Here is a 72,089-nt window from a genome sequence, read left to right as displayed (position 1 = left end):
AGGAAAATATAGAGTGGGAAATGCTAGAGATCTCTTCAAGAAAATTAGAGATAGCAAGGGAACATTTCATGCAAAGATGGGCACAATAAAGGACAGAAACTGTATGGACCTAACAGAAGCAGAAGACATTAAGAAAAGGTGGCAAGAATACACAGAACTCTACAAAAAAGATCTAATGACCCAGATAACACGATGGTGTAATCACTTACCTAGAGTCAGACATCCTGGAGTGCAAAGTTAAGTGGGCATTAGGAAGCATCACTACGAAAATAGCTAGTGGAGGTGATGGAATTCCAGCTGAGCTATTTCAAATCCTGAAAGATGATGCTGTAAAAGTGCTGCACTCAATATGCCAGCAAATTTGGAAAAGTCAGCAGTGGCCACAGGACTGGAAAAAGTAAGTTTTCATTCTAATCCCAAAGAAGGGCAATGCCAAAGAATGTTCAAACTACTGCACAAATGCACTCATTTCACACACTAGCAAAGTAATGCTCAAAATTCTCCAAGTGAGACTTCAACAGACGTGAACCGAGAACTTCCAGAAGTTCAAGCTGATTTAGAAAAAACAGAAGAATGAGAGATCAAATTGCCAGCATCTGTTGGATCATAGAAAAAGCGAGATAATTCCAGAAGAACATCTACTTCTTCATTGACTTCGCTAAAGCCTTTGACTATGTAGATAACAACAAACTGTGGAATATTCTTAATGAGATGGGAATAGCAGACTGATTGACCTGCCTCCTGAGAAATCTGTATGCAAGTCAGGAAGCAACAGTCAAAACTGGACATGGAACAACAGACTGGTTCCAAATAGCAAAAGGAGTACGTCAAGGCTGTATATTATCACCCTGTGCCGGGGTCCAGCCTCGGCAGGATCCAGGGGGTACCCTCAGGATGAATGGCGTCAGCGAGAGAGAGAGACGTGAGACTAGCCTTGATAGGGCCAAGTCTGCGAGGGAGAGAGAGAGAAAGAGAGAGAGAGAGAGAGAGAGAGAGAGTGACCAGACGGGGGTGCAGAGAGTCTGGAAGAGTCTGGCAATGCTTTATTTTTTACCGTAGCTTTTATACCCTAAGTTAGTACATTTCTAAGGGGAAGATAGTTTAACATTACGTCAGCTTGTCCTTCACGAAACCAGGGTGTTTTCTGCATACTTCTTTGTTTATGAGGGTCTTGTACATTATCTTTTGGCCTTGGGGCCTATCAACAGTTTTGCAGGTCAGGTGATTGTAAACCTATTTTCTGTTTCTATGGTGACCTTAACTGAAAGGTAGCAGTCTCATAGGGCAATAGTACAGAGTAGAAGCATATTCTTGTTAATACAAAAATTAATCCTTCTGAAAAAGTTGTCAGTTGCATTTATCTAAGAAGTTTACCCCATACTGACTCTGCGACTTTGGTGAGGCAGCTTCTGCCTAGCACTCCTGGCTGACAATTAACAACCATCTCATTGTTACCACACTAGGGCTAAGTTCTTATTTTTCTAGATCTTTAACTATATTAACAATGGTTTTTATAACACAACCTTAGCACATTAAAGGCAAAAATACAGCAAACAAAAACACAACAAGTAAATCACAACCCAATAACCACCTATAGAATAAATTTTCTTATGTTTTCTAATAAGACTCCTTTACCCCTTAAAAGGGCTCTATATCTATTAGGGCTTTTATATAATCAGGTTCTTTATGCTATTTTATGATTAGGATATTATAAGCAATCATGCATATTAGTACCAAGCGCATAAATGCATTTGGCTAACAAAACTACCAGCAAAGGAGTTTGAATTAAAACACTCCTTTCACCCTGAATAATCTCATAAAATACCACCACCTGGGAAACTTATTGATTAAAATTCTAAATTGATTCTTATTTGGGAAGAGATCCGGGAAGGCCTTCCTGCCTATGTCAGAGGAATTAGGGAGTAGTCCATTGAGGCAGGCATCAGAAAGACAGATATCATCTTTAAGGTGAGAGCTGGGGGCAGCTTTCTGAAATCCCTGAAAACCTGATCTGCCTTGCCTGTCAGGCTTTCTCCTCATGACCTTGTCCTGGGTGGGATCTCGTGAGCTGGCCTTTTCGAAAAACCCCTGATAACCTGATTCGCCTTGCCCGTCAGGTTTTTCTCCCCTATGGCCTTTCCAGGGGCAGGGTCTCGTGTGTTGGCTCCCGGCAACCCTGCTTATTTAACTTATGTGCAGAGTATGTCATGAGAAATGCTGGACCGGATGAAGCACAAGCTGGAATCAAAATTGCCAAGAGAAATATCAGTAACCTCAGATAATGCAGATGACACCACCCTATGGCAGAAAGTGAAGAGGAACTAAAAACCTCTTGATGAAAGTGAAAGAGGAGAGTGAAAAAGTTGGCTTAAAACTCAACATTCAAAAATGGCATCTGGTCCCATCACTTCATGGCAAATAGGTGGGGAAACAATGGAAGCAGTGACAGACTTTATTTTCTTGGGCTCCAAAATCACTGTAGATGGTAACTGCAGCCATAAAATTAAAAGACAGTTGCTTCTTGGAAGAAAAGTTATGACAAACCTAGAGAACAAATTAAAAAGCAGAGACATTACCGACAAAGGTCCATCAAGTCAAAACTACGGTTTTTCCCGTAGTCATGTATGGATGTGAGAGTCTGACCATAAAGAAAGTTGAGCACTGAAGAATTGATGCTTTTGAACTTCAGTGTTGGAGAAGACTCTTGAGAGTCCCTTGGTCAGCAAGCAGGTGCAACCAGTCAATCCTAAAGGAAATCAGTCCTAATATTCATTGGAAGGACTGATGCTGAAGCTGAAGCTCCAATATTTTTGCCACCTGATGCAAAGAACTGACTCACTTAAAAAATGAACCCTGATGCTGGGAAAGATTGAAGGTGGGAGGAGAAGGGGACAACAGAGATGAGATGATTGGATGGCATCACTGACTCAATGTTCATGAGTTTAAGCAAACTCCGGGAATTGGTGATGGACAGGGAAGCCTGGCATGCTACAGTCCATGGGGTCACAAAGAGTCAGACACAACTAAACGACTAACACACACACGTCACTATCAGGACAACAAAAAGTGGAAGAAGTGAAGGTCAAAGACTTTATTTCCTTTACATCCTCTGAAAGCCTTAACCTGTAACCATTGACTAACGTGAAGCAGTAAATATGTTTGGTCCCTTAGAGCACCTTGTGGAATCGTCCTTCGTGCACTACTGATCATCTAAGATAATGGGGGAATTAAAGACATTTGAGATAAACTCTTCCAGAGAAGAAAAGGAATGCAAACCAAATGGATGTGACAGTTCCATTTTTTACTCCCCTAAATGGTGTTACTAACTTTTTAGATACTTTTCTAAAGCCTTGTTAACCATAGTAGCTGATCATTAATGTGGGTTAGAATCAAGCATTCCATCACAGCATCAGTTTTCAGAGGATCCATTATAATGCCTAACCTAACCTCAGGCAAAGTGCTTGTACCTTTCTTTGGGGCTTGAACGATAGTCTGTAAGGGCCCCTCTGTAGCTAATACAAGCTGCTCTGGGGTGACCCAGAAGAAGGTACAAGCACTTTGCTTGAGGTCACACAGCTTAAAAGTATCAAGGCTTTTAATAAAACCTCTTTAAATTTTTATTTACCATCTTATTTTTTAGCTGTGCTGAGTTTTTGTTGCTGCAGGTGGGCTTGCAGTGAGTGTACTCCGCTTGCAGTAAGCAGGAGTTACTTTCTAGCTGTCCTTAATGAACTTCTTACTGCACTGTCTTCTCCTGTTGCAGAGCATAGGTTCTACAGCCTTCTGTAGTAGCGGCTCTTGGGCTCTGGAGGCCAGGCTTTATAGCTGTGGTGCACAGGCTTACTTGTACCCTGGCATGTGGAATCTTCCTGGACCAGGGATAGAAGTGGTGTTCCCTGCTTTGGCAGCCAGATTGTTAACCACTGGGACCACCAGGAAGTCCTTAATAGAACTTTTAATTATACCTTTATATGTATTCACACAAAGATCCTGCTTTCTTGCTGACAGCAAGCTTCTTTGACTTTTCTTAGAATGGATGGCAGAAGACCAAGGGAGAAGTCAATGGTAATTCTTCTTAGAAAAAATATTGTTGCATTAAAATAGAGATACCCTGGAAGGTGTATGTTACCAATCAGACTTCTGAAGGATAGCAATTGGGAAACTGTAGTTATAAGGAGGGGGAAACATTTTACCTGGGGGGTTCTTGGGAGAAATATGTGGATTGACCACATAAAAAGTAGTTAAGAATTCTCTGAGCAGCCCTGGAATTCCAAACATTCCCCCATCGATATCACCTACCTGAGGAGGAGTCCAAAATTCCAGGTAAGTGTGCAGTCTTCACTGCAGCAAGCAGAGGATTGGAGAGAACCTCAGAATGTCTGATTTAAGGGGCAACGATTTTAAATGACATTTAAAATTGGTTTCTAGTTTTAAAAAGTAGCACATATTCAGTAAATAAATGTTAGAAAATTTGGAAAAATTTGCCATCCTACATTGGTGCCATCTCTTGTTTAACCTTTGTCCTACTGCCGAGTATTTCAGTTACTTTCCATTTTCAGGACAGCAGCCTGAGAGCTGATAACTTTGAAATGTTGCCCTCAGTCGTGGTGAACTATCCTGATGAACCCTTTCAAGTGCACCTGATGAGAAGGGTAGGGACTTGTTGTCCTTAAAGTTCTTGGGTTTTGTTTTAGTTTAGAGCGTTAACTCTATAGCGCCACGGTGGTTCAGACCGTAAAGTGTTTGCCTGCAATGCGGGAGACCCGGGTTCAGTCCCTGGGTTGGAAAGATCCCCCGGAGAAGGAAATGGCAACCCACTCCAGTACTCTTGCCTGGAAAATCCCATGGATGGAGGAGCCTGGTAGGCTACAGTCCATGGGGTTGCAAAGAGTTGGGACACGACTAAGCGACTTCACTTACCTTAACTTTCCTTAACGTGTTAACACATCTCACTGCTGGTGAAACAAAATGCACAGTCTTCTAACCAAAGCCCCTTATTTACCAATCCATGGAGGGATATCTGGGCCAGCCTCAGCGACTGTTGGCATTTCACAGACAAAACCCTGAAACTGCAGACTTGACTTCACCTACTTTCTATTTCATTTTTCTAAAACTTTTCTCAAAGTGATCAAATTATGAAATGGATGACTGTTCCAGAATTTTCTATTATTTACTTATAAAAATGACTTTTATTTTTCACTTTCTGCCAGATTCCAGAGATGACAGCACAGTTTGACTCAGTGAGTGGTGTCCCCCAGTGTAGCATTATTGTTGCAGGGCAATCCCTCCCATCAGAGGGATCTTAGAAGAGTCAGAGAATATAGTCATTTCTGTCTTTATACAGATGCCCATCTTCACAGTTAACACCTCAATTTTAATTTAAGATTAATCTGCTTGAGTTACTCTGGAAGAGGTTAGCACTCCTTTATTTGTGAGGCAGCAATACTCTCTCCACAGAAGAGAACCTCTGGTTTTTGTTGCTATTGTTTTGGTCCCACCCTGTGGCCTCTTAGTTCCCCAACCAGGGAGGGAGCACTGCCCCCTGCAGTGGAAAAGTGGAACCTAAAGACGGAAGCTCACATGGTCCCCTGGCCCAGAACATGTGGGCAACCAGTAGCCAGAGATGGTGACTCTATAGAGTAGATGGAGCCAAACTCCAAGTGAGTGTTTGAACCTCCACTAAAATGCTCTCTTAGCTCTAGCTCAGGAGGATTAATGAGGAACTTCCAGTTTGGAAGCAAGAGTTAGACGAACTTAGGGAAAATTCTATCTAAAGAAAATAGATCTAGAAACAGTTCCGCTTTTTACCCCTCCTCCATCCTCACTGTAAGGAGTGAGATTCCCTACTACCACTGAATCAGCTGTCCGCCCCTCACACCACAGACTCCAAGCTTAAGCACTCACTTTACCTAAAACCACACAGTTGATTCCACTATTTATTTACACATGGTGACAGAACTGGTTAAACTGGTTGGCAGTAAGATCTCTCTCTAGCTTTATGACCTCGTCTAGAGCCAGATGCAAGTGTGCACAGAGGATCATATGAAATGATTACATGCTGCCAGAAGCCAAGTCTAGTCTTTTCAATGATGTAAGCAAGGGTTGTGGAGAACGGAGTAGCCTTGCAGACAGGAGCACTGGGAACCTGTGTGAGCTACCAACAACTCAGGCAGAGAAAGCAATGACTCCACAGCTCTCCATGAAGGAGGGAGACTGAGTGATTTCCCCCTTGTAGCAGACTCCAGTAGTGGAAGGAGCAACAATTGAGTGGCCAGGACACCCAGGGTCTGGTCTCAGTCAGACACTAACAGATGCCAGGAGCAGGTCACTTAACCTCTCTAAGACTCAGGGTGCCCTCCTGTAAAAGGCAGGGGTTTCATTAGGTCAGGGATGGCCAATGGATGACACATACACCCTCACATCACCTCCCTCAAGCCTTTGGTGGAGACCACTGCTCCACCACATCACTGTTTAGGCATTTTTCTACAGCATTCTAAGTAGGCATTTCCACTTAGAGTTGGTCCACAAGCTGAAATCTACTTATCAATCCCTCATCTGGTGATCTCTGAAGTCCTTTCTAGCCTCTGAAAAGAGAATTCCAAGTTTCCAAGTGAGAGAACCATCTTTCCGATTTGGCAATATCTCCTCAAAAAAAGGAAAATGGGGACCTCCCTAGTGGCACTGCCTGTCAATGCCGGAGATGTGAGTTCGATCACTGGGTCAGGAAGATTCCACATGCCCTGAAGCAGCTAAGCCTACGCACCACAACCACTGAAGCCCTCATGCATGGGGACAGCATCAGTAATTCAGGTGGTTGCAAGTGTGTTTTATTGAAAGTAACAGTGATTTGGTTAACATGGGTCCCATATTACAACCCACTCCTCACCCCTCAAACTACACAGGGGCAAGTCTCAGGCCAGGGGAGCATGTGTGTGTTGGATAAGAGCCCTAACTAGCTTGAGTTATTACCCTCATGCCAGGGAAACATGGTGTGTGTGTGTGGGGGGGGGGGGGTTGTGGTGGGAGTTGCAGGGATAAAAACCTTAACTAACTTGAGTTATTGCTCCCAGGGCAAGGAAACATGAGGGAGAGGCAGATGCCTTTGTAATGAAGTGGTGCATCTTGCTGCTCTGGCCTCAGGTGGAGACCTACACTGAAGCACCAAAGTGGACTGGCATGTACAGTTTTCCTTCACAAGCCACTATGATGCGTTTCTCCACCCGGGTAGTCTTGTAGGCACAGTTGGGGTACTTGGAGCTGCCAGTCTCTCGGCACTCTGTAATGTGCATGGCGGAGTTGCTCTGGTAGCAGTTGGACTGCCCATTCTTGCAGGTGACTTTCTTCTGGGAGCACATGGCCTTGACATTGGCCAGGGACTCGTGCACAAAAGTGTTCACTGGCCTGCATTTCCCCTGGGTCATCTTCCGGCAGAACATCATCAGGTTGCAGTAGTTGAAGCTGCTGCTGGGGGAGCTGCCAGAGTCCGTGTGCTGCCGCTCAAACTTGGTGGCTGCAGATTCCTTGCCCAGGGTAGGCTAGACCCACACCAGCAGCAGCACCAGGACCAGCAGTGGCAACATGACTAAGAGACTTCAGAGCCATGATGACCTGACTCCCCTGGAGGAACCAGAATGAGAAAAGGGGGAGAGGAAGGAAAGCATCGTCTTAGAAAGGGAACCCCAGCTCCCACCTGTAGCCTCCCTGGCTTACAGTCAACCACAAAGATGTCCCTGTTCCTAAGAGCTTTTCTAGGTAAGGAGACACTCACATATACTCTTCCCACAAACATTTGACTCCCACTTCCTACAGAGGGGTCATCCTCCTCTCTAGGTGGTGACCTCAGAAATGACCTAAAATCCTAGCAGTCCTGTCTTTGAATAGAAGGTCTTTTGATATGAAATATATTTGGAAGATAAAATACACTCATGCAGCTCTTTTAGTTCAGTTCAGTTCAGTTGCTCAGTCATGTCCGACTCTTTGTGACCCCATGAGTCACAGCACACCAGGCCTCCCTGTCCATCGCCATCTCTCGGAGTTTACTCAAACTCATGCCCATCGAGTCGGTGATGCCATCCAGCCATTTCATCCTCTGTCGGCCCCTTCTCCTCCTGCCCCCAATCCCTCCTAGCATCAGGGTCTTTTCCAATGAGTCAACTCTTCGCATCAGGTGGCCAAATTACTGGAGTTTCCGCTTCAGCGTCAGTCCTTCCAATGAACACCCAGGACTGATCTCCTTTAGGATGGACTGGTTGGATCTCCTTGCAGTCCAAGGGACTCTCAAGAGTCTTCTCTAACACCACAGTTCAAAAGCATCAATTCTTCTACGCTCAGTTTTCTATATAGTCCAACCCTCACATCCATACATGACCACTGGAAAAACCATACCCTTGACCAGATGGAACTTTGTTGGCAAAGTAATGTCTCTGCTTTGTAATATGCTATCTAGGTTGGTCATAACTTTCCTTACAAGGAGTAAGTGTCTTTTAATTTCATGGCTGCAGTCACCATCTGCAGTGATTTTGGATCCCAAAAAAAATAAAGTCTGACACTGTTTCCACTGTCTCCTCATCTATTTCCCATAAGGTGATGGGACCAAATGCCATGATCTTAGTTTCCTGAATGTTAAGCTTTAAGCCAACTTTTTCACTCTCCTCTTTCACTTTCATCAAGAGGCTTTTTAGTTTCTCTTCACTTTCTGCCATAAGGATGGTGTCATCTGCATATCTGAGGTTATTGAGATTTCTCTTGGCAATCTTGATTCCAGCTTGTGCTTCTTCCAGCCCAGCGCTTCTCATGATGTACTCTGCATAGAAGTTAAATAAGCAGGGTGACAATATACAGTGTTGATGTACTCCTTTTCCTATTTGGAACCAGTCCATTGTTACATGTCCAGTTCTAACTGTTTCTTCCTGACCTGCATACAGGTTTCTCAAGAGGCAGGTCAGGTGGTCTGGTATTCCCATCTCTTTCAGAATTTTCCACAGCTTGTCAAACGGCAGTTATACTTCTCCTTGCTGGGTGCCCTTAGGGCTCACCAGCTCACATTGAAGAGCTAAAAATCACTGGTGACTGTGACATCCATGTTTACTGAAATATTTCATTTCTCAATATATAAATAAATACACACACACACACACACACACACACACACACACACACACACACACACACACACACACACACACACATATATATTGCAGGGAGAAGTCAATTCCGACTCCATGTAGGAACTACTTCTTTGACTTGCTTTTGTTATTATGATCATATATAAAGGCCTGCCTCAGAGAATCCTGCCCCTCTGCCTGACTGTTAAAATAAAGTGCCTTGTTCTCATACACACCGAGGAAACCAGATCTGAAAGAGACATGTGCACCCCAATGTTCATCACAGCACTGTTTATAATAGCCAGGACATGGAAGCAACCTAGATGCCCATCAGCAGACGAATGGATAAGGAAGCTGTGGTACATATACACCATGGAATATTACTCAGCCATTAAAAAGAATTCATTTGAATCAGTTCTAATGAGATGGATGAAACTGGAGCCCATTATACAGAGTGAAGTAAGCCAGAAAGATAAAGACCATTACAGTATACTAACACATATATTTGGAATTTAGAAAGATGGTAATGATAACCCTATATGCAAAACAGTAAAAGAGACACAGATGTACAGAACAGACTTTTGGACTCTGTGGGAGAAGGCGAGGGTGGGATGTTTTGAGAGAACAGCATTGAACCTTGTATATTATCTAGGATGAAACAGATCACCAGCCCAGGTTGGATGCATGAGACAAGTGCTCAGGCCTGGTGCACTGGGAAGACCCAGAGGAGTCGGGTGGAGAGGGAGGTGGGAGGGGGGATCGGGATGGGGAATACATGTAACTCCATGGCTGATTCATGTCAGTGTATGACAAAAACCACTACAATATTGTAAAGTAATTAGCCTCCAACTAATAAAAATAAATGAAAAAATAAATAAATAAATAAAATGTTCCAGGTTAAAAAACAATCAAACAAAAAAATAAAGTGCCTTGTTCAGAGCCCTGTCTACCAATAGATGGCAGGAAGGAAGAAATTAACACAGCGCCCTACCTGAGACTTGCCAGTCTAGAAATATTTGCAAGATTAATGGCCTTTTTACCTTACTTATTCACCTTCCCCCATCTCTGATCCATAAAGAAACCTGATATCCTGATCAAAGGAAGAAAATTATTTTGAGACATTAGTCAGCCATCTTCTCAGTCAGCCAACTTTTCAAATAAAGTCATATTTTTTGACTCAATGCCTCATCTCTTGGATTCATTGGCCTGTCATGCAGTGAGATGGATGAAGCCCAAGCTGGAATCAAGATTGCCAGGAGAAATATCAATAACCTCAGATATGCAGATGACACCACCCTTATGGCAGAAAGTGAAGAAGAACTAAAGAGCCTCCTGATGAAAGCGAAAGAAGAGAGTGAAAATATTGGCTTAAAACTCAGCATTCAGAAAACTAAGAGGGTGGCATCCACTCCCATCACTTCGTGGCATCCACTCCCATCACTTCGTGGCAAATAGATGGGGAAACAATGGAAACGATGAGAGACTTTATTTCTTTGGGCTCCAAAATCACTGCACATGGTGACTGCAGCCATGAAATGAAAAGACAGTTGCTCCTTGGAAGAAAAGCTATGACCAACCTAGACAGCATATTAAAAAGCAAAAACATTACATTGCCAACAAAGGTCTGTCTAGTCAAGGCTAGGGTTTTTCCAGTAGTCATGTATGAATACGAGAGTTGGACTCTAAAGAAAGCTGAGCGCCAAAGAATTGATGCTTTTGAACTGTGGTGTTGGAGATTCTTGAGAGTCCCTTGGACTGCAAGGAGATCCAACCAGTCTATCCTAAAGGAAATCAGTCCTGAATATTCATTGGGAGGACTGATGCTGAAGCTGAAACTCCAATACTTTGGCCACCTGATACAAAGAACTGACTCACTAAAAAAGACCCTGATACTGGGAAAAATTGAAGGTGGGAGGAGAAGGAGACAGCAGAGGATGAGATGGTTGGGTGGCATCACTGACTCAATGGACATGAGTTTGAGTAAGCTCCAGGAGTTGGTGATGGACAGGGAAGCCTGGCGTGCTGCAGTCCATGGGGGTCACAAAGAGTTGGACACGACTGAGTGACTGAACTGAACTGAACTTAATATGTGTGGGGGGAGCAAATAGGGATTCTACAGGAAATAAATGAGATTTTTAAGGGAATAAACTGGATGAAAAATAATTTGTGATAATATCTGTCTATGCAAGTGTGAGTGGTCGATCTTTTCCCAGGCTGTAAAACTCTCATAAGTGGATTTATAGCAACTTTACTCTCAGAAGACTCTGCTTTTTCTTCAGATAAGAGATGCTCCAAAAAAGCTTCTTTCTGCATCTGCTGGGTCTCAAATATCTTGTTTAAAATAATCTTCAAAAAAAAAAAAACTTCTTATCAACTCTGCAGATCTGAGTGGGTACCCACACTAACCAGTTTAGAATTTGATCATTGATTCATTCATTCATTCAACAATGGGAGCACAGAAATAAGTTAGAGGGCCTGCCCTAAGAGGGCCTGCCCTAAAAGGGCCTCAAAGGATGCTTTGGATTTCTCAGGTGAGTCCCACCAACATGTTGGGCATGGCTGCATGAAAACAGTCATTCTTGGGGCACTTTTTCAGTGCCAGAGAATTTCAAGGAGTTGGTCCAACAAGAAGATATCAGGGTCACAGTTCAAATATGAACAAGCTTTCTAAAACCCGAAGAAGAGTCTTCAATAGCCTACCACGTAGGCATCCCTAAGTACTGTTACCAAAAAGCGGAGTTGGGCTACTCACCGCCCAAGAGGCATTAAAGAGGCCCAGGTTGGTGAAAGGAAAGTTTGTTCTGTTGCCAATGCTGGCAACTGGGGGTGGGGAGGGCAGATGTCTGTCTAAAGGCCGACTCCCCCACTGTCAATCAGTGGGCAGGAATCTTTACAGGCTGAAGGTGAGGGCTACCTGTAGAAACATTTATGCTGTCAAGGATATTATTGGGCCAACTGATAAATCTGTATACAAAAACAGGAAGCAAACTAACATGGGGTACTGTGTGTTACTTCCTGTTACCTCATTGACTTCTCTTATGATAGATGTTTGCTATAATTAACTTCTTTGACAATTATTTACCAGGCATCTACTACACACTAGTTCTTATTACTGAGAGAGTCATTTCCTAGGCAGGTTGATAAGAAGTCTAGGGGTCCCCAAGGAGAGAGAGATCTGGGATATTCAAGGAGGAAGAAAGGACAAACTTTTTTACTTTTCTCCTCTACATTCCTCAGGATTATATAACAGTAATGTATCCTGCCTGAGGACAGTCTCTGGATTAAACCCTCTGGCTAACTCTGTTATCTTAAAATGTAAATTATGGGAGTAGGTCTGGTCTTCACAAGGATGTATCCTACCTGAGGACAATCTTGGGATTAAACCTTCTGGCCAACTCTGTTATCTTAAAATGTAAATTATGGGAGTAGGTCTGGTGAGGTCTTTACAACCTCCAGACATTCTTTGGATTCATTGGAGAGTATATAACTCCATTGCTAACACTAGCAAAGGGGTACTCTTTTGCCCCCTTCTGATACCTATGTCAGAAGCTTTCTCTATCTCCTTTATACTTTAATAAAACTTTATTACACAAAAGCTCTGAGCGATCCAGCCTCGTCTCTGTCCCCGGATTGAATTCATCTCCTCCAGAGGCCAAGAATCCCGCATCTCATAGTTAAGCAACAACCTTTCATTACCACACAGAGATGAGACACAGTACCTGCCCTCGAGGCACTGACAGTTCTATAGGGGGAGCCAAGCTATTACAAAAAGTTTTCAATGTGCAAGGAGCGCATTGCACTGCATTCCTTATGAAAGGAAGAGGAATTGTACCAAAGAAGGCTCCACGGAGTAGCTGACCTTTAAATTGAGACTTGGAATGTGTGTAGGTGTTCACAGGTGGACAGGTCTCCCTGTGATACAAAGCTGAGAGAGGGTGGATGGCACAGGAAAGGAATCTGTATAGCCTCCAGTTCCATGACTCCAGACTTTTGCATGAGTGACACGAGAACCTCAGGCTGCGCCCTGGAGATAGCTAAAACGCACACAAAAGAGAGGCGCAAATAAAAATAAATGAAAAAAAAAAGAGAAAGAAAGGAGCAGGTGGGTGACCTCAGGAGACAGAAGCCTTTGCTGGAGAAGCTACAGTGGGGGCAGGGGCAGGTTCAGGGTTTGCACCAGGCAGAGAAATGAAAAGGAAGCCTTGACATTGATCAGGAGCATGTAAAGGTCTGTGAGATCCATAGGGTTCAATGAATCCATCCTGAGAACAAGCAATCAAGCTCTTGGGCAGGCTGAACCCAGTAGCCGTGCACCTAGAGAGGAGGGGCTGACTGCTGTCTGCACAGATAGGTTGATTAGACCATGATAAATGATGCCAATAAAGGAGAAAATTAGACCACTGATAGAGAAAGGAGAAATCAAATGGAAGTTCTTTATTCTATCAGTGATCTCTCATTGCCATTAATGTATGGGATAATTGATTAATTTAGAGATTGGTCTAACTCTTCCTCTTTTTTTGCAAAAAGGAAAACTACATAGAAAATTAATGAAATGAGTTTCAACATCTATCCTTAGTAATCCAGCAGATCACTTCACACCCCTTCTTTGCAGCTTGATAATAATGATGCTAAATCTCTGTGCTTGCTCTCTGCTTTCTCTCTCCTTTTGGCCAAGAACTACGATCTTAGTTCCTTCACCAGGGATGAAACCTGTGCCTTCTGCAGTGAAAGCATGGAGTCCTAAACACTGGACTGTCAGGGAATTTCCTCTGCTCTTACTACTTATGAGAAAATAACATCTGAACAGAATTCGTTATTACTTAACACAGTCTGTTGTGTGGCTGCTGCTGGTATTTCAATGAATACTTCTCACGACAGCCACTGATATTAGAAATGTTAGCATGGTCCTCCATGGAAAGTATCACTCAACTTCTCTTTCTAGTAATGAGACTTATTACATCACTCTCTCCTCTGCAGAAGAACCTCAGAAGCTCGCAAATACACTCCCAACTTTGAGGGTCCCTGTGGACAGACAGCTCCTCAGCTGCTGTGCACTAGTTTGGGTCAGATCTTGCATAGCTCCTTTTTGTGAGCTGATCCCTAATTCATTCCAATGATAGTCTGCAGTCAACATTGTCTCTTTCTTTAAGAAACTGGGGATTTCTCTCTATCATTTTCCTGAGGCCAAGCCAACTCTGTGACAGGAAAGCTATTCCCTGGAGAATCCCCTGCTAACCCTTCTGCTGACTCTTCTATTATGTATGTCTTCTCTTTTCATATCTTCATCATGTTACACCCACTGACTTCTCCCCAGCCTCACTGGTCTCTAGGCACCTGAAAATTGCCAAGCCTTTACCTGACTCTGGACTTCTGCACTTTCTGCATGAAACGTTCTTTTCTATGACATCAGGTTTCAGTTTAAATTTCCCTTCATTAGAGGTTCTTTTCTGACCACCCTCTCTATAGTCCTTGTCTTAGGGCCTCCAGATTGCTACAACAAACTTCCATAGACTGGACAGCTTATGAACAACAGAAATTCATCTCTCATGGTCCTGAAGACTGGGAAGTCTGAAATCATGACACCAGCACCTTTAATGTCTAGGGAGAGCCTGTTTTCTGGTCCATAGACAGCTTTTTTTGACAGGGTTTTCTTGGTGGCTCAGCTGTAAAGAATCTCCCTGCAATATGGGAGACCTGGGTTGAAGACCTGGGTTCGATCCCTGTATTGGGAAGATCCATGGAGGAGGGCATGGCAACCCACTCCAGTGTTCTTGCCTGAAGAATCCCCATGGACAGAGGAGTCTGGCAGGCTATAGTCCATGGGATCTCAAAGAGCTGGACATGACTGAACAACTAAGCACATTGTGCACATAGGAGAAGAGGTGGGGGGCTCTCCAAAATCTTTTAAAAGGACACAAATATAAAAATAAAATAAAAAGACACTTAATGTCATCCATGAGGGCTCCACCCTCATGACCAATCACCCCAAAGGCCCCACCTCCTAACGCTATCCCATTTGGGTTAGGATTTCAGCATAGGAATTGGGGGAGGTTGAAAACCTTCAGTCTGTAGCAATTCTCTTCTTTTCATCCACCAGCTCCTCAATCTACTCATCTTACCTTTTCCTTCATAGCTCTTATTAGAATCTTCAATTATTTATTTGTTTCTTCTTTAACATTTCTCTGCCTCTACTACAAAGTATATTCAAAAGAGTAGGGTCCTGCTACATTGTTAATCAATTATGCTCCAATATAAAGTAAAAAGTGTTTTAAAACTATACAGAAAAAGAAAAGAATTTGGCCTTTTCTCTTTTTCAAAACTGAGTTCCAATGCTTAGCACATTTCCCATATTTTTTGGCCAATATTAGGCATTTAAATAATAGTTGATGGATGAATGAATAAATTAATATTTAAAAAATTATACTCCATTAACTCTCTGGCATTTTACAGTTAATTTTTTAATTGGGATATAATTGTTTTACAACATTTTGCTAGTTTCCGGTACAGCATGGTAAATCAGACATATATATATAAATTTATTCCCCTTCTCAATAGGAGAATATATAGGGGAATATATTCTCCTATTGAGGAGGGGAATATATTCCCACTCTGCCACCCTCTTTGCACCCAACTAGGTCAACACAGAGCATCAGACTGAGCTCCCCGTGTTGTAAAGCTATCTACCTGCTAGCTATTGCTAGCTACCTACTTTACACATGGTAGTGTATATATGTCAGTGCTATTCTCAGTTTTCCTACCCTGCTCTTCCCCTTGCTGTGTCCACAAGTCTGTTCTCTATGTCAGCACCTCTATTCCCGCTCTGTAAGTAGGTTCATCAGTATCATTTTTCTAGATTCCATATGTATGCATTAATATAACTCAATCAAGGCTTGATTATACAACTACTTAAAATATTTTCTTGCTGAACTAGAGGTAGGAGCTTGAAAGTCAGGAATTATATCTAATTCACATAATAGTGTACATGAATCCCACAATTAATTCAAACCATTCAGTAATAGGTAGAACTAACGGGGGGAGGGGTTGTTTGTTTTGCTTTGTTTTTTCAATTATTACACAAGCCTCACTAGGCTTGGCAACCCTAGAAATTTTTCTGAGTTTTTATGATCTCCCTGCACCACCCCGATCCCCACCACACACATATTTTAATGTGCTGATTCATTCCGACCCTAAAGAAGTTAGTTTTTCTAAGGGGAAAATATCTTTACATTTCCTTCAAGAAAACAAAAAGACACAGAAATTTTTATCAGAAAAGTGAAGATTATACACCCACTCTTTACAAAAGAGTAGATCTGGGGCCAATGTCTTTTTCTAAAATTTTCCTTGGAAGTGAAATGCTAAAGGGAAGAATGAGTGGATATCTGTTGGGAGTTCCCATATGGAGGCCCTTCTGGCTATGAAACCTTAAAGAGACACTTTCTGGACTCAGAATGCTCAGTGGCATCAGGGAATAGATGTACATTAAGAAAGAAGGTTTTCTCAAATTTTCCTTCTGCAACTTCATTCACAAGCACCCTCAGTTCAGACTCTTCCATCATACCAACAATCTGCATCTCAGAAGCATGAGGCTTTTATGAGGAAAGGAGTGGGAATAAGTTCTTGCGTTGATCCTGGAGAAGGAAAGCTACAGGAAGTTTCTTCCTGCTTTTTTTGTAGGTCCTTGTGCCATCAAGGTAAATGGCATGCCCTTTCCATCAGTATTTGAAAGCTTCTCTCTGGCAAGGCTCTGTGACCTATGGGCATGACCCGTTCTTTTCAGAACTGTGACTGTTCCTAATTTTCAGGTTTACTGCCTAGTGGGACCAAGATTACAGTGACACTTGAAAGCAAACATGAGAAGGTAAAGACTCCCAGCACCCAAAGGAGACCATAAAATATTTCAAGAGCATTTTCAAAATTTATCAGGAGTCATGGGGAAAGGGGATAAACATGTGGGGATAAAGAATAAGTGAAGTGAAGAGAAAGTTGCTCAGTCGTGTCCTACTCTTTGTGACCCCATGAACTATACAGTCCGTGGAATTCTCTAGGTCAGAATACTGGAGTGGGTAGCCTTTCCCTTCTCCAAAGAATCTTTCCAACCCAGGGATTGAACCCAGGTCTCCCGCATTGCAGGCAGATTCTTTACCAGCTGAGCCACAAGGGAAACCCCTTATAACAGCTTTTCATATTCTAACATGTATTGCAAATATCTTAGAACCAACTATGATAAGCAGATTTCTTAAACTCTCCTCAACCCACAGGAACTACTATTTCTCCCCAGGAAAGCATCTGATAAGACTAATATTTCTGCAGTACTGATCTTCTAAAGTACAAAGTGATTGGAGATGCTTACAAGTCACTATCAAGACAACAAAAAGCAAAAGAAATGAAGGTCAAAGAGAGAAATGGCTTTATTTACTCTTACCGCCTCTGAATGGACTTAACAATGGTTTCAGTTATAAAGTCTTAACCTGTAACCATTGACTAATGTGAATCAGTAAACGTGTTTGATCCTTTAGAGCACCCTGTAGAATCTTCCTTCCTGCACTATTGATCACCTAAGATAATGGGGGAATTAAAGATCTTAGAGATCAATTATTCAGGAGAAGAAAAGAAATGCAAACCAAATGTATTACAAGTGATGGTTCCATTTTTAACTCCCCTGGATGGTTCTACTTTTTAGATACCCCTCTCTAAAGCCTTGTTAACCATAGGAACTGAGCGTTAATATGGATTACAGTCAAACATTCCATCACAGCACCAGTTTCCAGAGGATCCATAATCTAATCACATTTGCCAACTTTCCCTCTATCATGTCCCTATTTGACTGTCAGTCACACAGAAACCCCTGAGTTAGGCCACTGAATAAAAAAGAAGCTGGTTTTTTCAAAATATATTGAGCTAGCTAAAGAGCTGGTTCCCAAGGAGAGGTGCCAGGAGTCCAGAGTGAAATGCCCAGTTGATTCAGGCTGATGTCAAAATTCTAGAAGAGTCAACCCAGTAGAAAGGCAGATGCGTGTGTTGCTCCTGACTCTTTGTGACCCCATGGACTTTAGCCCTGCAGTCTCCTCTGTCCTCTGAATTTTCCTGGCAAGAATACTGGAGTGGGTTACCATCTCCTTCTCCAGAGGATCATCCAGACCCAGGGATCAAACCCGCTTTTCTTGTGTCTCCTGCATTGGCAGAAGTACTCTTTACCACTGTGCCACCTCAGAGAGCACGTACCACTGGCTGTGTTAGTCAGGTGGTAAAGTTTCCGTGAACAGTGGAGAGAAGGCGCCTGTCTACAGTCAAAGGGGCTAAGAAACGAACCAGCTCTCGATGGGAGAGCACCGGTGAGACATATGAATCTCTGGGGTTCCAGTCATGGTTCTGATCCTAGAGGACAGATAGAGTTCAAAGCAGAAAACCCAGACAGACGATCATTGAGATCATAACAGAAAGTAGGATAACATATGATTGGTAGAATATTCTGACCCATATATTTAATGACTTTTAGCAAACTCGGTGTTTGTAAGAACAGGATGTCCTTCCATTCATCCATCAAACATTTCTGAGCATGGACTCTGTGCCAGGTATTGGGGATTCAAAAACACACCAGTCCCAGGGAGCCCCCAGCAGATGTGACCACTCATCTGTCTCCATGCCTGGACAACTCTTCATCCTGGGGGGAGAAAGAGAAGCTTCTGGAAACTTCACTTTCTCTTGAAGTCTTCACTTGTGTTCCCTTATACCCCCGCATTTTCCTCCTCCTTTTTTCTTCTTCTTGACTTCTTTTCTTCCTTCGGATGTTCCATACCCCTGTCCCCATGAGCTTACCTAATTCCAGGTGTCTGGTGTCCTGGTTGAGGTTAACTGACTGACAAGTTTATTTCCTCTGGGCACTCAGTTCGGTGTACATTTGCATGTGCATTTGCATGTGCATTTGCATGTGCATTTGCATATGCATGTGTATGTGTGCATATGTGTGTGTGTGCATGTGGTTTGAGGTAAGAGTGGCTCTATAGCTGGATGGGAATATAGGGAAATTCACTTCTGTAAATAAATGTGGAAGTCTGCCCTGTGTCAATCACAGATCTAAGTACAGAGGATAACATGTACAAATATGCATGGACCTTTCTCCTGATGGTTTATCAATTAAGCCGAAGCTGAGGGTCTGGATGTGACAGACCTAATGAGAGTGTATTTTCCATAGAGTAATGGGCAGACCCTGTAGTTACCTCTCTCTGTCCCATAATCCTACATAAGGGAAAGTTCTTTTTTTTCCATAAGCGTTTAAGGGTAAAAATACATCAAATCTGACAATAATTTTAAGTAATGTTGCTTAAAAGAGCTAATGTCATGTTTACTTTTTCACAGGTATAATGCTGATTCCAACACATAATGTGATGTTTGCATGTATGACTTTATTTTCCATATAGCCATAGAACTTGTAAATGAAGGTTATCTGGATTTGTTAAGCGAGAACTTAACAAATTCCCTTCCTTTTTGCGGTGCTTGAAAGACTGTCTGCAAGGACCCCTCTGTAGCTAATACAAGCTGCTGTTGGGTGATTCAGAAGGTATAAGCACTTGGCTTGAGGTCACACAGTTTAAAGTATCAGGGCTTTTCAGACTTTTGAAACTTTTTAAAATTTTTTATTTATTTACTTACTATTTTGGGGGGAGGGCTGCACTGGTTTTTTGTTGCTGCATGCGAGCTTATTCCAGTGGCAGTAAGCAGGAGTTACTTTCTAGTAGTCATGCATGGACTTCTTACTGCACTGGCTTCTCTGGTTGCAGAGCAGTCTCCAGGGCCTGGGCTTCAGTAGTTGCGGCTCTCGGGCTCTAGAGGGCATGGTAGGTAGGGTTGTGGTGCATAGGCTTATTTGTACCCTGGCGTGTGGAATCTTCCTGGACCAGGGATGGAAGCCAAGTCCCCTGCTTTGGCAGGTGGATTCCTGACCACTGAACCACCAGGGAAATCCTTTATGGAACTTTTAATTATACCTCTATCTGTATTCACACAAAGCTCCTGCTTTCTTTTTGGCTTCAAACTTTGCCTTTTTTTTTTTTTTAAGAAAGAATGGCAGGAGACCAAGGGAGAAGTCAATTCTTCTAAGAAAAACTATTTTTGCATCAAAATAGGGATTCCCTGGATGGTGTGTGTTACCAATCAGTCTTCTGAAGGACAACAAAGGGGAAATTGCAGTTATTCACAGGGCAAAGCATTTTACCTGGAGGATTCTTAGGAGAAAGGGGTATTGATCCCATAAAAAGTAGTCAAGAATTCTCTGAGCAGCCCTGGAATACCAACTAGTCCCCCATCAATATCATGTACCTGAGAAGTCCAAGATTCTAGACAAAGGCGCAGTCCCCCCAGCAGGAAGCAGAGGGCTGGAAAGAACCTCAGAATGTCTGATTTAAGGGACAACTATTTTAAGTGACATTTAAAAATTTTTCTATTTAAAGAAGTAACATATTCAATAAAGAAATGTGAGAAAATTTGGAAAAATCTCGTGTAGTCAGCTGTAATCTCACCAACCAAAAGGCGAAGGTGTGGTATGTTCTGCTTTTGCACTCAGCAATATAAAAGGAATGTTTTCCACTCCCATATAGTTTCTCCTAGGTGGACTTTATAGCAGTATAGTTTGTCATCCCACATTGGTACCATCCCTTGTTTAACCTTTCTCCTACTGCTGTGTACTTCTGTGACTTTCCCTTCTGAGGACAGCAGCCTGATAGCTGATAGCTCTTTGAAATGTTGCCCTCAGAGGTGGTGCCTTTCCTGAGGAGCTCTCTCAAGTGCACCTGAGGAGAAAGGTAGGGACTTGTTCTCCTTGAAGTTCTTGATTTTTGTTTCAGTTTAGAGTGTTAACAGCACACCTCACTGCTGGTGAAACAAAAATACATGCTTTTCTAACCTAAGTCTCTTATTTACCAACCCATGGAGGGAGATTTGGGCTAGACTCAATGCCTGTTGGCATTTCACAGACGAAACCCTGAAAGGGCAGGATGGATGGAGCAAAAGAATCCTGGACTTACTATGTGCTTGCTGACTGCATCTACTTTCAATTTCATTTTTCTAAAACTTTTCTCAAGCTATTGTTCAATCGCTCAGTCGTGTCCAACTCCTTGTGACCCCATGGACTGCAGAACTCCAGGCTTCCCTGTCCACTGTCTCCCAGAGTTTGCTCAAACTCATGTCCATTGAGTCAATGATGCTATCCAATCATCTCATCCTGTCATCCCCTTTTCCTCCTACCTTTAATCTTTCCTATCAGGAGGTCTCTGCCAATGAGTCACCTCTTTGCATCAGGTGACCAAAGTGTTAGAGTTTCAGCTTCAGCATCAGTCCTTCCAATGAATATTCAGGATTGATTTCCTTTAGGATTGACTGCTTTGATTTCCTTGCAGTCCAAGGGACTCTCAAGAGTCTTCTCCAGCACCACAATTTGAAAGCATCAGTTCTTCAGTGTTCAGCCTTCTTTATGGTCCACCTCTCACATCCGTACATAACTACTGGAAAAACCATAGTTTTGACTACATGGACCCTTGTCAGCAAAATGATGTCTCTGCTTTTTATTTAATTTTTTTTGTCTCTGCTTTTTAATATGTTGTCTAGGTTTTAATATGTTGTCACAGTTTTTCTTCCAAGGAAGAAGCGTCTTTTAATTTCACAGCTGCAGTCACCATCTACAGTGATTTTGGAGCCCCCCAAAATAAAGTCTGTCACTGTTTCCATTGTTTCCCCATCTATTTGCCATGAAGTGATGGGACCGGATGCCATGATCATAGATTTTTGAATGTTGAGTTTTAAGCCAGCTTTTTTACTCTGCTCTTTCACTTTCATCAAGAGGCTCTTAGTTCATCTTCATTTTCTGCCATAAGGGTGATGTCATCTGCATATCTGAGGTTATTGATATTTCTCCCTGCAATCTTGATTCCAACTTGGACTTCATCTAGCCTGGCATTTCGCATGATCTACCCTGAATATAATTTAACAAGCAGGGTGATAATATACAGCTTTGATATACTCCTTTCCCAGTATGGAACCAGTCTGTATTCCATGGCCAGTGCTAACTGTTGCTTCTTAACCTGTGTGCAGGTTTCTCTGAAGACAGATAAGGTGGTCTGATATTCCCATCTCTTTTAAAAATTTTCCAAAGTTTGTTTTGGTCCACACAGTCAAAGCCTTTAGTATAGTCAATGAAGCAGAAATAGATATTTTTCTGGAATTCCCTTGCTTTCCCTATGATTCAGCTTAACCATCTGGAAGTTCTCAGTTCACTTGCTACTGAAGCCTCGCATGGAGAATTTTGAGCATTTGCTACTTTGCTAGCATGTGAAATGAGTGCAATTGCATGGTACTTTGAACATTCTTTGGCATTGCCCTTCTTTGGGACCGTAATGAAAACTGATCTTTTCCAGCCCTGTGGCCACGGCTGAGTTTGAGTGCAGAACTTTAACAGCATCATCTTTTAGGACTTGAAATAGCTCAGCTGGAATTCTATCACCTCCATTAGCTTTGCTCATAGTGATGCTCCCTAAAGCCCACTTGACTTTACACTCCAGGATGTCTGGCTCTACGACAGTGACCACACTATCGTGGTTATCCCAGTCATTAAGACCTTTTTTGTATAGTTCTTCTGTGTATTCTTGCCACCTCTTCTTAATCTTTCCTGCTTCTGTTAGGTCCATACCATTTCTGTCCTTTACTGTGCCCATGCTTGCATGAAATGTTCCCTTGATATCTCTAATTTTCTTGAAGAGATCTCTGGTCTTTCCAACTCTATTGTTTTCCTCTATTTCTTTGCACTGTTCACTTAAGAAGGCTCTCATCTCTTCTTGTTGTTCTTCAGAACTCTGCTTTCAGATGGGTATCTTTCCTTTGCTTCTCTGCCTTTCGCTTCTCTTCTTTTCTCAGCTGTTTGTAAGGCCTCCTCAAACAACTATTTTGACTTATTGCATTTCTTTTTCTTGAGGATGTTTTTGATCACTGCCTCCTGTACAATGTTACAACCTCCGTCCATAGTTCTTCAGGCGCTCTACCAGACCTAATCCCTTGAATCTCTTTGTCACTTCCACTGTATAATCACAAGGGATTTAAGTCATACTTGAATGTCAGTGGTTTTCCCTGTTTTCTTCAATTTAAGTCTGAATTTTGCAATAAAGAGTTCATGATCTGAGCCATCGTCAGCTCCCAGTGAGCATATTACAAAACGGATGACTGCTTCAGACTTGTCTACTACCTTTTTTTTTAATGATCTTTATTTTCACTTTCTGCCAGATTCCAGAGATGACAGCACAGCTTGCTTCAGTGGGTGGTGTCCCACAGTGTAGAAACATTCTTACAGGGCACATCCCTCCCACTGGAAGGAAGTACTCCTTGTGTAATTTTTCTCTGATTGGTGAGTCACTGCTCTAAGTCACTCACATCCCATCACCTTGCTTCCTTTAGGTTAGTGACAGGGAGCAGAGGATGTTAACTCAGTTCCTTTTAAGGAATCTGGTGAACCTAGGCTGTGGTTCCCCAGTTGATGAAATAATTGAGTAACAAAAGAAAGTGACAGTGATGGAACAAAGCAAAGAATATTTAACATATGGATAACAGGAATTTCTGAAGGTGAAACATATGCAAAGATAGAAGCCAATACTAAAAGCTATAATTCAGTAAAGCAACTGAACGTTTAAAAAAAGGTTTGTGAGTGCAAAATGAAAGTAAATACACTATAACTGAGAATATCAATGTAAAATGACCAATACCAAGACACAGTTTAGTGAAATGACAAAATTAATGAAAAAGAAAAAAAATCATTTGAGCAGCTAAAAATAAGTGTGACTTACATAGAAAAAAATTTAAGATAGTCAAGGGAAAAAATTTTAAAGCAAGAATTTTATTTATTTTAAGAATTTGCTTTTAATTTGGAGGCAGTTTTACTGTTCAACATTTATTAGAAGGGTAAAAAAAAAAAAACTATGTTTTCAGAGTTTCTGCTTTAGAAAATAAACTTACTCTTTGATGGAGAACAAAACCCAGTATTTTAGAGTTATAACTCAGAACTTTCAAAGTTATTTCCATGCCCTATTCCCAGGAGTTAATATATACTGTGATGTAATTATAATTCCCAGTGTCCTTCATTTCTGTGTAGGTTCCTGTTTCCACTTGTTATTATTTTTCCCCTGCCTTAAGGACTTCCTTCAGGCTGCTGCTAAGTCACTTCAGTCGTGTCCGACTCTGTGAGACCCCATAGACAGCAGCCCACCAGGCTCCTCCGTCCCTGGGATTCTCCAGGCAAGAACACTGGAGTGGGTTGCCATTTCCTTCTCCCTTCCTTCAGGCAATGAATTCTTTTAGCTTTTGTATGTTTGAGAAAATCTTTGTTTAATAAGTCTAATAAAATAACAGCTCTCATAAGCTTTATCAATTTTAAAAGGTATAAATAAATGTCAGAATAGAAATAAGGTGTAAATAGAGATGCTACAAATATTTTTTAAAAGAATATGAGTAAATTTGTGCAATATACTTAAGTATTTTCAATGCAATGGATAAATTCCTAGAGGCAAAAACAACTTGCGAAATATTATCTCTAGAAAAACTAGAGATATCACTTTTATGTGAAATCCTAAAAATAAGACAAATGAATGTATATGCAAAACCAAAACAGACTCACAGATATAGAACACAAATTTGTGGTTACTGAAGGTGAAAGGGAAGGAGGATAAGGACAAATTATGGATATGGGATTAACAGACACCAACTATTATGTATAAAATAGGTAAGCAACAAGGATATACTGTACAGCACAGGGAATTATAGCCATTATCTTGTTATAACCTATTACACAGTATAATCTGAAAAAATACTTAATCACTATTCTGTACACCTGAAACGAATATTGTAAATCAACCATACCTCAATTTTAAAAAAGAAGAACTAGAGGGATCGGGATGGGGAATACATGTAACTCCATGGCTGATTCATGTCAATGTATGACAAAATCCACTACAATATTGTAAAGTAATTAGCCTCCAACTAATAAAAATAAATGGAAAAAAAAAGAACTAGAAAACTCAGCATGTCTGTAATCATTAAAGAAAATGAAACAGAAGTTTAAAATAGTATTAAAGAAAATATCAGGGACAAATGGCCTTTACAGATGAGTTCTGTAAATAGTAAACTAACATATAATTCCAGTTATAGAAAATAGAGAAAGAAGGGATATGCCTCAACTCATTTCTGAAGATGAACACAGAATCTGGATACCAAAATCAAACAAGAGAGTTCCAAAATTTTTTCCAACCAATTTCATTCATGAATATAAATTTTTAAAAAAATCTTTAAATAGTAGCAAGTTAAATTCTGTTGAAAACATTTTTATAGCAAGTATTAAGTAAGGAAGGTCACAGAAGACTATCACACCATTACAGGTCTTGACTTCAGGGGAAAAGATGAAAAATAAGAGAATCCAGTTTTGTCACCAAGATCCCATGAGGGTAAAATCCCCACATCAGTTTACACCATGAGCACGACCCAGTCAGTCCATGGATGGCTGCCTAGAGTCAAGCGCCCTCCTTCGATGCAAAGCCCTGTTGCCATTTTGAGGGAGTCTCAGAGAACACTGTCACCTATCACTGTTCTTTCTTATGGGTAGAAACACTTCCTTCAGAAGGGGATTGTGTGTGTGTGTGTGTGTGTGTGTGTGTGCATGTGCATATACATATATATGATGGGCTTCCCTGGTGGCTCAGTGGTAAAGAATTCGCCTGCCAATGCAGGAGACATAGGAGACACGGGTTCAATCCCTGGGTTGGGAAAATCCCCTGGAGAAGGAAATGGCAACCTGTTCCAGTGTCTTGCCTGGGAAATTCCATGGATAGAAGAGCCAGGCTGGCTACAGTCCACGGGGTTGCAAAAGAGTCAGACAACTCAGTGATTAAACAACACCACATATAAAATACACACATATATATGCATCCATTATATATAAAAATATAATTATATATAATGAAATATATATACGATGGATTCCAAGAAACACATAGACTTTTTTTCCCAAGGCAGCCAAACTGCAAAGCTTATAACTCAGATGTTCTGTGCAGATCTTCCTTTATACCTATGGCACTAGGATGTTAAATATTAAGAAGCACAAGAGCAGGAAAGTTATGGTAAACTCATAAATCTCTGGGGGTTTTTTGAAAGTTAGTTTCTATTAATATTTATGCTGGCTGAATTTTCTATTTAATCATCTGTTATCCTCCATTCCTGTGTGGGTAACCAAGAAACTTCCAACCCATCTCTCCCCATCTTGAGAGGAACCCAGAAAGAAGCCTTGGTCTCTGCTTGACCCTGGGACAATATACAGGCTAGATGTACTTCTTTCCTGATACATCACGTGAAATGCAGGCCTGGATGAAGCACAAGCTGGAATCAAGATTGCCAGAAGAAATATCAATAACCTCAGATATTCAGATGACACCACCCTTATGGCAGAAAGAGAAAAAGAACTAAAGAGGCTCTTGATGAAAGTGAAAAAGGAGAGTGATAAAGTTGGCTTAAAAATCAACATTCAGAAAACTAAGATCATGGCATCCACCTCCATCACTTCATGGCAAATAGATGGGGAAACAATGGAAATGGTGAGAGACTTTTTTTTTTTTTTGGCTCCAAAATCACTGCAGATGGTGACTGCAGCCATGAAATTAAAAGACAGTTGCTCCTTGGAAAAAATACTACAACCAACCTAGAAAGCATATTAAAAAGCAGAGACATTACATTGCCAACAAAGGTCCATCTAGTCAAAGTTATGGTTTTTTCAGTAGCCATGTATGGATGAGAGAGTTGGACTATAAAGAAAGCTGAGTGCCAAAGAATTGATGCTTTTGAACTGTGGTGTTGGAGAAGACTCTTGAGAGTCCCTTGAACTGCCAGGAGATCCAATCAGTCTATCCTAAAGGAAATCAGTCCTGGGTACTCATTGGAAGGACTGATTCTGAAGCTGAAACTCCAATACTTTGGCCACCTGATTCGAAGAACTGACTCATTGGGAAAAACCCTGATGCTGGGAAAGATTGAAGGTGGGAGAAGGGGTGACAGAGGATGAGATGGTTGGATGACATCACCAATGCAATGGACATGAGTTTGAGTAAGCTCCAGGAGTTGGTGATGTTCAGGCAAGCCTGGAGTGCTGCAGTCCATGCGGTCGCAAAAAGTCGGACACGACTGAGCAACTGAACTGATTGACTGACCCCAGGACTGGGGTGGCTCAGCGCCCACTGCGGGCAAGTTGAGGCAGCTGAGGCCACCGACAGGAGACGCCAAAAGGGCTGCGCGGTATGCAGTTGCCCGGCTAGGCCACCTCTCCTCCAGGCAGCGGCTCCTTCCCTGGCTGTGTCCCACGCATCAGTGACTTGTTTCTGTAAAGGAAGCCGAGTAGTCCCGAATCCCCTCCACAGGAACCCATTGGGAAGAAAGGAGATGAAGGTCGGGCAGGAGGACCCTGCAAGCCGGGCCACTTGGGGGTGCCCTGGGCCAGCACCATCCGGAGTTCTTTTTAGAGTTGCCTGTGAGCAAGTCAGCCCAACCAGCCGGGCTTGTGTAGCTGCTCCATGGCAGCAAGGCTTTTCCAGGGTACATGCCTCTTATGAGCTAAAAGGACTTACTCCCTGTGACCTCCGCCCCAGCTCCCCTCACCCCCATCTAGTCCTACACCCAAAACCCTACATCATGGGGGACTTTTCTGGTGGTCCAGTGGTTAAGACTCTGCTCCCAAAACCGGAGCTCAGCTTCCATTCTTGGTGGGAGAAATAAGGTCCCACAAGCCCTGTGGACCCCCGGCTGCTCAGTCAAGAGGAAAAACCAAGGGTCAGGTGTGGAGTGAGGGTTTGGGAAGAGGCTATGAGAGAGAGATTCTCGTGACCAGGAAAAACAAGGGATCCGAAGGCAAGAGAAGAAGCATTTACAGGGATGGCTTTGGCAGAGCCTCAAAGCTCCAGAGGTGTAGAGTGCAATCGGCTTCCCATGTCAGAGCTGGGAGGAACCTAGCTATCCAAGTGAACAGGGGCCCCGTCCTTACAGCCCACACGGATGGGCCTGATGGAGTCCTTCTTTTGGTAGTGGCAGTAGGGGGGCCGGGTTCCTGCCTTGGCAAAGCAGTCTGTGACGCTGACGTCGTGAGAGCTGTTGTGGCAGCTCTGCAAGGAGCGGCTGCTGATACAGGGCACAGTTGGAGTTGTGCAGAAATTCGCTATGGTGGCCAGATCCTCGTGAATGAAGGTGTTGATCTGCTTGCATCTACCTTTGTGGATCAGCCACCGTCGCCTCATCATCACATCACAGTATCGGTGCTGTCCCCCAGGAACCCATGACCTGGGGTTATCTATGTGCCGTCTTGAGAAGGGCAGGCCTGGAGTGAAGACAGTTAGCTCCAGCAGGAGGAGGAGGAGAAGGATCCATGTCAGATTCATGTTCCCTGTGAAAGCAGGTCAAGGAAGGATGGGGTCAAGGAGCAGGCTCTGGTCCCTTTCCCTCAGTTCAGTTCAGTTCAGTCGCTCAGTCATGTCTGACTCTTTGCGACCCCATGAATCGCAGCACACCAGGCCTCCATGTCCATCACCAGCTCCCAGAGTCTACTCAAACTCATGTCCATAGAGTCGGTGATGCCATCCAGCCATCTCATCCTCTGTCATCCCCTTCTCCTCCTGCCCCCAATCCCTCCCAGCATCAGGGTCTTTTCCAGTGAGTCAACTCTTCGCATGAGGTGGCCAAAGTATTGGAGTTTCAGCTTCAGCATCAGTCCTTCCAATGAACACCCAGGACTGATCTCCTTTAAGATGGACTGGTTGGATCTCTAACCCTTTCCCTCAAGATAACTATTTCTAAGAACTCTTGGCCCAAATATTTAATGTTCCTGATGGCCCCCGTTGTTGTTTTATAGTCACTACGTGTCCAACTCTTTTGTAACTCCCATGGACTATATAGCCCTCCAGGTTCCTCTTTTTATGGGATTGTCCAGGCATGAGTCTTGGAGTGGATTGCCAGGGGAATCTTCACAACCCAGAGATCAAACCTGCATCTCTTGCATTGTAGACAGGCCCCTAGCTATACTTACTCTTCTTATACTCATGGAAACTACTGTTCTCACATCCCCTTTCCACTTCACCACCCCCTCCCCTTCTTTTTCTCTGAGAAAGTGAAGGGGAGAACTGAAGGACTTGCCAAGAAAGAAGGTGCCTTTCACCCAGTCACCCCTTTATGGGTCTGACATACACAGGCATTTCGAAACTCTCCAGTGATTTTTCTCCTTACTCGAGTAGTTAACCTAAAGACGTATATCTCTAAAGTGTTTGCATATATCAGCCTCCTGACTCCACAGCCTATGAACGAAGCCAGTGTCTCTGCCAAAACTTCTCTACAGTCGGTGAGCTTGAAGGGCAATTGACAATCCGTATGCCTTGCATCTTAGAAAATATTTCTACTTTCTTAAATTATTTATGCCTGTTTTAAATTTTGTTTAAAAGAAAGTGGGTATACTCAGTTCTAAGAGAGTGAATTTCATGTTTCCCTCTCAAAGTCCTCTGCCTCGTGGAGGCAGAATAAAGACTCTGGCTTCTCTATGTATAAGAAGTAAGGACTGGGTGTCAGATTCCTGGGTCTAATATGCATATTCCTTTCTTGAATACCTGAGAGTCTCAGGGCAGGGCTTTTGCAGAGCAGATGACATCCAAGGAGACAAATATGTCCCTCTCAGTGGTGGATATTTCTAACAGAAATGGAACCCTCATTGCCTTCCCTCTTTCCTCTAATCCTATAGGAATTATATTATGGACATTTTCTTCCCAGACCATAAGGGGAAGTCCATTTGGAAAACTCTCAGGTCTGTCAATGATCTTAAACAGACTGCCTCATAGGACTCATTTCATGTTTACTGTTTCACACCCAGAATCTTTATCAGCATCACACAGAGTACCTATGACATCACTACAAATATGAAGAAAGAAACCTGCAGTTTGGTGCCTGTCTGTCACAAACTTGCTTTTGGAGATGGGCCAATCACCTCATCCTACTCATCTCTAAAGTGAAGATTATAGACTAAAGAGCTCTTTCAGTTCAGTCTTTTTCTGTCTTTCAAGCCCTAATGAAGCATTACTTGTGTGTATGAGTCCATGTGTGGTTTTCTCTGTGTACCCTATTGGCTTATACATGTTCGGGTAGGGAGAAATATTTTGTTTGCAAATTGAGTTCCCCTTTGTGATTTGTTAATCCAAATAAATCTAATTTTTCTGAAAAACAGTTGCTAGTGAATTTAGCCAAAACAAAAAAATTTTCAATCACTTTTATGTAAAGATTACATTGTTTTTGTCTCCACAATTTAAATTTTTGTGAATGTTCTTATTGTGGGAGAAGCTTTCTGAGACTTGGGTCTGCATTTCAGTAAGGGAAGGGAAGAAATCAGTATACATACCGTCCAGAACTCCAAAATCAGCTAGGCTACCAGACTTGATAATGAGTGTGGAGGGAGGGGAACCTGCAAGTTGTAGTGTACGTAGATTTCATAGGTCTTATATTGGCAGTTCTCCTTGGTAGATAAGCCTCAAAAGCCTTTTGTCTATTTCGGCAACAAGGCAAGAGCTAACTGACAGCAGTCAGGAAACTGAGTTGGGATAGCATAACTAGATTTCAACATCCTTTAACTTCTGCTTGATCATTAGCCAAGAAAAGAGGAACTGTCTCTTTTTTAACTTTACTATCCTTAGCTATTCTTGATTAATTCACACAATAGTTCTGACAGGTATGTTATTATTTACAGAGTTCACAATTTCATGTGTTCATGGCCCTGCATAACTGGCCATATGCCTTAAAGCATCCCACCCTCTGGTGTGTTCCACATGGCCAAGTGTCAATGCATAGAGCAATACACAGTGTCAATACATAGAGCATCTCATTTCTCAGAAGTAGTAGAGCTCTGATTCAAATCAAGATCCTTTACCTGACCTTAACTATTTTTCTTTTGATTTATTTGGTGGTGCCAGCTCTTAGTTTTGGCACCTGGGATCTAGTTCCCTTACTAGGGATTGAACCAGGGCCCTACTGGGAGTGTGGAGTCTTGCCACTGGACCACTAGGGAAGTCCCTGACCCTAACTTTCTGAAGAGGGTATGCTGCAGGCCTCAGGACAAAGAAAAGTTTAGAAATTTATTTTCGATGAAAAAAACTTGTCTTTTTGTTGAGGAAAAAGTTACCTTTGTAGTGTGAAACTAACCTAGTTCTCTGAAAACAACCAAGAAGAAAAGGCACACTACCTAAAATTAAAGCTGTGATTAGTAGCACCCTGTTTATTTAACTTATATGCAGAGTACATCATGAGAAACGCTGGGCTGGATGAAGCACAAGCTGTAACCAAGATTGCCAGGAGAAATATCAACAACTTCAGATATGCAGATGACACCACATTTATGGCAGGGAGTGAAGAAGAACTAAAGAGCCTCCTGATGACAGTGAAAGAGGAGAGTGACAAAGTTGGCTTAAAGCTCAACATTCAGAAAACTAAAATCAAGGCATCCAGTCCCGTCACTCCATGGCAAACAGATGGGGAAACAGTGGTTGACTTTATTTTGGGGGGCTCCAAAGTCACTGCAGATGGTGACTGCAGCCATGAAATTAAAAGACACTTACTCCTTGGAAGGAAAGTTATGACCAACCTAGACAGCATATTAAAAGCAGAGACATTACTTTGCCAACAAAGGTCCATCTAGTCAAGGCTATGGTTTTTCCAGTAGTTATGGATGGATATGTGAGTTGGACTATAAAGAAAGCTGAGCGCCAAAGAATTGATGCTTTTGAACTGTGGTGTTGGATAAAACTCTTGAGAGTCCCTTGGACTGCAAGGAGATCCAACCAGCCCATTCTAAAGGAGGTCAGTCCTGGGTGTTCATTGGTAGGACTGATGTTGAAGCTGAAACTCCAGTACTTTGGCCACATGATTCAAAGAGCTGACTCACTTGAAAAGACCCTGATGCTGGGAAAGATTGAGGGCAGGAGGAGAAGGGGACAACAGAGGATGAGATAGTTGGATGGCATCACTGACTCAATGGACATGAGTCTGGGTAAACTCCAGGAGTTGGTGATGGACAGAGAGGCCTGGCGTGCTGCGTTTCATGGGGTTGCAAAGAGTTGGACATGACTGAGCAACTGAACTGAATGACTGATTAGTGGCAGTTACTGAACGATATGCAGACTAACCAACTAAAATTTATATGAAGAGATTTATTGTAAGGTAAAAGTGCACAAGTGGAAAACTGTGGACGAACCAATCAGGAAAATCATAGAAGTGTACTCCAAATACAATTTTAAAGGTGAGAAGCATGGTGGCAAATCAGTCATGATATTGTGTGAGTCACCTCTCAGGACACTTGTAGCAAGCGGACAGGATGTGATCAGTAGGTAGGAGAGGGAGTGAAAACCCCTGAACTATTGCCACCTTCTCCAGAGTCAGGGACTATTCCCCTCTAGTTGATCCCTTGTGGTGAAAGAGACTCAGTGCACCAACATCTCCCTATTCTTAAGAATAATGTAGGAATGCCAAGAATAATGTAGGAATGCAGATTTTTATGTGAATTATCCCAATTTGAAGAGTTAATATCTAAAACCCAGTATTAAATGTAAAATTGTATATGCCAGTCCAGAGCAGGTTTTTGAGCCAGCTGCATCCCCTGTGACCACAGTGTATGATATTTAGTTCATATTCTAGACACTTAAGTACAGGTCCTTCTACCCAGTGTGGTTGTCAGCATCACAGAAGGGCTAGTTAAACTACATATAATTCATTTGGGCATCTTCATCTCTCGTGAAAATTCTTTTCACAAAATAACATGGAAAAAAAACTTGTTTCATAATAAAAGATATTAATGCATTTTAGGCAGAATAAGATTTCCGGCAGAATCCTATTAGCACTGCACTGAGTCCTATCTAGGTCACCATTATGTCGATGTTTACTTAAAGACATCAATGGTAAAATAACTGCATTTCCAGATGACAGAAATATAGAAAGGCAGTAAAAATAAATAACATGGATTAATTTTCGTGGCAGACTGTACAGTACCATTTAAGGACCTAATCTAGTTTTCTGACTTAGAGGTTAGACCAGAGATTTAACATCTCTTAGCTAAAGGCTCTTCATACCTTAATACACTCTTCCTGTCTGTATAATGTCCCACACCATCTTCTTAGTCTAGAATGCTCATTTATTCCCTAAAGTCCCTAAACTCTATTTATCCTTTATAACCCTGCTCAAATGGACATTTCCTCTGGAAACCTTCCTATCCCTTTGTCCACAGTGCCTCTCAAAAAATGTCTTCACACAATGTTTTTACCTCTATCATACTGTAATAAAATCATGAGTCTACCATAATTTTGCTCTGCTTCTCTGAGAACCGAGATTATGTTTCATACATCAAGTTATATGCCATGACTTCCATAGTTCCAGGAATGCAATGTCTTATCAACTAATGCTCATTTTAAGTTAAAAAAAGTTTTTTCCTGTTAACATTGAGAAATGAAATGTATAGAAAGATAAATGATGGCTCTAAGGCAGACTGTTTTGTAGAAAATAGCACAGATTGAAAAGAATGCAGGAATTCAAGCTCTAGCTTGGAATCCCCTCTATGATACTAAATGTTCATTCTCTGGTAGATCTTATAGACTTTCTTTTGGGTATTTTAGGTTATGCTACTTCACAGGAAGTGAGAGCAAAAATCAGGCCAGGGTAAAAATAAGAAAAAGTTAATTCAGTGCATGGGAAGCAGGGGAAAAAATGACAATAAGAACAAAAATTCATAGATGCAAACTAATTACCTATAGGATTTTGTGCAATGAGAAATTCAAAGCTCAAGTTTCCAGCACAGGGAGGTGAAGAGATAAAGAACATTTGGGTGAGAGGGAACCGGAATGATTACTAAAAATTAAACGGAGACCTGAGTTCCTCTTGTGCATACAAGCCTCCCTGGCTCTTATTTGCTGAGTACTGACTGGGCCTGTCTTTGTGTACTTTAGTCTTTCAATGTGTTGCCCCCAAGCTGAGTTACAAAATCTAAGGCCATTCTGCAGCCAGTGATACTTTTCATGTGAAAGTCCAGACCCAGTGGCAGAGCTGTGCCCTGCACAGGATGCCTAGAATTAGATTTGCTACAAGAGAAGCAGCTGTGGTGTGTCCCTGGGGACATGTGGATTGGCAAATGATGAAACAAAGAGGCTCATTGCATAAGTTGGCCCTGTGCCAGTCTGTGGGTTTCTTTATGCCTTAGACTCAGAACCCTTGTGCTTCTGCTGGCACCACCCACAAGGACTGCTCTATATCTCCAATCCCAAGGATGGGGGTAGACCAGCTGCCCCTGAGCCCCAGGCCCACCAGCTGGATCTGCTCTCACAGGAGCCATAGCAGAGGTACTGGGTAAGACAAGGAGCCCTAGAGCTGAAGTTAGGGCACAGGAAAGACCTTGGGGAGCAGAGGGGAAAGGAGCTAGAAACACAGTGACAGCCAGGGTCTGCTGGGTGAGCGAGGAGGGACTGTATTATTGCATCTGCTGGGATGCAAAATATACCCTTCTTTTCACAAGAAACATGGTTCCAATACAGCAGGATTCTCAACTTTGTCTCATTTTGCTGCTGGAGCTCTTGGGGATGGTGATCTCACTCCATGCCCCACCTGGTACTTTAACCTGGGCTCAATGGTTTGAGATTCAGCACATAAATATGGCCTACCCTCAGTGCAATGCCACAATGCAAGTGGTTAACCGTTAAAGCATGGTATGTAAAGATAGAAATACTTTTCTCCACAAAACATCTGCTTATGTAGCTGGTATTTGTAACACCCCAAATGTAACCTGCTCTCAACCAGGCAAGATGAACTGTCATAATAGCTCAGTCCAAGTGCCTATAACCTATTGCAACCTCACAAGAAATGCAATGAATTACACAAACTGCCGTTACCAAAAGACATCGACACAGAAGATCTTCATCATTGCCTGTGAGAACAGATCATCCCGAGACAGTCCCAGGTACCCTGTGGTTCCAGTTCACTTGGCTAAGATCATCTAGATTTTGGGTCAGCACTTTGGCCTATGCTTAGCTGCCAAGCACGATGGTCATAGCTGCAGTCCTATCCCCCAGTCCTCCCGGGATATCAACATCAGTCCTCCTGGCACCAGCCCCCCGTGCCCTCTACGCTTTGCTCAGCTGAAGCTCCATCTGTGCCCACAATAAACTTTACAACATTACACACAAGGCTCTTTGTGTCTGCCTGTGTCCTTCTGTCATGTGGTTACATCCTGGCTAGAGGCGTTTCTCCTTCTCAACAGCGATTTGTGGGAAAATGAGAGACATAAGGATAAGAGGTTCCTGTGTCTTGAAGTTGTGCAGACTTTTCCTGCTCTCTGCTGTAGGGCAGGACACTGAGGTCTCCATTCATAGCTAGTCAGCTATGACTCCAACACCAGGAGGCACAGAGCCCTCAGTAACTAGAAACAAGTGTATTTTATTCTGATCTAAGAATCATATGCTAAATGACAGCGGTAAACTATATGGTGCAAAAATGAAAGGGGAATATCATAATTGTGAAAAAAAAGCAAATTTCAGTCTCAAGGATTCATTTTTAAATAAGTGTATCAAATCTTCAGGTATGTATGGTCATCCTAGAGGTGGATCCAGAGTTTGAGTCTAATGTGGAACGATATAAAGTGTTCGGGTAGTACATGATCAGATTCTGGTACTACCTGAAGAAGGGGTGACAGTCTTTTCTGAGAACTTCTATGTCCTGGAGGAGGGATCAGCCTGTCATATGGTGGAGAAGGTGAGGAAGGAGACTTGGAATGGGGCCCTCTCCCAAGGATGGGTCAGTGGCTCATTCACATTCAGGTCAGGAAGGGGCACAAGCTCCAGGACTCTGGAAACAGACTGATGGAAAAGGGGGCAGATAATGACAGCTCCTACTCTTCCTCCATCACAGAGCTGCACTCAGAAATCAGTGAGGAACAGGAAGGGAAAGCTTCTCACACACTGTGGTCAGGAGCAGCATTCAAGTGACTGCTTGGGAGACAGAATGAATCTTTTGCAGGACTTCCCTCAGAATAAAACAGAGGTGGCTTGTCATCAAATCTGTACCTCTGTCCTTGAGTCTGGTGTTCCTGACTTCCTTTATATCAGCCCCTTTTCCAGGTCCAGATATATAGCAATTTTATTTCCTCCCACCCCCCATATGATCATTCATTCTTGCTCTTGGTAGTACTACACACACCAGCTGCACTGCAGCCTCTTCTCTGGAGAAGCCATTGGAAGATTTGTTCCTCTGGTTGGAGCTATTGCATGGAGACCCTAGGATGGGAAAATTCTGGGTCTCAGCAGACACCACTGACTTCAGGTTAATAAACAGTGGAAAGATATGATCTCACTCTTCCAAATGCCTTGGAGTAACAGAAGGAGGAGTTGGAATACCGCAAGGCTGGAGTCACACTGGCCACGTTGCAGGATGCAGTGAACTTTCCTTGTCTCTACAGATTATGTATCTTTTCCCAGACATGGACACAGCATCTCTAACAGTTAATTCAGCTGCTCCATCACTCTGCCTTGTGTCGTCTGCCCCTCTACCATCACTCATTCCTTCATTCACACAATAGATAAACGATGTGCAGGTATTGTCTTCTAGGTAGTTTTCTAAGGTCATGCGGATGCAATATGAACAAAGATACACTTCTGCCCTTATGGTGCTTATTCTACTGGGAAGAATTGAACTTACAAAATTATTTTTTTCAGGTGATAAGTGTCAGGGAGGAAAACTATACTGAGGAATACAATGTACAGCCGTCTCTCAGTATCTTCAGGAATTGGTTCCTAGAGCCCAGAAGATATCAAAATTCTCAGATGCTCAAGTCCCTTGTTAAAAAAGGGTAGGACTATTGGCCCTCCACATCTAAGGGTCTCACATCCACAGAGCAGGCCACCTGCAGTGGGTCTCAGTTTATAGAAATGAATCTGCAGTGTGGTTGTCAGGGACCCAAAAAGGATCTGAGCAATGTGAGAAGTTGGTCATTCAGAAACTAAGGGGATAGTCATACCAAGAGAAAGAGAGAGAGCATTCAAAGGGTCTGACATAAATATAGATTAGTCATGTTAGAAAAATAAAAATTAGTCTTGTAGGATAACAGCATTTTAATCATGAGCATTAATGATGGAGGTAAATGAGGCTCAGGTGCTTCATACCTGTGAAGACACAGGCAAAGAGCAATTTCTTACCGGGTACCAATGGAACAAGTCAGATACTTCAATAATGTGACCTGAAGACGAGTCTGCCAGTTGTGCAGGCACTGTGGGACAGTCAGCAACTCGTGCCACCCAGCCCAAATCCCAGAGGCAAGGGGTAAGGTAATAGCAACAGAGCAGAAGAAAAAGTGCAGATCTGGGATTATGTTTTCAACTTCAAATGATCAGATTTTAATGAAGGATTCAAAGTGGAGGGAGAGGGGAACAGAGGAGACTTCGCGTCAGGAAAATGTACCTTCATCCTCTCACGAAGCCCCTATTGTTCTCCCTCCCTGAGGCCATGCTCTCCCTCCTGCCCTTAGGTTTCCCCACCCTCTTCCTGCTATTTCCCTGTTCCTCAGCTTCCCCAGTTCCTGCGGTGAAGATTGGGTTGGGGTCAGAGGGAGCTGTTGGCCCTAAAGCTTAAAAGTAGCTCATCTTTCCCAGGAGGTATGAGGATTCAACGCAGAGCAAGGAAGATTCTGTGCTCCGTGATGGCGAATCTGTGGGCTTGGCTCCCACCACCCTCTGTGATAGACATTCAAGATCTGGCTGCATTAAACCTGAGGCCAGCAGCACGGTGGCCACTATTAGAAAAGTTAACTGTCCACATCAGCATATTCCAAGGACACATTCCTTGGAGGCCACTTCTCTTCCCTAAGCCTCCATTTCCGATTTCATAAAGTGCTCACAATAGTACCCAATCTCAAAGAAGTCTTGGAGGAATGAAAGTCATTAGTGGCTCCAACACACTTTGTAAGGTCCAGCGTGAAGTGAACGGGCAGTTGACATTGTTACTGCTTGTGCTTTATATTCTAACATCAGGAACATTGCAAAGCAATTTCCTCTGGAGGGTACAAAGAGGGTTGTCTCAAATAACCCTCAGATCAGGGAAGAAAGTTCCAAGGTCAGGTCAGGAGATGTGAGAGGAGAGGAATCTGATCTAAACCCTGTGAGTGGTTTTTGTCTGTAACTGAGATTTTACGCACTGTGTTTCCGTTTGAATCACATAAGGGAGACCGATGGTGACAACATGGGACCCAGAGGGTATTACGTTTGGTGAAATGTCAGACAGTTAAAGACAAATACTATATGATTTCACTTATACGGGGAATCTAAACAGCAAATGAGCAAGCATAACAAAACAGAATCAGAGTCATAGATACAGAGAACAAACAGGTGTTTGCCAGAGGGGAGTGCAGTAAGGAAATGAAAGAACTAGGTGAGAGAGATGAAGATGTACAAAACTCTAGTTATAAAACAAATGAGTCTCAGGTACACATTTACAGTGTGGGGAATATAGTCAAAACGTATGTAGTATCTTTGGTAACAGATGACAACTAGATGTCATGGTGTTCATTTTGAAATGTATAGAAATATCGAATCACTCTGCTGTGTATCAGAAACTAACAGTGTTGTAGGTCAGTTATACTTCACAAACAAACAAGTGAAACAAACTCATAGAAAGATATCGGATTTGTGGTTACCAGAGGTAGGGGATGAGAGGGAGGAGGAATTGAATGAAAATAGTCAATCTTCATCTTCAGGTTAAACTACTTTCAGATTAAAAGATAAGTGCTACAGCTGTAAGGCACAGCATGATAAATACAATTAAGAATGCTGTCTGTTACATATGAAAGTTGTTAAGAGAGTAAATCCTAACAGGTCTCATAAAAAGGACAGTTTTTTCTATTTCCTTAATTTTGTATCTATATGAGATCATGAATGTTCACTAAACTTATTGTGATAATCACTTCATCATGTTTGTAGGTCAAATCATTGCGCTGTACACCTTAAACTTATGTAGCGCTGTGTGTCCATTGTACCTCAATAAAATTTGAAGAAATAAAAAAGAGTGAGGCAAGGAATAGGGAAGAGAGCACAGAAATCCTGTTCTCATTCCCAATTCAAATTACCTATGAAAAACAGCCTTTTGAAACTAAAACTTTACTTATGTTATCAAACATAACTGTTTAATGGATAACTGTTATCTGTGTCTGAAGTCTGAGTTATAATCATTTAATAAGGACAATGCTTACTTCAAAATTCTTAGTATTTCAAGGTGTATTGAACTCAAAACGGGTGACATGACAGAACTTAATGAACGGGAACAGCAGGGTGATTAAAATGGACAAGAATACTGAGAAGATCAAATCGTTCACACATTCCACTGATATAAAAAATACAACCCGCGGCACACCATATGGATACAAGACACTAGGACCCACCTCTACCGGGTCAGTGCACTTCTGAACTTGCCAGAAATTCAGCTCACCTGGAAGGTGAAATTTGTCTGGAGGGGAATCAAGAGCCTTAGTGGCAACTGATAATGAGAAAGAATGAATTCTTCATTTCCTTTTTAACAAAATGTGAGAGTCTTTTGCCACAGTTCTTTCGCTGTGTGCAGTTATCTCAAAAACAGAGATTCAAAACCAAGTGTAGGATTAAATAAATTCATTCATTCATCTACTTTAATACTCTCTACACCTTCGCCAGATTTTGACCAGCTTCTGACCCATAGGGTCCTCCACAGCTTTGACTGTTCAGGAGTTCCTCCGGCCACAACGGTGTGCTGAAGGCCCTCCCCTCCACGTACTCGGCCTTGCCGATGATGTCCTAGCAATCCGAAAGAGCAGTTACACTGTACTGAGAAACAAGAAACTGTTATGGCTTAATGTGCAGCTTATCAGAACTCTGATGATGAAAAGAAAACCGAAGTTTCCCTCTCTTTCTCCGTTTCTGTGTCTCCAAGGTTCCGGTGCACACATCAGGCAAATTTCTCTCACATTTTTTTAAGGTGACTGCAACAACTCCAAACCTTATACCACCTCAGGAATAAGTCCAGCAGAAGATAGCCCTGTCTTCAGTTGCCAACATTTCCATCAAATATATCTGTTTGTGTAAAGGTTGATCTCAGAATCAACACCTGTGACCTGAGAAATGGGATGCATGCACTGATTAGGTCAAGAATGGTTCAAGGACCCTCATGGTCTCACAAACCATTCTGCAGTTTCTATTAGGTTCTTACCTTTCAAACCATTTACCTATGTGAGGCCAGATTCTCTTTACATAATTTAGCAAAACATCATAGTACAATGGATGAATGCAAAAGTAGATATAGAATCCAACTGTCAACACAGAGTCAACCAGTAAAGAAAGTATGAAACAACGGTATTCTGCTTATAAACATTTTTTTGGTTTAGAAAATAGGCTTTAAAAAAATACATGGTATATATCAAAATTTAGCGATTCACTATTGCTATTATCAAAAGAATTTTGAGTTAATGATTAAGCATTCTAAAATTTCTTGGTCCTAATTTCTAATAAGGTAAATATACAGAGATATAATCAACATAAACAAAAGCTCTTTGCTTTCTCAATAACTTTTGTTTATTTTTTAAATATTTATTTACTTAGGCTGCACTGGGTCTTACTTGCACATGGGATTTTCCCTCTTTAGTTGCAGCAGATCTTTAGTGTGGCATGCAAACTCTTAATTGCAGCATGTGGGAATTAGTTACCTGACCAGGGACCAAACCCAGGCCCCCTGCAAAGGGAGCACAGAGTCTTGACGATTGAGCCACCAGGGAAGTTCCTTCAATAACTTTTAGTGACACTGAGAGCGAACATTTTTGAGTCTTGCCATTATGGAATACTGGGCAGAGGGTGTGTGGTTGAGGTGAGGTTGTCCCATACTGAAACCTGGGTTCATACCCACCCTGCTGCTCTCGCATACATTTTGTGAGGCCAGAAATCCAACCATGATTTTTCTGGTATCAAGCTATTATTCTAGGCAGTGGGGGGTGGATATTGGTTGTAGCTGATCTAGCAAAACAAAAAATTGTGTTTGATCAGTCATCATGACTTCCTCAGAGTCTCAAAATGGGAACTGTTTCACTGAGAGGTCAGATGAGGTTGAATTCAGTGGGCACTTTCCATGGTCTTTATTAAGATGCCCTAGAAGAAACTAAGGCACCTTGGTGATCACCAATACCTAGTCTTTGTGTTCTATTCAGTCACAAAGCGGATCTTGCCTATGTCTTTATTGCATTTAGAAAACTACAGAATTTGGGAGCTCAGGAGTCAGCACTTCCAAATCTTCCTTCAGGTGATTTTGTCATCACCTGTCCCCACCCTGGCATTTGGGGCTCAGTTTAACTGACTCTGACTTCATAAGCCTATGATGGAAATTGGTAGTATCTCGATATTGGGGCTATTCGAAGGTGAGAGGAAGTGGAGGTGCCATTTGCCTTGGGAGTCCAAGACAACTTCAGCTACAAATACTTCTAATCAGGGACATGTGTTTTAGGATAAGCCTGTGTTAACTTGACCCCATCATCACTTGAGTGCACACAACTAACCTCCTGTCATTATGACATTTTCCCATTAAATAAAGGGAGAAATGACAAAGGTTTTGGCTGAGACCCACGATGTGAAATAGGAGGCCTCAGTTCATAGTACTTGTGCCTAAAACGGTCAGATGCTTAAGTAAATTTTTTTAATGAATGAAGACACATAGATAGTATCAATTTTAATTTTTACATAATAAACTAATGCAAACTTAGAAGTTTAAGTACAACATATAATTGTTATCTCACTGTTCTTGTGGGTCAGGAATCCAGGCACAGCTTTTCTGAGTCCTCTGCTCAGGGTCTCTCAAGGTTGCAGTCCAAGTGGGGCCAGGCTGCATTCTCATCTAGAAGCTTGATTAACAGAGAATATATTCCTAAATTCATTCAGATTGCTGGCAGAATTTATTTCCTTGCAACCATCAGGGTCCTTGAACCAAATTTTAACAACCGCTTTACTAGAGAACAAGTAGTATACCATATGACATTGCAAACACCCAAAAAGAAATACACATTTACCTATATTAATTATTAGGTAATTAGGTAATGAATATTACTTAATATTCATTAGTAGAGGCTAATGAAATAGCTGAACAGAAAGTATCTATTCTGTGGTAAAATCATTTAACTAGGGTACTCAAAAGTATCACATAATAATTATACATACTATACCATATATGTATTTATGTGATCAATTAAAATGGAAAAAATAATTTTATGACTCATATTTATAAACACAGCTTCTGCTGCATGAAAGGAGAATGACAAGGTCCTTGGGTGTGTAACATGTGAGCAAACCATTAGAATGAAGACTCACATTTTATGAGGAAAAGGAATTCCTTAAGGAATATAAATATATTCCTATAAATACATTTTATTAAGGAAACAACATTCTTACCTCGGAAGCAAAACCCTGATAAAGCAGGTATTTCAGCCTGGATGATATGCCCTCCTTAGACAAGAGACTCAGAGGCAAACTGCATGGATGACACTTACCTTCAACCTACTATGCATCCTGCCTCCCTCTAAGGAGCAGCCACAATGAAGGAGAACATCAAGCTCTGCTTCTACCTGCTATTGCGTCACCCTCAGGGCCTCAGTATAATCTCTAAAATGGGAATAATTATACCTGCCTGATAGAATATTGTGAGGGTCGGTTTAAATTTTAAAATTCTTTTACAAATCAGAACATTCAATATGCTCTTAAATATGTTCAGTGTGAATATAAAAATAAGTCATCTATCCTGGTATCTTAGTTTGTGCTTAGTCGCTCAGTCATGTCCTACTCCTTGCGACCACTTGGACTGGGGCACGCCAGGCTCCTCTGAACATGGGGATTCTCCAGGCAAGAATACTGGAGTGGGTTGCCATGCCCTCCTCCAGGGGATCTTCCCAACCAAGAGATCAAACCTAGGTCTCCCACATTGCAGGCGGATTCTTTACTGTCTGAGCCACCAGGGAAGCCCAGTATCTTAATTTATCCTCCATATATAAGCATGGTTATTGTTTTAACGCTCTCTGTATTAAAAGACCAAAGTTTAGTGCTTTCTTAGTGCACTGGGCAGTGCATCAGTCTCATAGAAGACCAAAGTTTGACCCAATTGATACTGACTCCTCAGATTCCCGTTACAAGAAAAAACAACTGACTTGTGCCCCAAATGTTCACTTTTCCCAGGCTTCACTAGGTTTAGCAACACCATGTGTATTTGGAAGTGTTTTCTGTTGTCAATCCACAGCATCTCCCACCCTACACCCACATAGGAGCTTCAGAACATAAGGCTCAAGAAAAACCCATAGTGCCTGGGGTAACTCGCCAATAGCACGTGCACTATAAATAAACACATGATGCTTGATGTTGCTGCTTTGTTCCACTATATTCATTCCAATTTGTTTACACTAGTAAAACTTTGAAAATAAACAATATCCTGAATATGGGACTGTATAAAACACAATAGTGTATCCTTACAAAAGAATACTATTCAGCCATTAAATAGAAGGGGCTTCCCAGATGGCACTAGTGGTAAAGAAGCCACCTGCCAATTCAGGAGACTTAAGAGATGAGGGTTTGATCACTGGGTTGGGAAGATCCCCTGGAGAAGAGCATGGCAAACCACCCCAGTGTTCTTGCCTGGAGAATCCCATGGACAGAGGAGCCTGGGGGGCTACAATACATACATAGGGTCTCAGAGTTGGACACAACTGAAGCAACCAGTACATTCAATAGATTGAGGAACACTCTTGCCACTGGCCTGGAATATGTCCAAAACATATTGTCAGTGGGAAGAAGATAATGGTGTAGAACACTGAATATAAAATGTTACTACTTATGGGGGGGCGGGGAGAGGCATCTATCCACATGTCAACAAACTCATAAATGTGTGTAACATGTAGATGATATAAAGACTGTAAAAGTATACCCCAAAAACTGAAAACTTCTTGCATCTGGAAAATAAAATTTGGACCTATTAGACAAGGACCAGAGGACAACATTCTTTTTACTAGATTTGCTCTCTTAGTATGTTTGAATTTACATCTGTCATTTACACACATCTGTGTTTTTAAAGGAAAAAGTCAAACAGACTACTTCACTATAGCCCCTTCTCAGTGGGCTTTCTATTTGTTTTCAAAGCTCATAACTCATATTTATGAAACAAAACATAAACTACCATGGTGATGCAGCACAGAGCTGACCTCGGAAAACCCAGCTGGGAAGCTGCAGATATTCTCTCCTTCCTCCACCTGCCTCCTTTAGCACATCAGCCTCCTTCGTGATGGAGACTTCCTGGTACACAGTAGGCGCTCATAATCTGAAACCTACTTGCTTATTATCCTGAGGTTTTCCTCAGTGATTAAAAGAGGCTTTTTTTTTTTTTGGTCACTGAATCTTTATTTTCAAGATAAATTCCATTATATTTAATTCACAAAAGTAACTACTACTGGCAAATCTCTTGAAAATCACCAATTCCGTCACCTCCTAAAATAAGTTTTATTTCTACACAGGTATCTATCATAAAAAGCAAGGGAATTCCTTAAATAAGCCACTTCACCATTCATACAAGGTGGCCCTTTCTAAAGACTATACTTTTTTGTATACTTTTTTTGGCTTCACTTATTATTTTTTCCCATTTATTTTTATTAGTTGGAGGCAATTACTTTACCATATTGTAGTGGTTTTTGTCATACATTGACATGAATCAGCCATGGATTTACATGTATTCCCCATCCCGATCCCCCCTCCCACCTCCCTCTCCACCCGATTCCTCTGGGTCTTCCCAGTGCACCAGGCCAGAGCACTTGTCTCATGCATCCAGCCTGGGCTGGTGATCTGTTTCACCATAGATAATATACATGTTTCGATGCTGTTCTCTCAAAACATCCCACCCTCGTCTTCTCCCACAGAGTCCAAAAGTCTGTTCTGTACATCTGTGTCTCTTTTTCTGTTTTGCATATAGGGTTATCATTACCATCTTTCTAAATTCCATATATATGCGTTAGTATACTGCAATGGTCTTTATCTTTCTGGCTTACTTCACTCTGTATAATGGGCTCCAGTTTCATCCATCTCATTAGAACTGATTCAAATGAATTCTTTTTAACGGCTGAGTAATATTCCGTGGTGTACATGTACCACAGCTTCTTTATCCATTCTTCTGCTGATGGGCATCAGGGTTGCTTCCATGTCCTGGCTATTATAAACAGTGCTGCGATGAACATTAAAAATGGGCCAAAGAACTAAACAGACATTTCTCCAAAGAAGACATAGAGATGGCTAACACATGAAAAGATGCTCAACATCACTCATTATCAGAGAAATGCAAATCAAAATCACAATGAAAAAAAAAAAAAGACTTAAAAAAAAAAAAAAAAGAAAAAAGAAAAAAACCACAATGAGGTACCATTAAACGCCAGTCAGGATGGCTGCTATCTAAAAGAGGCTTTTGAAAGTTCTAAACCAGGTCGAAGAACCAGGAGGTCATTAAAAGTTCGGGTCCCTCTCGGCCCGCGAGTTCCAGGTGGCGCAGCGCCCCCTGCCGACCGAGGCGGCGGCCGCGGGAACCCTCCCCGGAGCGCAAAGGCGCTGAGCCGGAAGGTGGGGTCACAGCAGCTCACGGCCCCCTCCTCTTCTAGCAGTGCAAGTCCGGGGTTTGTTTCTAAGAAGGAAGCGGAGGCCCTATGGGTACAGCATCGAAACCCCTGTCAGAAGCCCTTGATCTGCGCCTCAGTGGAAGGAAGAGACCCGAAGAAAAACGCTGTGGGTCCGGTCACCCGGTCCTTGGGTCAGCGCCATCGGAGTCCTGTTAGAGCTGCCGTGGGCCGATCGGTCAGTGAGCCCGGAGAACATCATCCCAGGGTGGGAACATGACTTTCCCGTATCGATGCCCACCATCCTATCACCACATACGCGCGCACACAAGAACTTGCTGACTCTCCGGGCCCCTGTGTCCTTCAATCCCGCCCAGGAAGAGGGCGAGGAATTCGAGGAACAGGGGAGAAGCAGCCAAGAAAACGGGCCAGGCTGGAGCGAGGCGCAAGCCCAGCACAGAATTTCGCAGCAGCTCCTGCCCTCTGCTGGCGGAAGGCTGATTTACGCTGTGAGTCAGCTGCGTGGGATCAGCGAGGGATGCGGAATTGGGAGTGGAAGCACTAGAATGGACTGAGGATCCCCACAGATAAGAAGGGGCTTGTATCGCAGCACATGTCCTACTAGGAAAGGGGGAGTCCATACCAGCCCCCCATTTGGCCTCGTGGGTAACCGGCGTGGAGCTTTAGTTGCACAATAGATGGTAAAGGCTGGCATGGAGCCACTATCCATCATTGACCTTGGCATCTTAAGAATGTGGTGTAGTGGCAATTGATTTGAAGAGCCTTATTCAGCAAACATTTCTTGAGTACCTATGTGTGAGACGCTATTAGAGGTATGTGGGAGTCATTAGAGAATACAGCAGACAAAGAGAGAGAGATAGAGAGACAATAAGCATAATAAAGTAAGCTGTGTAGACAGGATGGTAAGCTCTGGGGGGAAAATACAGCAAGAAGGACAATGAGGCGAAGCTACCAGTAGCATTTTAAAATAAGGGTCATGAGAGAGTCAGGAGACAGTGGTGTCCCAGACCCAACATGCAGATTGACATGTCTATCTGTCTTGAGGGCACCAGGACTGATCTCAAAGACTTTTCACCCTTGTTTCTGTCACAAGAAGCCCGACTGCCAGGTCAGAATCATCAAGGAGGAGGGAGTGATTGGCCATACTTGATGCTGCTGAGCCTAGAGAATCAACCCGACTGGGCTGGGGAGGTCTCATTTCAAGTGCAAGCAGTGCCACTAACTTTTACTTACGGAGCTAAGGAGTCAGTTGAGACTGACAAAGTTCTTGGCCTAGAAGAAGATTGTCTTGTCCAGGTGTGAGTCGGAAAAGGATCTGAGTCGTGTTCTCTGTCCTAGAGGAGGGAATGAAGAGACAGAGAGTAGGGGATCTCTATCTCACTTCCCCCAAGTTACCAGTCCTTGCCTCAGACCCCAGACCCTCAGCACCCTCCCCTTCTCTTTTTCCTCTCTTGTCTGAGTAGTCACTTGATAGGCTCACTTTGTCTTACCTTCCTTTGTCTTGTGCATCCAGTTCAAGACCTTCCCTTCACTCTTCCCTCCATCCCACTACCTTGACTCTGCACATTCTCCTAGAGACCTCTATAGGTAGCACACAGGTCTACCTCATTTCTAAACAGCCACATGGTACTAACGGAATCCTTGTATCAAGGAGTCATGTGTTTGAAAGTCAAAGTTAGTCGCTCAGTCATGTCCAACTCTTTGTGACTCCATGGACTGTAGCCCACCAGGCTCCTCTATCCATGGAATTCTTCAGGCAAGAATACTGAAGTGGGTTGCCATTTCCTTCTCTAGGGGATCTTCCCAACCCAGGGATCAAATCTGGGTCTCCTGCATTGCAAGCAGATTCTTTACCAGCTGAACCACTAGGGAAGCCATGTGCTTAATTCCCACTTTTATCTCTACTTTTCTGTGTCCACTAGATAAATCACTCCATGATTCTAGTTCTCAGACGTTAATTGAAGGATTTGGAACAAAACAAGTTCTCTTGTAATTCTCTGAAATCCTGATAAAGGAGTAAGGGTGTATGTGTGGAGAGGAATATCTCCAGAAAGTGCAATCCTCATTTCTGAATTTTTCTGCTATGTAAATTTTATTTTCTTAAAAGATTATGCCTAAATCCATAGGAAATAGGTCGATTACCTGAAATAAAATAATCATAATATATATACATACATGTGTGTATATGTGATGGTTAATTTTCTGTCACCTTGACTGGCCCATGGGGTGCGCAGATGTTCAGTCAAACCCTATCCTGGGTATTTCTGTGATGGTGGTTTTGGGTGAGATTAATATTTAAACTGGTAGACTAGGGGGACTTCCCTGGTGGTCCAGTAGCTAAGACTTTGTGCTCCCAGTACAGGGGGCCCAGGTTTGATCACTGGTCAGGGAACTAGATCCCACATGCTGCAACTAGAGTCTACATGCCTCAACTAAAGAGCCCGCATGACATAACAAGGACTGACAATCCCATGTGCCACAACTAAGACCTGGCATGGCCAAATAAATAAAAATAAGTGTTAAAAACATTAAAAACTGGTAGACTGAGTAAAACAAATTCCTCACCCTAATGTGGGTAGCCCTCATCCAGTCAAGTGAAGACCTGAATAGTCTGCTGTCAGTCGGCACAGATTAGCAGAGCAGTTCCATTCTTGGCTGTCTCCAGCGAGGTTCACCAGTCTCTAGTCTAATAGGAAAGCAAAAGGCCCGAAACTCATTAAACCTAACAGGGAGCTTTGATGGGTGCTATGCACTGTAAAATATCTCTGCATCATTCACAATTTTTATGACTTATGGAGTGCTGAAAATAAAAGCAAAATATGTTGAAAATAATAAGAAAGCCACCACCTCTTTGAAGCACCCATTTCATACATGACAGTTGGAATTAAGCCTCCCAATAAGGCTGCCCAATAGGTAACACTCCCTACACTTTCTAGTGTTTTCTCACTTGTACTCAAGACCCAGCATGACCCACTAGTAGACCTAGATGTCTGTGGACAGTATCCAGAAGGAATTTTACTGTTTCTCTGGTAGATAAGGGAAGGCAAACTCCTTGGCTGAGGTCTCATGGTTGATGAGGGGCAGAGCTGTGAGTCAAACTTTGTTCTCTCTTTTTATAAAAAGCCATGCACTTTAACAGACAAACAAGCTTGTTCCTCTCACGTGAGACCAAGAGGAAGCATGGGATAACAGCCTACACAGGAAAATATCCTGGCTTTGGAGGAAGAACATACCTTAACAATTAAGAGCCCCAAATTCCTCTGAATGGCATCAAAGGGAAAGCCTTAACTGCTAAAAATTATCAGCAGTAACGTCTATTATTGAAAAACAAGTGGACTAGCTCAAACTGACAAGCCAGACAATTAGGGCATAGACCCAGGTAAGCCTGACTTTACCTTGAGCTTTCCCAGGCTTCAGATATCTTGCACGATAGCTCCATTCCAACTGTATTACTCATTAACATTTCCCTTTTATCAACTCAGTTTTTCACACAATTTTGTTCTAAGCAATAATACATATGAAAACACAAATTTGACATGCTGATTATTCATCACATTAAAATAAATCCCTAACAATTAGCATCTTAAATATTATCTGTGTACTCCTTGACATCAGTGAGCTCACTTCTCACCAATTGTACACATTTCATATTTTTACAAACAGCTGTACCTTGAGGTTGAAGTGAAAAATTCTACCTGGAAAAATGCTTTCACAGAAGAATAAAAAACCCGAGCATAATAGGAAAAAATGAACCCCAAAATCAAAGATTTGGTCATATTTAATCAACTCTGTTCAAAAGAAAAGCTACTCCAAGCAGTGTTCATAATTATAAAATGGTATTACCACAGTCCTTCATGCGTTGCCAGCAAGCAGTGTTCATTGTTGCCCCCATAACTTCCACTGCATTAGGAAAGCTGTGTCCAGGAATGTATTAATAGTCGGCAACTCCCTATCAGCAGGTTAAGGGCACACATTGCAAGAGCTCCTTAGGGCTGAAGAAATTTCAAGTACTTCACATCAAGATGGCTTTGAGAAACCCTGTGACCAATGGCCTCAACAATTATTTTTACCGCAATGCAAAAGACCTTTTTCCCAAGACTATATCTTACAATGTTCCTCAATTACAAATAATAGCATAATGACACTGGCTGCTAATTCAGTGGCTGTTACACAGATGGGGTGATTAAGCTAATGAAATAACAGAATGAGCTCACATTTAGCAGTCTTTTGATACTAAAGAAAATTCATGCTGAGAATTCCAGTTTAATTATGGGTTTGTATTAATCCCTTCTCAAATAAACAAATCCTCAGTCCAAGATCTTTCTTGTCAACTGAATGATTTGGGTTTGATTTGACAAAAATGGAGAGTAGTTAAAAATGTGCAGAGAAAATCTATAGAAGAAACTATCAGAAAGTATGTTTGGGGATGTTCTCTGAACACAGTCTAAAGAAGAACGGTCAAGGATCAGGTAGAGATTCAGCCAGACTCCTCTTGGGACACTTAACAAGTATGATGGTTCATAAACACAAGTGTGTGCAGGAGTCACATAGGTATCATCCCTGAGTGAACAGACAGGATGGCAGTAAGGAGGGAGGAATAGAGCCAGGCGAGACTTCTTGAGCTTTTTAGAAGTGGCCGTTTATACTCAGCTCTAGCTAATGGTTACATGGCCACACTTTGAGGCTATTTTAAGGCAAGCCAAGGATCATATTTTCTATATGAAAATCCTTCTTTGGAAAGGCTATCATTGACTCCAAAAATTAGTTTAAACATTAAAAAATAACATCAACAACAAAACCCACTGACTAAGCCAATCAGATCTGCTTTTGAACCAGACAGACCCCTATAACTGGAGTATATGGGTTTGCCTCATATGATAGACACTTGAGTACCCTTGTGGCTCAGCTGGTAAAGAATCTGCCCACAATGCGGGAGACCTGGGTTCAATCTCTGAGTTGGGAAGATCCCCTGGAGAAGGGAAAGTCTACCCACTCCAGTATTCTGGCCTGGAGAATTCCATAGACTGTAAAGTCCATGGGGTTGCAAAGAGTCAGGCAGGACTGAGCAACTTTCACTTTCACTTTCTACAGCCTTGCTGCCCACTGAGACTCTAAATCATTGCAGAAGGAGTACATTATTCTTAATTCACTTTTATACCCTTTTCACCTATAAAAGCTGGTTTTAGAAAAGGCAGAGGAACAAGAGATCAAATTGCCAACATGAGCTGGATCATCAAAAAAGCAAGAGAGTTCCAGAAAACATCTATCTCTGCTTTATTGACCATGCCAAAGTCTTTGACTGTGTGGATCACAATAAACTGTGGAAAATTGTGAAAGAGATGGGAATACCAGACCACCTGACCTACCTCTTGAGAAATCTGTATGCAGGTCAGGAAGCAACTAGAACTTAGAAAAAGTTAGAACTGGACACGGAACAACAGACTGGTTCCAAATAGGAAAAAGAGTACATCAAGGCTATATATTGTCACCCTGCTTATTTAACTTATGCGCAGAGTACATAATGAGAAATACTGGGCTGGATGAAGCACAACCTGGAATCAAGATTGCCAGGAGAAATATCAATAACCTCAGACATACAGATGACATCACCCTTATGGCAGAAAGTGAAGAAGAACTAAAGAGCCTCTTGATGAAAGTGAAAGAGGAGAGTGAAAAAGCTGGCTTAAAGCTCAGTATTCAGAAACTAAGATCATGGCATCCAGTCCCATCCGTTCATGGCAAATAGATGGGGAAACAGTGGCTGACTTTATTTTGGGGGGCTCCAAAATCAGTGCAGATGGTGATTGCAGCCATGAGATTAAAAGACATTTACTCCTTAGAAGGGAAGTTATGACCAACCTAGACAGCATATTAAAAAGCAGAGACATTACTTTGCCAACAAAGGTCCATCTAGTCAAGGCTATGGTTTTTCCAGTAGTCATGTATGGATGTGAGAGTTGGACTATAAAGAAAGCTGAGCACCAAAGAATTGATGCTTTTGAAGTGTGGTGTTGGAGAAGACTCTTGAGGGTCCCTTGGACTGCAAGGAGATCCAACCAGTCCATCCTAAAGGAAATCAGTCCTGGGTGTTCATTGGAGGGACTGATGTTGAAGTTGAAACTCCAATACTTTGGCCACCTGATGCAAAGAACTGACTCATTTGAAAAGACCCTGATGCTGGGAAAGATTGAGGACAGGAGGAGAAGGGGACAACAGAGGATGACATGGTTGGATGGCATCACTGACTCAATGGACATGAGTCTGGGTAAACTCCGGGAGTTGGTGATGGACAAGGAGGCCTGGCATGCTGCGATTCATGGGGTCACAAAGAGTCAGACACGACTGAGTGATTGAACTGAGCTGAACACCTATAAAAAGGGCTTTCCAGGTGGTGTTAGTGGTAAAGAACCTGCCTTCCAATGGAGGTAGACATAAGAGACACAGGTTCAATCCCTGGGTCGAGAAGATCCCCTGGAGGAGAGCATGGCAATCCACTCCAGTGTTCTTGCCTGGAGAATCTCAAGGACAGTGGGGACTGCGGGCTGTGGTCCATAGGGTTGCAAAGAGTCAGACATGACTGACGCAACTCAGCACACACACACGCACCTATAGAAGTATTTCACACCCAGTATATGTATATAAAGCTACTTGATACTCAAAATACTTAAGGAATTCCACGAAACAAGATGACAGAGCATAGTGCTTATAGCTTGGCCTTCAGTCCTATCCAGGTCAACGTTTTTGTCCATATTTATAGAAGGACATCAATGGTAGCATGAGCACATTTGCAGATGAGAACACAGAAAGGGAGGAAAAAATTACATGACTTCACTTTGTTGAAAGATGATATTATGCCAGTTTAAGAGTCTGATTCCAATTTTTCTCACCTGGAAGCTGGACCAGTGACTTAATGTCTCTTAGCACTTAGGCCTTCCCTGCCTTTGTGCACTGTTGCATACCAATCCCTTTGTCCAGAATGCTCATCCTTTCCCTAACGTCCAGCAAACTCCTGCTCATCCTCATGATCCAGCACAGAAGAGGCTTCCGGCCTCCTCCTAGAAGCCTTCCTGGACCCATCAGGGAAAGTACTTCCTCCACCTCCTGAACTCCCACTAAATCTTGCTTACACAAGTGATATTATTGTACTTCTATCACAAATTCAGTTTCTCTACTTCCCATAGGTTACTTGGGAATCTAGACTACATTTCATGTATCTTGATATACCCTGTGATTAACACAGTTTCAGGAAGATTGCATGTCCATAAATGACTGATTTACAAAAAGAAAATTCCCAATTTACATAATCAAATATAAGCACTGGGAATGTACATGACAATTGTGTAGAAAACAGACTGTGTGTGCGTGCTCAGTTGCGTCTGATTCTTTGCGACCCTATGGACTGTAGCCCACCAGGATCCTCTATCCTGTGATTCTCCAGGCAAGGATATTGGAGTGGGTTGCCATGCCCTCCTCCAGAGGATCTTCTCAACCCAAGGATCAAACCTGCATCTCTCACATTGCAGGTGGCTTCTTTACTGCTGAGCCACTGGGGAAGACCAGAAAATAGCACAAATGTGAATAAATGCAAGATTCTAGAAACCGAGACTATATTCTTTTACAGGAAGTGTTCTGTGTTTTTTCAGGTTGTTGGCTGACATAGAGTAGGAGCAATAAGCAGGTTCAGACTGAAAATTAATAAATCCAGTACAAATGAAACAGAGGGAAGAGCTCAAGAAGCACTTAACAAACCTCTAACCTCTGCATGACTTTGAACAGCAAGAAGTTTAAAGACTTAAGTTCTAGCATCAGGAAATGATGAGATGGAGAAAGCTTAAGTGAATTAAAAACAAGTGACATTACTAAAAATAAAAAAGAACCTGGGTTCCTCCTTTGCAAACAACCTTCCCTGGCTCTATTTCTCCTGGGTATTAGGCTTTTTTTTTTTTTTTTTTTTTTTGACACATTTGTGGGATCTTAGTTCCCTGACCAGGGATTGAACCAGGGGCCTCAGCAGTGGAAGTGCTGAATCCTAACCAGGGGACCCCCAGGGAATTCTCCCCTCTTTTTATATGACATGGCTCTTTAGTGGGCTGAAGTAGGATTAAAAAGTTGGAGAGGGGTGGGGGAAGTCTGAACTGGCCAGTAGAATCTTAGGAGATTTTACTGATATCTGATTCCATAGTACTTTCAGAGCTTGAATTGAGGCACCTCAGTGAGTTCGAAATACAAATTTGGAACAAGATTGTACAAGAAAAAGAAGACAGCACCTCTCATAACATATTCCACTCCTCTCCTGGTTTTCGCCTTTAACACAAGGCTTGGCACATTTAATGCAGTCAGTAAAGGATTTCACTAATTCAGAAATTAGAAGTAATTCTTATATCATAAATAAATATCTTTTCTCATTATACACCTTTCTCTCTCTCTTTTTTCTCTTTTTTATTCCTTTTCTTCACACATTTCTTCTTCATTTTCTGGACAACCTCCTGGGCTATGAGGCTATGGGCTGGATAGCTATGTTTGCCAAGCTGGCTTCTAGTAATTCTCAAAAACACTGATGGGTCCTTCCAGAAAGTTCTCTCTTGACTTAATTCCTGTTGCAGGGCAGTATATTAGAGACAGTATTTCTAGAAGGCAAGTTTCCTTCCTGGGATTCCTATCCTGAATCTGGAATGGAAACTGCTAAATAAGTTGTTGAACAAGGGAGGCCCCTGACCCACATGACTACATTTGGGATAATTTTAAGATTTCCTTCAAAGAGTCATGAACTGATAACAGGAAGACTTCTCCATCCCCTCACTGCCATGGCCACTCTAATGCCCATGTCAAAGTCCCAGGCTCTCAGAAGAGAAATGGGATACTCCCATTGGGTGTGCAATCTTCTTCACCTCTAGAGAAGCTCCTGTATGTATAAGATTCAAGTTCTGTGGATGTCAGAGATCCATTCAAGCCATCCATGCAGAGTTGAGTACTGCTCTGTGATGCTACATGGACTGGAGGTCCCTTTCCTCCCTTGTATCACATCTGTAGAGATACTTGACAGTGTCTACCCAGCCAGATTTTTTAAAATATATATTCTTCTGAAACCAGCTTGCTCTCTTTAACAAAGGTTTTTGCCAAAGAAGATACCCTAGTATACTGTGCACCCCAGCTCCCTCTAGGAGGCAGCCCGAAATAAATGGAAACATTTGACTTTTGAGGAAGACATTCCTGGTTCTGCCACTGTTAACTGTGTAGGCTTCTGTCTGATCATCTTTAAAGTGAGAATAATACTGTCTATCTGGTGGGTTCTCCTGAGGGTTAAATGAGTCAATTTAAGTGAAGTGCTTACCCCACAGAAGTTGCTTGAAAATGAGAGCTTGCAATTTGCTCTAAAATTTTCTCTATATGAAATTAAATTAGCTGTTCTTACTTGTATCTAATTTATTTAACACATACAAACAAGCATGTGCTTTCTCCAGTATTAAAGGACCAGAACTTTGAAATAATAATGCTGACTTCCATATGCAGATATATTACTGGGCTCTCAATACAAGGAAACATCCCCTGGACTTTTCATTATGCTCTGAAGAATAATAGTCTCCCAGGCTTCCTTGGGGCCAGTGATGCCAGATGCATCTAGACTTGGCATTGCCAACTCACAACTTCCCCCCACCCCACACCGTGCAGGAGCATTAATGCTCAGGTCCTGGGAACATTCATCATGTATGGGAGTGAACTTGTCAACAGCTGAATACAAATGGTTTGTTCCCGCACTTTTGTTCCAGGATATACATTCCATCTTATTGATAGCAGTTAAAGACTAGAACAAGCTGTTCGACTGTTTCTATGATTAAATAGCCATAGATCAGAATACCATGCAGCCATTAACTAGAGTGAGGTATATTCTTTGCCAAAACATAGTTAGTAATTAAAAAATCAGGTGCAGAACACTGTAAAGGATACTGCTATGTGTGGTGTCAATGGAGGAGAATCACACGAACCTCTATACACGCCAGTAAACCTACATACTTATATACCTGTGTGTATTATGTATAGACTGTGAAGGGATACAAAGAAACTGAATACTTGTTGCTTTTAGAAAAGAAACTAGTGCCTAAAAGACAAATATTAGAGGAAGATATTTTTTCCAGTGGATACACATCACTAAGTTTGAGTATATATATATATATATATATATTTGAGCATATATATAATTTATGTGTTTATTCTTGGCTGTGCTGAGTCTTCATTGCTGTGCAGGCTTTTCTCTAGTTGCAGGGAGTCAGGGCTACTCTCTAGGTGTAGTGTGTGGCTTCTTATTGCAGTGGCTTCTCCTGTTGCAGGGGCTCTAGAGGACTCAGCTTGAGCAGTTTCCAACTGCTGGATCCTTAGTTGTCATTCTCAGGCTCTAGAGCACAAGCTCAACAGTTGTAGTACAGGCTCAATAGTTGTGACCCAGGGGCTTAAGTTGCTCCACGACATGTAGGATCTTCCAGGACCAGAGATGGATCTGTGTTACCTGCATTGGCACTGAAGTCACCAGAGAAGCCCCTTGAGTTTACATTTTTACCATTATGCTCCGCACTAGCAGAGATAGAGACACAATCGATAGGGACAGGCCCTCGTAGAGAACGCTTGCTCTCGGAGTAGAGAAGAGAAGCGCTCTCTTGAGCTCTCTCCCCCCTCCCCTGGTCCTCTTCCATCTTCTCTCCACTGCTGGAGGCGCACTGTAACGAGGGAGGCTCAATAGATGTGTCTGTTGCTGCCTTTCTCTGTTTTGAAAACCTGTGACTATGCAGGCGGTAGGAGACAGAGCTTGGAGCCAGGTGCGGAAAGGTGAAAATCTTGTACTTTGGCAGCTGATCTGTTTTAAGATATTTAAATCCTATGCGTCTACTTCTCTGTTGTTCCCCTTCGGGCTCAAAAAGACTTTTAAAAGATACAGCCGGTCTCAGCCTTGCTAAGCAGAGCCAAAAGGTGAGTTTGCTGTATTGCGCTCTTGACTGGCGGAGAGCGAGCAACACAGCACCCCCTGCCTGCCTGTGCGGTGCGAGGCGCCTCGGCGGGAAAAGAGGGTGGAGCCGCCAGAAGAAAGGCTGCCAGCCGGGACCACAGCTTTATAAGAACCGTCCGTGAACAAAAGAGCTGAAGACTCAGCATCACCCTGGGGCTTCCCGAAGTGGATGCTGCCCCACTCCCACCCCCACGCACTGCGAACATGCGGAGTCCCCAGGTGAAAGGGGGACCAAGAAAAGCTGGGAAAGTAGCAATGTCTGCTAGGATGTCGCGGGGCCCCTGCGCCCATCTGGCAGGAAGGGCAATCACGCCTGCAGGAGACAGCATAACCCTTCTCCCGTCGTGCACCCACGTCTCACCCTACTCCCTGTCACATGAGGCGCCCTGAGGGTGCGAGAGATGGCGGGCCGGGTCAGTGAGGGGTGCAGATTCCGAAGGAGTCTAACCGGAGGGAGCACCACAGAAGGCACCCCAATTAAGGCGCAGGTGTGCTGAGATCCTCAGGGCGTCCGTGAGGACCTGGTGACCTGGGAGGCCAGCTGATGAGTGATGACATATACCAGGACCAGATCCTAGACCTCTAAGGAAAATCAGAGGGCCCAGACCCCAGAGAGACCATGCACTGGGTGATGAGTTTTCAGAGGTGGAGGAACCAGTTATTCCTCCAGGTACCTGGTAGGCTTGGTGCTGCATGTCATTTATCCCTTGCAAGCTCTGGTGAAAGAAGGTATTGAGGGACTTGCACACCCTAGAGACAATCCCCCTGTGCTGCATCATCACGTGGTGGTACTAATTGGACTCACATGGGATCCTGGACCTGGGGCAGTCCTGTGGATGCTGGGCAATCCAGAAAACAGTCTGATGTAGCAGCAGAAACCTGGAGAAGTGTCCATGTGATAACTATGTTTTCCGTGAAGGACACACTGTGAGGGCTAGTCTCTTTCCAGAGACAAGATGCCTGCCCTTCTCCTAGTTAAGAAATGTAGTACTGCAAGTTCTCACAACTCTCTAAGGGAATTTTCTGACACTCCCTCTTCTGCATCAGCTCACTGGCTTGGCCACACCCTCTTCTACTTGACCCATCTCCTTTCTTTTCTGGGGCTTCCTCTTCTTGTATTGACATCTGGCCCAGCTTTTTTTCCCCTAACTTTTTGGCCACACGGAATCTTAGTTCCTCCACCAGGGATCCAACCAGCAACCCCTGCAGTAGAATCGTAGGCGTCTTCACCACTGCACCACCAGGGGAGTCCATGGCCCAGCACATTCCTGATCATAGTGCTGGAGTCTGGATTTCTTCAAGGAACTGAGGTGGGGGGAGCTGTCACACACGTAAAGGGCCAAGTTCCCCCCTCCCTCTAGACCTGGTGCAGAGGTTCCATCTTATCCCAATGGATCTATGATCCTCACCTAACCCCTCTTCAGTAATTGCCATAACTTACGTTTGTGAAGTGCCACAGAGATTACAAAGCATTTTCCCCCCATGTGATCCTTACCACCACCTTATGAGTTAAAGCAAGCATTTTTACAACCGCATATTATAAAGAGATAAATGACTCTCTGACATTTGTGACCGGCCCAAACTCAGCTAAAAGGTGAGAGACAGCCTAGAATAATGATGAACCCTTCAAATTCAATAAAGTTCCCCACGAAAAGAAACCTGCCTCATGCTGCAAACCAAGAAAGCCTGACCAGTCTCCTCTTCCTATCACGCTCACTTAGCCTTATTTCTAACTACCTCCCTCACCCCCTTACCCACTCTTCTCCCCAGGACCACAGAAGGGTCACAACTGTTGCCACCCCTCGAATGAGAGTCCTCCCCTCCACAGTCTTGATCTCACATGTTGCAGCCCCTTCTACTTGGCCCCGGGCTGAGGTTCTGGCAGTTAAAGTTGAGGAATCTGTGGCTGGAGAGATGCTGAGGGGCTCTCCTTCCAAAGTGTATTGTTATATCACCGGGGGAAGGAGGAACTGGGTGCAGTGGGGTTGAGGAAAGAGTACTGTCCCATATCTTCCAGGGATGCAAGTTGAGACTTTCAGTCTTGACACTCAAATAGGACCTCAAGCAATATATTCGGAGACTGTATAACAGGAGGCCAGGGGGCTCTGGGGAAATCAGCCCCAGGCATGGACTGGAGGGTGGAAAGAATGGAAGGCAGCCCCAGTTTCTGGGCTCCCCAAGTAGTTGTTCTCCTCTTCCTGAGCCTCTTTGTTGCCACAGGTTATATGGGGAAGGAGTCTGATTGTTCATGTCATCTGGAAGGGCAGTGGTAAAGAGGAAGAGAGCCTAACTAGAAAGCATAAATCCTTTGGCCAAATGCAACCCAGTCTGAGCAACAAGTCACCCTCCAGACCGACTGTCCTCTCCCCTAAATAGCCCTAGGGCTCTCTAATTTGAAGCCACGAAATCAATGGGTCTGGAGAAAAGAATATTCATAGATTCCCAGTGAGGAAGAGGCTCTCAGAGACAGCTGGAAAGAAGGGAAGAGGGCCTGAGGATGGAAAGTATCAAGAGGAGGAGCTGAGATCTGAGGAAAAGGACTGATGTTGACTATACCGGCAATCCTGCTCCCTCTGATGCTCTCCCAGGCTCCATGAAGAAAAACCTTAGTACTTTTCTCCTTTCACCATGAGAGCCAGCGCTTTGGTTTTGAGACTCTTTTTTCACAGTCCACACGCTGGGTCAGCCCTCCAAATGCCTCACCTCATCAGCCTTACGCACTGCAGCCTGCTTGCTGGGCCATCCCTTCACTCAGCCAGGTCTTTGCTTTTCTATTAATTGGTTCTTTCAACCTGACCACTCAGTCTTGATTGGCCTCATTCTTAGATTCAGGGCTATCCCTGTGGTTCAGACCCCATTCTGATCTGCCACAGGCCTATAGACAAGAATCGTTATCCCTCATCTGGAAAACTGAAGTAAAGGATACACTTTCACTTATGATACATGTTGCATAGCTCTTGCTAAGAAAATCTTTACCAAATGAAATGGAGCCACCAGCTAAGTGAAAGGAAAATGCTTGAGTCCCTAAAACAGACATCTCAGCCATCTAGCCATTTACAGCGTGATAGGGTGATGACAGGGCTTCTCCTATTTGTAGACCTCTTTCTTGGTCTCCCAGATTTCTGCTCTGGCATCTACACAGTCACTGCTGGAGAGTGCTTTCTCATAGGTCTGCATGCCTTTAAGACCAACGTACTGCAATTATGACCCTATTCAGCTTGTTCTTGTATTGGAGGAGGTAGAACATAAAAACAAACTATATGTTGACTCTTTCTAATGTTGCAAAACTTTACCCTCTCCAAGCCTTTAACCTTAACTTTAGGTTATAATTCTCAGATTTTCAGTCATGTGTGCTGACCTCTGGCTCTTCTAAAAGGTCTCCCATCTCACCCTTTTCCGCTTCCCTTGTGGCTCAGACAGTAAAGAATCTGCCTGCAATGCAGGAGACCAGGGTTCAATTCCTGAGTTGGGAAGAGCTCCTGGAGAAGAGAATGACAATCCACTCCAGCATTCTTGCCTAGAGAATTCCATGGACAGAGGATCCTGGTGGGCTACAGTCCATAGGGTCGGCAAAGAGTCATACACAACTGACAACTAACACACACATCTCACTCTTGGCAGTGCTGGTGAGCAGGAATAAGTCTGTCCTCCAGAGACAATTAGCCTATGTTCCCATCACTTCCTCCTATACTGTGGCCTGACTCTGCTCTACCAAGGCATCAGGAGCCTTGTGCCAGGTGAAACTGCCATGGGGAAGGGAAAGGATCATGTGAGTCTTGCCTGTCTTGTGCCCTGTGGCTCCAGCTTTCCTACTTAAGAAGTCATCTCTGCTTCCTATTAGGGACTTAGGGATCGCTGAAGTCCTGCATTATGCTGAAGGGACCCAGGGAATGCAGTTCATGCTTGCCAGCTTGCTACTACAGGGGAGTTTGTAGCCAAGGTGGCCTATTTGCCTCTGTCTGTCCCAGAGAACTGAAGGGTTGAATATGTACCTCTAGGTAGAAAATAAAAACCAGAGTCAAGGGAAAGAAACTCAACATGTAAAAATTTTTTCTAACGTCAGCCTTGAGAATGGTTACATAACTTCCTGAAATCTTTTCTAGGCCTAGCCTCTAGTCATGTTGAATCAGGGACAGCCAACTCCAGGTCTTAGTCTGGCTCTGTCTGAAACACATGATTTTCTGGGGTAATTATTTATCCTCCCAGATTCAGTGTGGTGAGATCTTCAGCAGGAAAACTTTCCTGTCCCCTGCCATACACTTCCTAGACCTGCGGTTAGGCTTCTATCTTCCCCCATTCACCTTTATATTATGATGATTGGATTATTGGTTTGTTTTTTTCCCAGCAGACTGACAGTTCCTGAAGGGCACAATGTGAAGTGAAAGTCGTTCAGTCTTGTCCAACTCTTTGCAACCCCATGGATAGTCCATGGAATTCTCCAGGCCAGAATACTGGAGTGGGTAGCCTTTCCCTTCTCCAGGGCATCTTCCCAAGCCAGGTATCGAACCCTGCTCTCCCACATTGCAGAAGCACAATATGCAACACCAATCTCTGATGTTTCTGTCTTGAATGTTATCATACAAGGACTCTATAAATGTTTATAGAATAAAAAAACTGGGATCAATGGATCAAAGGACCCAAAACAGTCCTTTTGGCTCTTGGTATATTGCAAACTGCCCCCCAAAAAATTAACACCTGTTTATAATGCCATCTGCTATGGAATATAAGTTTCACTGCAACTTTGCTGGTTTATAAGGAAAAATCATCCTAATTTTGAGGGGGTTTTTGTTTGTTTGTTTTTGCTTTTGCTTTTTGGATGTACTGTCAGGCATGAGGGGATCTTAGTTTCCCTACCAGAGATGGAACCCATCCCCACTGCAGTGGAAGTACAGAGTCTTAACCACTGAACTGCCAGGGAAGTCCATATTTTATTGTTTTAACATGCTTTTCTTTACTAGTGAAGTTAGTTTCCCCAATGTTTATCTGACTAACCATGACCCTCTATTGTGAACTTCTCTTTATATCTTAGTAATCACTTTCTCTGACAACTTACCAAAGCTACAGCCAAATTTCTTTTTCCCCTTAAGCAAGGAGTCACAGGCCCAATCTTATAGTTGAATAAAGGATTTGTTTCCCTAACTTCCAAGATCCATATCAATGGGTCTCAGAGGGTAGTTTACAACTTAAGTCTGTTACAAGGCCCAGGGAAGTTAAGATTCTCTACATTACAGACTTTATTTTCTTGGTAGGAGTTGTATCATCAAAAAAGCAACAGAATACCAGAAAAAGACCTACTTCTGCTTTATTGACTACAACAATGCTTGACTGTGTGGATCACAAACAAACTGTGTGGATCAAACAAAACACTTGACTGTGTGGAAAATTCTTCAAGAGATGGGAATACCAGACCACCTGACCTGCCTCCTGAAAAATATGTATGCAGGTCAAGAAGCAACAGTTTGAACTGGACATGGAACAACAGACTGATTCCAAATTGGGAAAGCAGTACATCAAGGCTGTATATTGTCACCCTGCTTATTTAACTTATATGCAGAATACATCATGAGAAATGCCGGGATGGATGAAGCACAAGCTGGAATCAAGATTGCCAGGAGAAATACCAATAGCCTCAGATATGCAGATGATACCACCCTTATGGCAGAAAGCAAAGAAGAACTAAAGAGCCTCTTGATTAAAGTGAGAGAGGAGAGTGAAAAAATTGGTTTAAAACTCAACATTCAGAAAACTAAGATCATAGCATCTGGTCCTATCACTTCACGGCAAATAGATGGGGAAAAAATGGAAACAGTGACAGACTTTATTTTGGGGGGCTCCAAAATCACTACAGATGGTGACTGCAGCCATGAAATTAAAAGATGCTTGCTCCTTAAAAGAAAAGCTATGAGCAACCTAGATAGCATATTAAAAAGCAGAGACATTACTTTGCCAACAAAGGTCTGTCTAGTCAAAGCCATGGTTGTTATTCTAGTAGTCATGTATGGATGTGAGAGTTGGGCTATAAAGAAAGCTAAACGCAGAAGAACTGATGCTTTTGAACTGTGGTGTTGGAGAAGACTCTTGAGCATCCCTTGGACAGCAAGGAGATCCAACCAGTCCATCCTAAAGGAAATCAGTCCTAAATATTCATTGGAAAGACTGATGCTGAAGCTGAAACTCCAACACTTTGGCCACCTGATGAGAAGAACTGACTCACTGGAAAAGACCCTGATGCTGGGAAAGATTCAAGGCAGGAGGAGAAGGGGACAGCAGAGGACGAGATGGTTGGATGGCATCACCAACTCAATGAACATGAGTTTGAGTAAGCTCTGGGAGTTGGTGATGGACAGAGGAGCCTGGCATGCTGCCATCCATGGGGTTGCAGAGTCAGACATGACTGAGCGACTCATTTGAACTGAACTGAGAAGCTACAGATAGGAAATACAGTCTGGAAAAAAAAAAGAGAGAGAGAGAGAAATACAGTCTGGGACTTCCCTGATGTTACAGTCTGTAAGAATCCACTTGCCGATGCATGCGACATGGGTTCAGTCCCTGGTCCAGGAAGATTTCACATGCCTCGGAGCAACTAAGCTCACATGCTGCAACTACTGAAGCTGGTGAGCCTAGAACCTGTGCTCTGCAATTAGAGAAGCCACTGCAAGAAGCCCTCAAGCAGCAACAAAGACCCAGGGCAACTATAAATAAATAAATAGAATTATATTTTTAAGTGTTAAACAAAGAAAGACAGTCTGACAGTTTTCAGCAGATGCCTAAAATTTCTGGAAAAGCACAAGAAAAAGATCCATCCTGTCTGTCCCTTGAAATTTGCCAAGTCCGTTCTCTAGAACGTCTTCCCTTAAACCTCTAGATGGAGAAGGAAAGCAAGAGTAAGAAGTAGGTAGTACTGCCAGAGCACAAGTCAAGGGCATGCCCACCCTGAAAACTTCTGAGCCAGATTTACAATCAGCTGTTTAAGTTGTTGTCATGTAATTTCAAGGACATTCTTTTTCTCCCAAAAAATGTGGTCTGAGATTCTACTCCCTCCCTATACCTCCCTGAAGGTGGCCTCTCCCATTTCTTCTGATAGATGGTTAGGGAAAGAATGTTTCTACCATGGTGACAATGATTTTTCACAGTATGTGATAGCAAGCATTAAGGAAAATTTATAGATACTATCTCAAGCCACTATTTGGCATGGAACAGTCTTACCCACCATTCAGACTTTGAAGCCTGCTCCAGTTCATTTCAAAGTTCACACATACTGCCAGTCTCCATTTTGCTTTTGTTTAGTCACCAAGTCATATCTGACTCTTTTGCCACCCCATGGCCTGTGGCCTGTCAGGCTTCTCTGCCCATGGAATTCTCTAGGCAAGAATACTGGAGTGGGTTGCCATTTCCTTCTCCAGGGGATCTTCCTGACCAAGGGATCGAACCCATGCCTTCTGCATTGCAGGTGGATTCTTCACTATCTGAGCCACTGGTTTGCTGTTGTTGTTGTCATTTAGTCCTGTCTGACTCTTTGTGATCCCACGAACTGCAGCACACCAGGCTTCCCCATCCTTCACCATCTCCCGGAGCTTGCTCAAACTCATGTTCATTGAGTTGGTGATGCCATCCAACCATCTCATCCTCTGTCATCCCCTTCTCCTCCTGCCTTCGATCTTTCCCAGCATCAGGATCTTTTCTAATGAGTCTGCTCTTCGCATCAGGTGGCCAAAGTATTGGAACTTCAACTTCAGCATCAGTCCTTCCAATGAATATTCAGGACTAATAACCCTTAGGATTGACTGGTTTGATCTCCTTGCAGTCCAAGGGACTCTCAAGAGTCTTCTCCAACACCACAGTTCAAAAGCATCAATTCTTCGACATTCAGCTTTCTTTATGGTTCAACTCTCACATCCATACATGACTACTGGAAAAACTATAGCTTTGACTATGTGGACCTTTCTTGGCAAAGTAATGTCTCTGCATTTTAATATGCTGTCTAGGTTCATCATAGCTTTTATTCCAAGAAGCAAGCATCTTTTAATTTTGTGGCTACAGTCACCATCTGAGCCACCAGTTTAGGCCAGAACTATTTATCCCTTGATCTCTAAAGAAGCAGCATTCTTTCAGTCTGAACTCTGGGCCCCGCCTTCATGGCTCAAGTAGAAACTACCCTCCTTATGCCCATACAAAGTCAACTCCAAGAGTTCATCTGTATTTTGTTTAGAGAACATTTCTAAACTAGTCTCTTCTTGGCTGACAATTCTAAACTTTTCCTTCCATGAAAATATTCTCCCTCTGATCTGTCCTCATTGTCCTCCTCCTCACTCTAAAAAAAATGCTTCTTTTAAAAAAAAAAAATTACCAACTATAGAGGATCCAGAGAGTCAGCAACACATCTCTTTCAGGAACTCATCCAATTCACTCAAAAATTTTTTGATCAGATACTTATTGGGAATCTGCTATGACTATATACCTGACTTTACCTAAGTGCTGAAGGTAATAGCCAGAACTACCCATTGACCCAGGAAAGAGGAGTCCCTTTCCTGAGTCTCACATTTAAGAAAATCCCATATGTAACTAATGTAAACAAATAAATAAGTTTACTATAGAATACAGAGGTGCCTCTGTCACTTGGGATCCTCTGCAACCTAAACTCATTCTGAACTTTTACTTCCAGGACTGCCATGGCTCTAAGCCAGGGGAAAACACTTCCCACATCTCTTGCCCAAACCCTTAAAGGTGACTGTGTCTAAGTGAGAAGATTGCTTGTAGATTGTGCCTCTGCCAGACATTGCTTCCAAGTACAAGGGAGGACTAGGTGGCAGAAGCATACAGGTTAAAAAAAAAAAAAAAAGACAAATTTGTCAATTTCTTCCTCTCAGAGGGCATGAATGGAATACATTTTTAAACAATATTCGATTTATTTATTTTTGGCTGTGTTGGGTCTTCCTTGCTGCACAGACTATTCTCTAGTTGCAGAGAGTGGGGGCCACTCTCTAGTTGCAGCGTGCAGGCTTCTCGTGGCGGTGCCTTCTCTTGTTGCAGAGCATGGGCGCTGTAGGACGCACAGGCTTCAGTAGGTGGGGCACATGGGCTCAGGAGCTGTGGCTCCCTGGCTGTGGAGCATGCGTTCAGTACTTGGGGCGCACAGACTTATTTGCTCCACAGCGTGTGGAATCTTCCCAGATCAGGGACTGAACCCACATCTCCCGCATCAGCAGGCAGATTCTCTACCACTGAGCCACAAAGGTAACCCTCGAAATACATTTTTATACTATGATGCATCATAGTACCAAGCACCTATTTTCCTTTTTCCCTTCATGTATCAATGCACAGTTCTGAAAGTACTCAAAAATTAACACAATATTTCTAACAGTTGTCCATTGCAGTCAAGGCACAGTTTGCAATAGCCAACAATGTTATTACTCTTAAATTTGTATATATGTAGGTTAGGACAACATGTGTGAACTTGATACCAATTCTTTATAATTCTCTGTGTATCTAGATACTGCTTTATGATATAGTAACAACAACAAATGATATAGTAACAAAATTGCAATATAAGGTATAGTACTTTATATAATAAAATAATCCTTAATACAATATAATAATGTTAATTTAACATATGTAACCCCATTATAGTGTGAGAACATGATAGGTAAAACCAACAATTTATCTGCAAATCTAACTACTGCTTTAAGAACTGTATTGATAATACGAGTTGCTATGGACTTAACAGAGCAAAATATTTTCAAATTAAATTCATTTTTAAAAACCCATAACTCTAATTCAAGAAAGTCTGGCTAATTTGACATCTATTGCTGTCCAGAGAACATAAATTATGTAAAAATCTGGATTATAACAGCACAGAGATTTTGCTGAAATGAAGGCAAAAAAAATTTTTCAGCCATGCCTTTAAAAGGTCAATCTGTGTGCCCTACTTCCTTTAAGCAGAAGACATTCCACATTCCATTGATTCTCTGATGTTTTCAACTCCAGTATTCTTGCCAGGACTTTGGAAGGAACACGATTATATGGAAGTTAAAGAGCTATTTCTGGTATGAAGGATTTGTATGCCTATAGTAAGACAGCTTGAGGAGTAGTACATTAGACTCTGGGGCTCTCCATATGTTTCTGGGTCACTGATGCTATCAGCGTTTAACGACAATGAACAGAGGTAGGAGATTTCATGCATGGGTAGGTCATGTATTTTTTTTTGCTTCCTCCCATCCCAGGGGCCTTTAGATTGCCCTTCTCCTCTGCTTTCAGTCATCCTTCCAAAGATCATTTCCTTTTCCTTTCCCAAGATTCTTACCAACCAGGACTGGAACCACTTTTCAGTCCAGTTCAGTTGCTCAGTCTTGTCTGACTCTTTTCAACCCCATGGGCTGCAGCATGCCAGGCTTATAGACAACCATAACGTATCAAGAGCTAGAACAGGGCCAGAGAATGCCACATAGAGAGAATATTGGGGTCAAGAAAAGGAACAATCTTGATCATTTACAAAAGCTCTGAAACCCCAGAAAGGAGCCAGAGAGGGCCTCTAAGACAGCAGATGAACGTGATTTCCAAATGAGCTAGAAATGAGGAAGAACGAAATAAGAACCATAGGACAGGAAGGACAACTGAGTTAGCTGGGGCCTGGTGACGAGAAGTCCGATTCAGGATTGACTTAGGAAGGGACCTGGGAAGGAAAATTAGGAACAGCCATGCCAAACACAGGGGCCACTGCATCTCCATGGCATACCCTGGAGTGTGCAGGACCAAGAAAGCAGTGAGGTCAGTCAAGGACAGCAAAGCCCCTCTCCCTTGCTCCCAGCAAAGAGCATCTCTCCCCCTACCTAACTCTTGGGTTTCTTATAGATGCAGAGACATCTGTAGGAGAGACACACATAGTCACCATCCATTCACACTCCACCTCCATGACAGATACATACACATGCTCTTGAGACAGGAAGACAAAAGTACAGACATTTTGGAAAAGGACTAGTGAATGGTCTTGGGGAAAACAGGACTTGGAAGCTAAAAACAAAGGCTCTAGGAGACTTAGTTCCAGAGACAAAAATCAGGCTCACAGCAGTAAAAGATTACCTTTATCTCTGTTACACTAATGAGTATACTTGCCACGAGACAAAAAACTCGACTATAAATTTTAACCTTATCTGTTCTGGTGCTTTCTTACAGAAAATTATCCTGTACTTTTATTCCCTCACAGAAGCACTCCTATTCCTGATAGCTATCTTGGAGCCACCTGCTGCAAATCAAACAAGTTTCATGATTTCTGGAGATTATTGGTGATCACGAGACAAACCCTCCCTTTTGTTACAACAACAACTTGCCCCTAATACTCGGGGAACTGAGACTTTCCCCGCATCTTCTCCCTTGTGCACAAGCTATCTCTTTCAATAAAGTTTTGCTTACTTAAGAGAGTCTTTTGCTGTTGTTGTTCATTATATCTTTATCACTCATTTATTTTTTTATTGAAGTATAGTTGATTTATAATATCATGCTAGTTTCAGGTGCACAGCAGAGTGATTCAGTTATACAAATATCTATATATCCTCTATATTTCTTTTCAGATTCTTTTCCCTTAAAGTTATTATAAGGTATTGAGTATAGTTCCGTGTGCTATATGCTGCTGCTGCTGCTGCTGCTGCTGCTGCTGCTAAGTCACTTCCATTGTGTCCGACTCTCTGTGACCCCTTAGATGGCAGCCCACCAGGCTCCCCCGCCCCTGGGATTCTCCAGGCAAGAACACTGGAGTGGGTTGCCATTTCCTTCTCCAATGCATGAAAGTGAAAAGTGAAAGTGAAGTCGCTCAGTCATGTCCGACTCCTAGCGACCCCATGGACTGCAGCCCACCAGGCTCCTCCGTCCATGGGATTTTCCAGGCAAGAGCACTGGAGTGGGTTGCCATTGCCTTCTCCAGTGTGCTATATAGTAGGTCCTTATTAGTTGCCTAAGAGTCTTGTGGAAGCAATTACTCATTTCTGTGGTATTACTGTCCAAAAAGGTGGAAAGGGCCCTATAATACTCTCACATGTGTACACATAGCTGTATGTACTCCCTCTTCCAAAGATTACCCTGATAATAGCATTATCTTTGTAGGTAAATGTACTGAGAAGACCTACCTTCCTTTCCAAAATGAACAGCTATTGCCAGTCAAGGCTGACGCTGGTTGGAGTGCTTTGCCTGTTTTGCTACAGCTTAAAAATATCAGGGTTTCTTATGGATTTTTATGGTGTTCCAGTGGTTAAGAATCTGCCTTGCAATGTAGGGGACTCAGGTTTGATCCTTGGTTGGGGAAACAGACCCCACACACCACCTGGCATGGACAAAAATAAATAATGAATATTTATAATTATAAACAAACAAACATAAAGGTTTCCTTTAGGTTGATGACCCGGAAAGGAACTCAGTTCCCTTGAAGGAATCTGCCCAGCTCAGGATGTGGTCCTCAGTTGATGAAAAGATTGAGTAACAGTAGGAGACTGCTTATAACTCTAAAGCACATGGGACAAGTCAGATGGATGCCAGTCAACTAATATTGGACACATATGGTGATTTGTGAGAGTTGTTTATGCTCAGTCACTCAATCATGTCTGATTTTTGCAACCCTGTGGACTGTAGTCCACCAGACTTCTCTGTAGGGGATTTCCCAGGCAAGAATACTGGAGTGGATTGCCATTCCCTCCTCCAGGGGATCTTCTCAAGGGCTCGAACCCGTGTCTCCTGAGGTGGCAGGCAGATTCTTTACAACTGAGTCATCTGGGAAGTGATTTGTTTAGGTATTTTTAAAAGGCTGCCTCACCCCTTACTGAAGTGAATTGTTTTGACCAAGAGATTTTACTTCACCTTGTCAAATTATAAACATATTTTTATTTTTAAATCTCATAAATATGTGTATGTAAATCTTATTTTTAAGTCTGTCTTTGAGAGAAAATTTTTTAAGTAGAAATTGTGTTTATATCTGAAATAAGTAATGCAAACATCCAGTTCTTGTGGAAGAACTGATGAGGATCTAGGGTCAGGTTCCCAACTGTCTGCACTAACCCTCAATCCCTGGTATGAGTTTTAGCATATAAGCCTGGCAAACCACACCATCTCAGAACACTGAGCAATCAAGCTCCAATACCCCTTTACTTCTAATGGAGAGAGTTGAATCGGATTTCCTGCAGACCATGACCACTAGTCTTTGAAGGGATTCAGCCTTCTTGTGCAACAGTGAGGAAGAAAATCTTGCAGGTGGAGGTCACTGATCTGCAGCAGTCACTAGGCAGCAGTGAGATGCATGAAAACACCGGCATGATAAAAACATTGTTTCTAGGTTGGTTTCTCTGTTCCTGTTTTCCTATACTACACATTCGCTTACTCTCCATTTAGCTAATTGACAGAAATAAATGTAAATGCTGCATTAATCAAGTGAATGTGGTGTGTCATAAATATGTTCTCTCAGGATTGCCTGTACTTTGAAATCCTGAAGCCTATGGGCTTTATACTTAATCTTATTACTCAAAATAATACACATATCCTTTCTTGTCGTTCTGGGCCTGCTGAATCCTTCAAAGTCATAAGAGAAATGTAAAAAAATCTATTCTAACTCAATTTGGTCAATCCAGTGAATCTTTATCACTGTTAGAGAATTTTCTTGGTCTTGCCTTCCCTCCCTGGGGCAAGAATCACTATGAGCCCAGAGTCACATTTAAATTACATTCCAGCAACAAGGAAGTCAAACCAGTAGAAACGTACCATGTCTATTTGTTGAACGTCTAACTTGGTCCCCAAATCTATTAATAGGATATATTAACCTGAAAGGGCCCCAAATCTCTACTTTAGAATACATATTTTTTTAATAACTCCCCTTTTCCACACTGTAGAAAATACAGTTTTCAAACCACAGTCAAATGCCAAAAACCTAAATATCTAAACATTAGAACAAGGTGTTAATTCAGTTGGTAATGATACTGTCCTTAACCACAGCACAGAAGAAAAGGATGATGCTAGAGATTCCTAGAGAATTAACCTAAAACATGCTGAGATTCCAAAAACGAATATAAAGCACAAGACACAGAATCAATAATCAAAGATGGAAGAAATATTTCTTTGGCAGGAGGTAGGGAACTGGTTTTAGAAATAGGTAAACCTCATAGATTCTCACCATACGCAATTCCCACCATTGCTTTTAAAAAGAATGCCTAAAACATAACAAAAGAACAGCATTCTGAAAATCCCTAAGTAGGAAAAGCAGACCACTAATAGAGGGACATATTTTGTTGCTGTAAGTCGCTAAGTCCTGTGCAACTCTTTTGCAACCCCATGGACTGTAGCCCGCCAGGCTTCTCTGCCCATAGGCAAGAACACTGGAGTGGGTTGCACTGCCTTCATGCAAGAGATCTTCCCAACCCAGGGATTGAACCTGCATCTCCTGCATTGGCCAGTGTATTCTTTACCACTGGGCCAGTAGGGAAGCCCAAAAGAGGAGTACAGACAATAATAATCCATGTCATTCCACTGAAAAAATTAAAATTACCGAGTGGACACCAAGAGAATGATACTTTAGTTAACTTTTTATTCTTATACGAAGACAACAGAGTCATTCTTAGAATACTAATACTTATTTAACTGACATTTCTTTCTGAGTGCCTTTGATGTAACAAGCACTATTCTAAGTGCTGTGCATATAGTGGTGAGCAAATCAGAGTCACCTGCATTTTAGAAATTTTGTCCCTGAGATGCTGAAGCTCAACCTCTCTGTACACCAGTGCCAAATCAAATCTCAGAGTTCTAAGTGAAGTGGAAAAGAATAGCTTTATTGCTTTTCCAGGCAAAGGGAGACACAGTGGGCTCCTGCCCTCAAAAACTATGTGTACCAACCAATAAGGATTTGATGAGAAGTTTTATAGCAATGGTTCAAGGCTGGGGTCCCTGACAAGATTAGAGTGTGGGCAAAGCCTGGTTCAAAATTGGGAAAGGAGTATGTCAAGACTTTATACTGTCACCCTGATAATTTAACTTATATACAGAGTACATCATGTAAAATGCTGGTCTGGATGAAGCACAACCTGGGTTTTCTATTTTTTGCTGTGCTTGTGGGAACTTAATTCCCCAACCATAGATCAAACCTGGGCCCTCAGCAGTGAGAGAACAGAGTCCTAACCACTGGACCACCAGGGAATTCCCTGAAGCACAAGCTGGAATCAAGATTGTCCAGGAGAAATATCAGCAACCTCAGATATGCAGATGATACCAATATAAGGGCAGAAAGTGAAGAAGAATTAAAGAGTCT

The 72,089-nt window shown here is 42.6% G+C and overlaps 1 protein-coding gene and 1 pseudogene across 1 annotated transcript; one reads left to right on the top strand and one right to left on the bottom strand.

Moving 5' to 3' along the window:
- Positions 1–7,148: 7,148 nt before the first annotated feature.
- LOC136172248 (seminal ribonuclease-like) lies at positions 7,149–7,789 on the bottom strand (annotated as a pseudogene).
- Positions 7,790–34,696: 26,907 nt separating this feature from the next.
- RNASE2 (ribonuclease A family member 2) lies at positions 34,697–35,173 on the top strand. The gene is given in 1 exon segment (XM_065940287.1): positions 34,697–35,173. A coding segment is annotated over 1 exon segment (477 nt).
- Positions 35,174–72,089: the final 36,916 nt, after the last annotated feature.

Source organism: Muntiacus reevesi, chromosome 7, assembly GCF_963930625.1.
Source record: "Muntiacus reevesi chromosome 7, mMunRee1.1, whole genome shotgun sequence".
Classification (NCBI taxonomy): domain Eukaryota; kingdom Metazoa; phylum Chordata; class Mammalia; order Artiodactyla; family Cervidae; genus Muntiacus; species Muntiacus reevesi.
This window is presented reverse-complemented; position numbering and strand designations above follow the sequence as displayed.